We start from the raw sequence: 72,089 nt of genomic DNA, 5'->3' as shown, positions 1-72,089 counted from the left end.
AAAGTGTGCCTGGCCTCAAAAAGGTTGAAAACCCTGGTTTAACCTGTTACTCGCACCAGGACCACTCCGCCGCTGGGGGGCGCTCTCTCCCCCGGCCATCTGCTGCTCTGCGCTCTGCTGGAACTGCCTCCCGCCGCCGGCAGCGCGCGACGCTCGGTGTGAAGGTGTCGGAGGCTCACCTGGGAAGGAGCGCTGCGCGCGGGGACAGGAGGACGGCGGGATGATTCAGACACGGAGGCTGAAAATGTTCCTGGACCGCAAAGCCACGCCATGCGCGTGACCCCGCCCCGCTGAACAGCTGCAGGTGAGCCGAGATGATCTGATGCCGCTGATGACATCATCAGTCTCATTGGTTACATTAATAAATTGATTAATTATGTGCTGCAGCGACAGCTGATCATCTCATTTATTTAACCTTTTATTTAATTTACTTTTTTCTATTTTTTATTTAATTTTATTCAAATAATCCATTAAAATTCAGGTTTAATTTTAATTTTAGTTTAGTTTTACTTAAATTTATGTTATTAACAAAATTGTAGTTTAGATTGAATTTAATTTTCATTTATGCCTAATATTATTAATTTAATGACTTTTTGTTTTGTTTTTTTAATTTAATTTTGTGTATTTTATTTTATTTCAGTATAAAAACTTTTCTTCTAATCATTTTCATCAAAGATTTTATTTCATATCTTTATTTTTATTGTTTAATTTCAGTTTGTTAGAGCTTAATAAGCTGCTTTGAGAGTCAGAAAAAGTTATTGATCTCGAGCTTTTAGGCAAAATTGACAGAAAACTTGTGAAGTTGGTGCAACAGAGATAATATCCAGTAATTGTAGGATTTATTTCGTTGAAAGAAAATATAAGCGGTGGTTTGTAAACAGTGTCTTGTTCTGATGAAGATAAAATGTGACGATGATGATGAAGGAAAAAGAGATGAAGGTCTTTCTGGATTCCAGGAAGGTTCTGACACAGAAACGCTGAATATTCCAGCTGTTCTGTCAGGGGTGTGTTTGTTTTGTGTCACTGGGGCGGCTTTCCAGTCTGTTAGTTGTTCCAGCTGATTTTTATTCCGTCTGTTTAAGCGACATGAGTTGTGTCTCCTGTTCCTCTGTTCTTTATTTACACACATTTGTGTATTTTACGTCTTCTTCTTCACGTTTGCTCCTGAAACTACGTCCTAACTCCGCTTTGGTGGAGCCAGAGCTTCACCGCTGAAACGTGGACATCATTCGTCCTCCTAACTCTTAATCTGTGTAACTGGGCCGTCTGAACTGGTTGAGTCGGTTTGGAACTGGGCCGTCTGAACTGGTTGAGTCGGTTTGGAACTGGGATGTCTGAACTGGTTGAGTCGGTTTGGAACTGGGCCGTCTGAACTGGTTGAGTCGGTTTGGAACTGGGGCCGTCTGAACTGGTTGAGTCGGTTTGGAACTGGGCTGTCTGAACTGGTTGAGTCGGTTTGTAACTGGGGCCGTCTGAACTGGTTGAGTCGGTTTGTAACTGGGGCCGTCTGAACTGGTTGAGTCGGTTTGGAACTGGGCCGTCTGAACTGGTTGAGTCGGTTTGGAACTGGGCCGTCTGAACTGGTTGAGTCGGTTTGGAACTGGGCCGTCTGAACTGGTTGAGTCGGTTTGGAACTGGGCCGTCTGAACTGGTTGAGTCGGTTTGTAACTGGGATGTCTGAACTGGTTGAGTCGGTTTGTAACTGGGATGTCTGAACTGGTTGAGTCGGTTTGTAACTGGGATGTCTGAACTGGTTGAGTCGGTTTGTAACTGGGATGTCTGAACTGGTTGAGTCGGTTTGTAACTGGGATGTCTGAACTGGTTGAGTCGGTTTGTAACTGGAGTGTCTGAACTGGTTGAGTCGGTTTGTAACTGGAGTGTCTGAACTGGTTGAGTCGGTTTGTAACTGGGATGTCTGAACTGGTTGAGTCGGTTTGTAACTGGGATGTCTGAACTGGTTGAGTCGGTTTGGAACTGGGCCGTCTGAACTGGTTGAGTCGGTTTGGAACTGGGCCGTCTGAACTGGTTGAGTCGGTTTGGAACTGGGCCGTCTGAACTGGTTGAGTCGGTTTGGAACTGGGATGTCTGAACTGGTTGAGTCGGTTTGGAACTGGGCCGTCTGAACTGGTTGAGTCGGTTTGTAACTGGGATGTCTGAACTGGTTGAGTCGGTTTGGAACTGGGATGTCTGAACTGGTTGAGTCGGTTTGTAACTGGGCTGTCTGAACTGGTTGAGTCAGTTTGTAACTGGAGTGTAACATGCCTGTCACATGACGAACTGGTCCCATTTCCTCCCAGTTTAGCCTCATGTGCTCTGATCTGAATGCCGGCAGTGGAGAGACGGAGTTTCCCGGCCAGAACGACGCTTTAATGGAAGCTTGAATGGAAATGACCTCCGCAGAAACTATGACTCATCGTATTGGTTGCCGCCTCCGCTTTCCACTGCTCCATCCATCCATTCAGCTGTCCACCTGTTCGTCCATCCATCCATCCATCCATCCATCCATCCATCCGCCTGTCCGTACAGATTCAGGCAGAAGGCTGCATGCCGATTACAACATGACTCTAGCTCTGGAGGAGGTGGGGGTGGGGGAACTGTTGGTGGAAGTGGAGGAGGGGGTTGAGGGAGTGGGGTCTTGTCACGACAAGCCACGTCATCTTGGTGTGTGAAATCTATTTTTAGCAGCGTAAACAGAGGGATTCCAGCCCACTGATCATGCAGGGAGCGGGGGGGTTGGATGTGAATGATTAAAGCCCCTCTAACCCCCCCCCAGCAGAAACTGCTAACAGACCTACCAACGTAGGTCTCCCAGACTTGTCTTTTAACATCTTGAGGTCATTTTCCGTCTTCCAGCAGGTTTTACTGTGTTGTAACTTTGTCTTCTTACTGCTGCTTTGTTTGTCTTTGCGGTGAGGTAATGAGGCATTGTGGCTGTTTTGCTCCTTTTGTGTCACATTTAGTCCCTTCCAGCTGCTTTTCTGCCTCTTAGTGGATCACTTGGAGTTTTAAATGAGCCTTTATCAGTGTAATCTTCCACGTGGAGGTGATGGAGGGGACCCAAACCTGTGCAGCCCTCAGACTCCATCCCTCTCGAGTCGAGCACATTTTTCTCAGTATATATGTTTCTATTGGAGGTATTGGTGTGAAATTTCCACTAGGGAAAAGGGATTAAGGCAGGATTTACCAGTCCTGAGCTAACACATCAGTTGCCATGGCGATTTGTTATGTGCAGCTAGCTTCCGCGGACCAGCTAACAGCTGCAGTTTTACCAGTTAATCCATGTTTTCATCCAGGGTCACATTCTTTACTTTTTGTTTTTTAGCAATAGACGCCAAGACCCCGCAACACCACGTGATCAGCTTCTACCTAAACTCTGATAAAACTGAGACTATAACCAGCGCGCTGGACGTTAGACAGAAACCGGCTGATTTGGGAGTCTCAGATGATCAGAAACGATAATCACTCAGAATTAACGCTCAATATTTTTCCAACCGAGGAACATCAATGACAAAGGCTGATCTAGAGATGATGATGATGATGATGTTTTTACCCTTCATGATGAAACTTGCCTCAATGTGAAGCAGCGAGCTGGTCTTCAGGTCATCAATAACCGCGTTGCACAAATACCTGCTAAAGGAAATGTTGACGTGTTCAGCACTTCTTTTTTCTACTGTAAAAACAAGAGAGAGGAACAGCATGAAATAAAAACACTAAAGTCTTAACAAGCCAGAGGTTCTACTTGGTTAAAGTCATATTTACGTCTCTGTTTATAGACTCACATTGTCCAGTAGGCCGTACATGCCGCCCTGCCATGAACACTTTAATTATAGATTCACACCTACATGACCCCCCCCCCCCCCCCCCCCAGTTGCTCTGGGAGGGGTGATATGAGGTGGGGTTGTTGGCCACATCCATGGTGCTCTGGGCACTCAGTCTAATTAACAAGCCAACAGCTTTGTTCCGACTCAGCCGGGCGTCGTGTCTTCATTAAATATTCACCCACACACAGATTCAGGCGGATGAAGGAGAAGCCGGATTATCGGATACTTTGAGTGTCACTTTGTAAAAAGCAAAGTCTCTGCTTCCGTTTTCCCGCAGATTAAACTGATTGCCTACAAGATGAAAACTTTAAACCCTGATCAGCATCAGAATTGATAAAAATGTGCATTAAATGTGTTTCATATGAGCTTTATGGAGTTTTAGCTCAGAAAAATGGATTTAATCGGAACTGATGTGTCTGTAACACTAGCAAACGTTTGTGTTAAATAACCTGTCAACATAAGAGTGACTTTTATTGTCTGGAGAGATCTCAGAGAAGAAATAGGACGAAGATGCTGCTGGATTACGCGTCTTTAAAGATTTAGTAGGTAATGTTGCTGAGAGACATGTTCCTCTGGGTGAAGTGGTTCCTCGTCCTGATAGTAGTCTATCTGTAATCATGAACAATAAGAAATATAGTTAGACCCCTCAGTTTACTGTAAATCTGTAAAAACTCTGACCAATCCAAACATTCCGACCCAAATGGAGTTGTTCATTTCTTATATTTCGTAGCTTCTTCTCCCGGCTCCCCTCCTCCCCCTCCAGCAGCGCATACCTGATAGCCACACCCTGCATATAAACAGCGTGTTAGGATGAAAATACAAAGTAGTGAAGAAGAAACTCGGAAGGCAAATATGGCTGAGAAAATGCAGGAAGGATTTCCAGACCCGGCTCGGTTTATTTGCCTCCTCCTGCTAAACAGTCGAGAAAGAGAAAATCGTTGGTGGAAAAATCTGCGAATAAAAAAAGCCTCGGATCACGCAAGGAGCAGAACCAGAGGGGGAGGAGCCAAGACAGAGGGCGGAGTCATTACAAGGGGAGGGGCCAATGCAAGAGGAGGGGCCAAGACAGGAGGAGGGGCCCAGACAGGGTGCCACTTTCACATCTGGCTTGCTCCCTAACTTTACGTACCCCAGCTTTAATGGGAACATTTTGGAGTAAAAATGAGTCGAACATGATACTAAATTAGCTCTCGGGAAGGGAGATCTTAGAGATGGGACACAGACTGTGCAGGATTAGCCGTGAAGGGGCTAAGCCACCGCTTTAAGCCACTGGAATGTTACAATCCGGAAAGTTTTGCTGGGGGGGTGTACAGGAGAACGTTTGAACCTCCATCTGGCGACCCGACCTGCAGATCTTTTCTGTCCTCTAACGTCCCCGATAGAAAAGCTTCCTGCTTCACATGCACATGTGAGCTAGACTTTGTTTAAGCCACATGTGTGCACATGAACATGTGAACTACATGTGCAAACATGTTCATGTTATCCACATAGGAAGAACATGTGTTTTAATGTGTTCTTTGTTTGTTTCAACCACATGTGTTGTTGGAACATCTTCCCGTGATCCACATGTTAAAGAACTTTGATTCACATGTTCCCCACACGTTTCAGTGACATACGTGTGCTCCACATGCAGAAATATGTGAACATGTGTTAAATGTGTTTTTGGAACATTTTCATGTCAACCATGTGTTTTTTGGTTGTTTTAAAGACATGCAAATCACATGTTTGAGCGTGTTTTTGCAACCATTTAATCTGGTCCACATGTAAGTCACATGCAAAGAACATGTGTGTCAACCACATGTGATTCACATGTACACATGTAAACCACATGTTTTTGAAACATTTTCATTTGAAAAACGTGTTCTCCTCATGTGGCAGTGCAGAGATAAGACGGCAGGAAGCAGCTTCATTGTTGTCAGCTGCTGTCCACATGTTGAGAACATGTGAAAAACATGTTAAGAACATGAAATTGTTCCAACACCATGTTTGCCAATGTGGCTCACAGACATGTGAACTACATGTGGAACAGGACAAAATGATTATTTGTTGACAGAAGCATCTTTTACACGGTGACAATGAGGCCCATTGTTTCCATGGTAACAAAGTTTTTGGAGGACAAACGTGGAAAAAATTTTCTTCACATGTAAGACTAATCCGTGTGTGTGTGTATCATACTGCTTCATTTTAACCGTCCCGTGGTGGTACAGAGAGATAAGACGGCAGGAAGCGGCTTCATCCTCGTCGGCTGTTCTGCGTGTTTCACATCAGGAGACGTCCGTTTTCTGCAGTCTGATAATCTGTCCATCTATTTAATTTGGAGCCATCAGACAGCAGATTTTTCTTCACTGTTCCTGCAGCTGTTAAACCCAACTAACCCAGAGTACAATCATTTATATCATCATCATCGTCATCTCAGGACCAGCAGTGTGGAACTGTGATGGTCATGTGACCCTCCAGCTGGTCTACGGAGGTTTTCCAGCGTTTCTATCCGTCCAGGAGGTTTACAATCCAGACACAACATGTAGTGTTTATTCAGAGACTCTAGATGGTAAATCCACCATTATTTATCACATCTTCATCACCATCACCACCATGTTGCTAAGAGACCTCTATTTTCACCTGGACATGATGATGAAGACACTTCCTGTCAGACTTTCCACCAATCAGAGAGCTTAAACTGACGGTAACGTCCAATCAGGAGCAGCCAAAGATCAACAAGTGATGAGAAAAGCAGGAAAATAATGATCCTCTATGGCTGGAATAAAGCCAGGAAGACATTTGGGATGCAGCTGAGGTGGAGGTGCTGCAGTGAGGACAGCAGGTAGATAGTAGCTGGAAGACGTGTGGAAACATGAAAACAGTGTGTGTGTGTGTGTGTGTGTGTGTGTGTGTGTGTGTGTGTGTGTGTGTGTGTGTGTGTGTGTGTGTTTGTTTGTTTGTTTGTTTCAGACGTGAGAGAATGATGTGCAGATGAGAAAAGGCTTGGTCACTGCTGATCTATGTGTGTTATTTCTACAAACTTCTGGTTGCTCTTTATGCTGCTTTATCTGTTCATCCATTCATGTGACATCATTTTAGCCTCAGAATCTGACAGCTGAGGCTGGAAACGTCACATCTCCGTGGAAACGCCACGTCTGTGTGGAAACGTCACGTCTCCATGGAAACGCCACGTCTGCGTGGAATCGTCGCGTCTGCGTGGAAACCTCGCGTCTCCGTGGAAACGTCGCGTCTGCGTGGAAACATCGCGTCTGCGTGGAAACGTCGCGTCTGCGTGGAAACGTCGCGTCTGCGTGGAAACGTCACGTTTGCGTGGAAACGTTGCGTTTGCGTGGAATCGTCGCGTCTGCGTGGAAACGTCGCGTTTGCGTGGAAACGTCGCATCTGCGTGGAAACGTCGCGTTTGCGTGGAAACGTCGCGTTTGCGTGGAAACGTCGCGTCTGCGTGGAAATGTCGCGTTCGCGTGGAAACGTCGCGTCTGCGTGGAATCGTCGCGTCTGCGTGGAATCGTCGCGTCTGCGTGGAATCGTCGCGTCTGCGTGGATACGTCGCGTCTGCGTGGATACGTCGCGTCTGCGTGGATACGTCGCGTTCGCGTGGAAACGTCGCGTTCGCGTGGAAACGTCGCGTCTGCGTGGAAACGTCGCGTCTGCGTGGAAACGTCGCGTCTGCGTGGAATCGTCACGTCTGCGTGGAATCGTCACGTCTGCAGGCTGACTGGAGTTAAAAGCTTCAGCATTACACGGTTTTGTAAATGTTAAATAACCAAAATGAGGACCAGAAACAGGGGAAACTGTTTGGAGTTTTAAGGGTTAAAAGTGGAGGAAAAGCTTGTGCAGCTCCGGCGAGTAACCCGAGGCTCCGTTTGATCCCTGCCCTCCTCCTCCTCCTCCTCAGACAGTGATGCATCGCCGTCATTTAGCCGAACGCAGAGAAGCAGAGCAATCTGAGAAACGTCACCACTAACTCCAGCCTCGTCACTCCGCCCCACCCCCACCTCTCTGAGCTAAAAATAACCCGTCCTCTCTCTCTCATCATCCCGCCGTCACCTCAGGGCTGCATCTGCTGATTTGCTGCCCTCGACTCGCTTCATGTTGTCATGTTTTCACCGTGTCAGATGTGGATCTTTATATCTGAGAAGGAAAACCGACTTCCTGCTGATTCCAGACCCAGAAATCCCCCGTCACCTCCAGATACATCATGTTCCTTATATCTGATGTTCAGCAGGAAGGAAACGGTTCCAAAACGTGACTTTGTTGTAATCGAACACTTCCTCTTTCACCACAGCTGCATGTTTCTGTTCTTCTTCTGTGTTCAGCTTAATGCCTGCATGACGATCTCATGTCGGCTGTTTTCCCTCGCAGGACGAAGAGAGGAAACCTTCGCTCTGATGAGCTGCAGGTCAGAGGTTTTATACGAGCCACATGAATCCTTCCAGCTGGATGATTTCCATCCAAGCACATTTTCAGGCCTTTAAACTGCTTGAAAAACAACTTCAGATGAATAATAAAGCGACGCGTTCTGCTTTGGTTCCTGAATCAGAATCAGAGAAGGACAGAAAAGATGGAAAGAAGTGTGAAATGACTGACATGCAAACGCTTTTCTGCTGCGTTGAACTGAAAACATCAGGAAAGGAGTTCAGAAGTGACAGAAAATCCTGCTGCTTGGTTTTAATCTGCTAAAGTTGGAAAACTTCTGCTGTTTTATATTAAAATTGCTTCTTTCCTTCCAGCTGATTCAGATTATAGAAGCTTCTGAGCTGCAAAGCGTTGAGGTGAAATATCGGTTTCAGACGTCCGGATGGCGTCACATGTTGCTCCAAACTCCGTCAGCTGCAGCTGCCGTGTATTCTCAGACATTTCTGGGTCCGTTGTGATGGTTGCTGATATGAAGGAGGAGATGTTTCCTGCAGGGAAACCTCTGCAACCTGCAGGACAGCCTAACCCCCGTCACGGCAGGACTGAGGATCCCTGATTAAGGTGCTGCATTTGAAGTAAATGTTTTTCCCTGCGGCGATAACGCTGACCTCCGTAACCTATCATGTGATGTAATAATGAGCTGTTGTGAATAATAAACACAGCTCTCCTCCGGGAATTTAACCAAACGCGCTGCAGTGATGCAGCAACAAATACCATCAGTTACATCACAACCTGCAGCCCAGACCGAGTCTGCTGCGTGCAGAGCGAGCTGTCATGGTGGAGAGCAGGAGCTGATTGTGTTAGCGCCCATCTGCTGATTCTCAGATAAACAGCGAGCGTGTGCAGGGCGGAGCGGCTGTCAACAAGTCGCCTCATGCTGAGGATGGTCATCCCTGCAGCGATGAAGCTGCTGCACAAACCGTCAAACTCGTTGCTTCTGCTGCACGCTGACCTGACAGCAGATGTGATCCAGGTGTGCAGAAGGATGTCTTCAGATCTCTCCTCGTTTTGCTTGCAGCATTAAAAGCCCTGAAGATGAAGCAGAAGCTGCAGGTTGGCTTGATGGGATGAAACAGCTGTTTTGGAGTCAAACGTTGCATCCAGACAGCAGAGCGGCTGAATAAATACCAGAGTTTATAAAATACTCACATCTTAGATGACAACAGAGACAAAGCAGCAAACGTCTGCAGATAAAACACTGAGAGTTCCTTCCTCAGAGGGTTTAGATCCTCAGAGGTTCAGACGTCCCTGGACGTCCCAGACGTCTGGAAGAGGAAGATGATGATGATGAGGAGTTTCAGATTTGATAAATGTGAGAAAGAGCTTTTATTCTTCAGTTTAGGAGACTGAATCCCACAACCTCTCAGCAGGACGGACTAAGACGGCGTTCTGCAGTACGACCCCCGATCGGTGCGGCGTGAACACAAACCCAACGGATTCTACAACCGTTCCGAGTCCAGACCCTCCAGGTGGGAACTGTAGCCTCAGGTTCCTGTTCTTCCTGACAGGAGGAACCCGGCGTGGTCTTCTGCTGCTGGAGACCATCTGCTTCCAGGCTGGACGGGGTTCAGAGACGATGTTCTGGTTGGAACCAGTGCTGACTGGATTCCTGTTGTCTTTCCATCATCTCCAACCAGTCTGACCAGTCTCCTCTGACATCAACTCTTATTTCCCCTCAATCTGTCTGTCTGTCTGACTCTGTCACATGCACTGCCTTATTCTCTCAGTTGGAGCCTGTGACTCTCTCTATTTTGGAGAAGGTTGTTAGTGGAATGAAGCCTGCGGGCTCACCTGATGATTCCATTCCTCCGCGCCTCTTTAAAGAGGTGTTTCCAACCATAGCACCCTTTGTTGTACATCTTGTGAATGGAAGCTTGGTAAAAGGAGTGGTGCCAAAATGCTTTAAGCATGCTGTTGTTCAGCCATTAATAAAAAAGTCTGGCCTTGATAACAATGATCCTTCAAACTTTCGTCCAATTTCTAAGCTTCCATTCCTGTCCAAAATACTAGAGAAAATTGTATTTTGTCAATTGAAGGCATTTCTGGATGCACATGAGATCCCTGAAGTTTTTCAGTCTGGTTTTAAAAATTTGCACAGCACAGTCTGCTCTACTTAGAGTCTTTAATGACATTTTGATGTATACTGACTCTGGTCATACTGTTGCACTGGTTTTGTTAGATCTGACCGCTGCGTTCGACACAGTGGATCATGAAATCCTCCTGTGCCGACTTGAGAACACAGTGGGCATTCACGGGGCTGCCTTGGAGTGGTTCCGTTCCTACTTAGCAGATAGGAGTTTTTGTGTGAGATTGGGTGACTTTGCTTCAACCTCGGCCCCCTTGAATTGTGGCGTGCCACAAGGATCAATCCTTGGTCCGCTCCTTTTTTCATTGTATCTGTTGCCGCTGGGGTCTATTCTCCGAAGGCTTGGTGTGTCTTTTCATCTATATGCTGATGATAGCCAAACGTCAAGAAAGCTTCAGTGCCACTGAACTCTTAAAGTGCATTGATGAAATTAAAATTTGGATGTCAATAAATTTTTTGCATTTTAATGATAAAAAAACAGAGGTTCTTCTTCTTGGACCTAGCAGTGTTGGTGATGCTGTCTCAGTTAACCTTGGATCCATGTCACAGTTTGTTAAGCCTACTGTCTGCAATCTTGGTGTGAAAATGGATCAGGAACTTAAATTGGACAAACAAATTAGTGCTGTGGTGAAAGCAAGTTTTTTCCACCTGAGACAGCTTGCAAAAATAAGGTCCTCACTCTCAAGACATGATTTTGAAATTTTGATCCATGCTTTTGTAACTACACGGCTTGATTATTGTAACGCCCTGTACTGTGGGATCAGTCAGTCCTCTCTCGCACGGCTGCAGCTGGTGCAGAGCGCTGCAGCGCGTCTTTTAACTGGATCTCGAAAGTCTGACCATGTTTTACCAATTTTGTCTTCCCTTCACTGGCTCCCTGTCCGTTACAGAATTGATTTTAAGATTCTTTTATTTGTTTTTAAATGCCTGAACGGTCTGGCCCCTCGCTACCTGTCAGTCCTGCTGGTGAGGTATTCCCCTACACGCTCTCTGAGGTCCACAGATCAACTTCTGCTTGTGGTTCCTAAGACGAAGCGTAAACTGAGAGGTGACCGAGCTTTTTCTGTTATTGGTCCCAAGTTGTGGAATAAGCTGCCCCTGTACATTAGACAGGCTGAATCGCTTCTTGTTTTTAAGTCTTGTCTGAAGACTCATTTTTTCTCTTTGGCGTTTGACTAATTTAAAGGGTTGTTTTACTATTAACAATGTGCTGATGCCCCATTATGATGTAAATATGTATGTTTTATTGTTTCTTCTGTACAGCACTTTGGTCAACTTTGTTGTTTTTAACGGTGCTTTATAAATAAACTGGATTGGATTGGATTGGATCAACAGGACATTTCTGTTAAATTAACCTGAAGCTAAAATATTCTGTTGTGGGTTTCCAGCCGTGTACTTCATGCTGGCGCTGATGCTCTGCTTGCAGCTCCGCCGTGTATGAGCACCTGTTGTCGTGTTTGATGCTCAGTTTTATTCGCTCGAAAAGGTTTTTTATCGCCGCTTGCTGATAAGAACTGCTGCTCCTGGAGCTTACGATACAATACTAGTCTCTGTTTCTCTGCTTCACGTCGGTTCTGTTTGCTTTCCACGTTTTAATCAGAAAACAGATAAGAAAATAATCCGATTGTATCTGCTTGAAGTCGGCCCTCGAGGACCGCTGTCGAACATATTTTCATTGTATCCCTGCTCCAACACACCTGGCTCACATCCAATGGGTCAAACAGCCAATGAAGTTCTGCATAATGACTGATTCATGTGAGTCAGGTGCGTTGGAGCAGGGATACATGGAAAATCTGGACACAACATATCAGTTGTAGCTTTAATAAGTCGCACAATGAGCAGTTTTTACCGTCTGACTCTTTCAGATCAAAAACTTCATTAAAAAAAAGCAAATTATTATTTAGATAACGGATCGTCTGTTTTATGAGGCAGAAATGTTCAATTTCCAGCTTTTTATCTTCTTTTTTAACCAGTCAAAGAGCATAAAACATTAATCCAGTTATAAATTATCTAATTAATGGATGATTTGGTGAAAATAGACTGGAAATAACTGCTTTCCAGTTTAATTCACCCATCAACGTGTCCAGTTCCACTTTCTCAGACATGATGATAATTACTCATCAAATTATTATTCATCTTTCAGGATAAATAATGGATTATTTTTTATCTTACCTGCATTTATTTTCAGACAAATGTTTAATTTTTTTATTTTTTTTTATTCAAGATCTTTTTTTTAATTAAAATTTTCTTTCTTAACAAACATACAAAAAGAAAAAAGAAAAGATAAAAACTTCAAAACATTTACACCGGCCCACAGGAGGTAGGCAGATGCAGGAACCATAGGTACAGTACAATGAAGGGGTAAGGATTGAGTGAGACCTAACAAAACAACAGCACACAAAAATAAATAAATAAAATAAAATAAATTTTTAAAAAAAGGAATAAAAAAAAAAAAAAAGATAATAATAGTGATAAAATAGAAAAAAAAAAGAGGAAAATGAACACCCGGAACCCTGTTTCCCTACTCGGTCAGAGTCAGTTTGGAGGCATGAGCCAGTAAATGAATGTAAGACTTGTGAAATAATACTTTGTGTTATAAGCCTAAAGCTGCAGTAGAAGTTCTGCTCCCATGTCTGATGGAAAGTATTTAAAAAGGGTCCCCACGTCTCCTGAAACTTCCTGCTCTTGTGCTGTAGTGAGCATCTAATCTTTTCAAGCTTCAAACAGGACATCAGATCCACCAGCCATTGCTTGTGTTGGTGGGACAGTGTCCCGCCATATGAGCAGAACACAGCGTCTAGCCACAAGAGAAGCGAAAGGATAAGGATATTGAGGATAAGGGCATCACCTCCCCGGTGATGCCGAACAGAGCCGTTAGGGGGTTCGGCGGTAGTCTAACTTTTATTAACAGAGATAAGGTAGAGAAAACCTCCGACCAGAACTTGTTGAGTCTGGGGCAGGACCAGAACATATGAATGAGTGTGGCCTCAGAAGTTTTGCACTTATCACAGAATGGACTGATGCTTGGGTAAATGCGTGAGAGCTTGGATTTAGTGAGGTGAGCCCTGTGGACTACTTTAAAGTGAATTAAGCAGTGGCGGGTGCAGAGAGAGGATGAATTGATCCGTTTAAATATTAAATTCCAAGTTTTATGTGACAGGGACATGCCTAGTTCCTCCTCCCATGCAGCTCTGATCTGGGTCTCTGGAGGTGGTTTTAGTTTTGAGAGGAGGTTGTAGAGGACTGATATTGGCCTTTTCTGGGACAGGTTTAGAGAGAGAACTGTTTCAATGATGGTTGGGTCCGGAAGAGTGACAAGGCTGGGCTTAAAAGAGTGCAAATAGTGCCTAACTTGTAGATATCTAAAAAAAAACAACAGATTTAAGAAGTCCAAAAACGTTACTTAACTGGTCAAATGAGGCCAGTGTCAGATCTTTGAAAGTAGTGATGCCCTTCTTGTGCCATTCCAAAAAACCCGAGTCAGTGAGGGAGGGCTTGAAGAGGTGGTTGGAAGCCACTGGGCTTAAAAGGGAGAAATCATGTAGACTAAAGTGTGCCCTGAACTGTGCCCATATTCTTAAAGAATGTTTAACCACTGGGTTGACGATAGACGTGGTGGGGAGAGGAAGTGGGGAGCATAGAATGGCAAGAGTGGAGGTTGATCTGTCCTGGTGTAGTTCCATCTCAGGGTGGTTTGAACGGTTGGCGTAAAAAGACCAGCATGCCAAGCAGCGTAAATTTGCGGCCCAGTAGTAGAGACAGAAATTTGGGGGGGCAAAACCACCACTAGCCTGAGTTTTTTGCAGGTGGGTTTTGCCGACAAATGAAAGATGAGAGAGTTGAGTCAAGCTGATTTAAAAAAAGAAATGGGAATAAACGTAGGCAAGACCTGGTAGAGATATAAAAATTTGGGCAAGATGTTCATCTTAATGGAGTTAATACGCCCAACAAGAGACAAAGATAAAGCTGACCACTGTGCCAGTGTTTGTTTACACTGATTTAATAAAGGAGAATAATTTTCTTTGAATAGGTCTCTGTGTTTTCTTGTGACTGATATCCCCAGGTACGTAAATTTATTCTCTACAACTCTGAAAGGTAGATTTGTGTAATCCTCTGAGCAAGCTTTGTTGTTGATGGGGAAAAGTTCACTTTTGTCCAGGTTTAGTTTATAACCTGACAGCTTTCCAAACTGACTGAGCAACGACAGTGCGGCAGGCAGTGAGGTGTGAGGGTTCGAAATGAAGAGGAGAAGGTCGTCCGCATAGAGGGAGACTTTGTGTTCTGTACCGTTTCTCCAGATACCCGGAATGTCTGTACAGCTTCTGAGGGCTGCAGCAAGTGGTTCAATGGTTAGGTCAAAGAGCGTAGGGCTTAAAGGGCATCCCTGACGGGTTCCTCTATGTAGACTGAAAGGTTTCGATTGCTGGCGATTGGTCCGAATTGATGCAATAGGGTGCGAGTACATTAGTTTAATCCATGAGGAGAAGTTGGGACTGAAGCCAAATTTGTCAAGAACAGCAAAGAGAAAGCTTAACTCAACACGGTCAAAGGCCTCTTCAGCGTCAAGTGAAACAACGCATTCAGGGACCGACTCAGGGGAGGTGTAAATGATGTCAAACAGCCGACGAGTGTTAAAGTACAAGTGCCTATTCTTTATGAAACCTGTTTGGTCCAGTGAGATTATTGTAGGGAGAGCCTTCTCCAACCTAAGAGCTAGGACCTTTGCTAGGATTTTAGCAACTGAGTTTAGGAGAGAAATAGGTCTGTATGAAGCACGGTCTAGAGGGTCTTTCCCTTTCTTAGCGATGTAATACATGTAATACATGCCTGGAAGAAAGATTTGGGAAGGGATCCTGATCTGAAAGAGTCAGAGAGGACCAGAGATAGCTGTGGAGAGAGCAGTGGGGAAAATTAAAAAAAAAAATTCTATTGGGAACCTGTCAGGGCCCGGGCATTTTCCTGACTGCATCGAGGATATGGCAAGAGTGATTTCTGTGGTAGAAATGGGATCATCAAGTGTTTTCCTAAGATCTGGGGCTAATGTAGGGACATCCAAATTGTTTAAAAACTCAATAATTGTATCTTGGCCAGTTTGGAACTCTGTGGTGTAAAGTTGGGAGTAATAGTCTCTGAACGCGTCATTAATTTGTGAGTGATCGAAGGTTGTGCAACCATCAGGTAACCGAATCTCAGGGATGCCAAGCTTCGCTCTAGAGCCTCGGAGCTGGTGAGCTAGTAGCTTATCAGGTTTGTCTCCATGAACATAGAATCGAGTTTTGTTTTTCAAGAGCATACGTTCAGCAGAGTGAGTTGAGAGTAGGTCAAGTAGGTCGAGTAGTATAAAGATCAGGATTCTGAGTTTGAGCGTATTGTTTGTCAATATTCCTAATTTGATTAGTTATGTCTAAGCATTCTTGAACAGACTTTCGTCTCAGCTGCGAAGTGTATGAAATGACCTGACCCTGCAAGTAGGCTTTAAGGGCATCCCAGACAACCAGATTGGACATTTCAGGGGAAGTGTTTGTGTTAAGGAAGAATGATATTTCTCTTTCCACAAATTCTATGAAATTTTCATCAGACAGTAGGGTTGAATTGAATCTCCACTGTCTGCTACTCTGTGGAATGCCAGGGAGGGACAAGCACAGCGTAATGGGGGCGTGATCGGAGATAGTGATACTCTGGTAGGCACAGGACTGGGCAAGGGGTACAAATTGATTATCTATTAAAAAATAGTCAATCCTGGAGTAAGTGTGATGTATGTGCGACAGGAATGTATAATCCCTGTCAATTGGATGTAAAGTGCGCCACACATCGCAGACACCATAATCTGATAGGAAGGCTTGAATAAGAGAAGCTGACCTGTTTAATGGGCTGGTGTTCTTAGAGGAACGGTCCAGGACCGGGTTAAGGCAACAGTTAAAATCCCCACCAAGTATGGGGCTAAAAACATTGAGGTCAGGCAATAAAGAAAACAACCGTTTGAAAAAGTCTGTCATCTGAATTGGGGGCGTATATGTTCACCAACACAACCAGCGTATTAAATAATCTCCCGGCAACAATAACATATCTGCCATATTTATCAGGGGTCACAAAATGAGGTTCAAAAGAGATATGGGGACTGATAAGAATCGAGACTCCCCTGGCCTTGGCCTGAAAAGAAGAGTGGTAGCGCTGTCCCCTCCAACCGGCTAGTAGACGCTCACTATCTGAACAGCGAAGATGAGTTTCTTGCAGGAAAGCTATCTCTGTTCGAAGTTGTTTAAGGTGTGAAAGGACCCTTTTCCTCTTAATTGGATGGTTAAGACCTTTAACATTCCAGCTCAGGAAGTTAGTAGAACTGTCCATGGAGGCTTAGGACTGAAGCTGTTGTGTATGTAGAGCAGGATGAGTGACAGCAGCAGGAAGTGCTTAAGGCAGCCTAGCACCAGGCTGAAGTGACTAATGGGAAAATACAAAAAGAATGCAGTATAACTGACCGAGAAAGGGACCCTAACTACCCCAAACCCCAATATAAAGATAGCTGCTAAAAAACAAAGCAGCAAGCTCTGCGAAACCAACATTCTACAATCACTATACTTCCTAACAGCTTATTCTAGCTCCAGAGTAGCTGTAAAAGTGGGTCTAAGCACCCCAAGTGTAATAGTAACAAAGTAAGACTGCTCAAGTGGTGTAAAGGCACAACTGCTCAGTTAACAATGCAGCAAGAACTCTTTAATGCCCGGTCAGTCACCGGAAATAAAACAATTTACTTACAGTCCAAACTCAATTCCCCATGGCAAGTAGGCTGTAAACAGTTTATGCATTAAATCTGCCTGCTGGGTAATACAAGCGGAGTCAATCATAACTGATCAGGTGATCGGTGGAAGACTGCTGATATATCGATTCGCTTCATCCACAGAGCCGATCCATTTTCTGGCGCCGCCGGGCAGGGTGAGACGGAGCCTGGCAGGGTAAAGCAGGGCAGGCTTCAGACCTTTTATAAAGTTCGGTCATGACGTTCCGGTACTCCGCCCGCTGGTTGACAACTTCAGGGCTGTAATCTTCCAGGATACGGATGGGCTTCCCACGAAATTCGAGTTTCCCTCGGCGGCGAGCCTCTCTGATGAGAAGCTCTTTGGTCTGGTAACGGTGTAGGCGAAGAATGACTGGCCGCGGGCGCTGTCCGGGAGCAGGTTTGGGTGCCAAGGAGCGGTGAGCCCGGTCTATCTCTGGCGGGGAAGGCAGTGTCTCTTTTCCGAACACCTCACACAGCAGATCCGAGAAGAATTTGGTGGGAGCTCCGCTTTCCGTCAATTCCGGTAGGCCCAGTATTCGGATGTTCTGGCGTCTGCTCCGACTCTCCAGGTCGGTGACTTTAGAGGTTAGCTTAGCATTAGCTTCACGAAGGCTGGAGCAAGAGTCTTCAAGATCCTTTAACCACTGACCAAGGTCCTCTGAAGCCAGCTCCAGGGATGAAACGCGCTGACCGTGGTCCTCCACCATGAGGCGTGTTTGGTCCAGTTTCGAATCCAGCAGGTTAAAGGAAGTTCTGAATTCTGTGGCCAGCGCCTCACGGTGTTGCTCGAGCAGTGCGGTGATAGCCTCCAGCGTCAAGCTAAAGCTTCTTTCTTGGCAGATTTGGTGTGTTTAGAAGACATTATGTGCGTTGGAACTAGAGTTGGTCGGCTTGACGATAAAAAGTGAAGTATACTTTCCATCCTGAGCAGCGTTAGAGGGGACTGGATGTTAAAAATAAAAAAAGATTACTGGAGCCGTAAAAGCGTGCGACTACGCCATAAACGCCTCAACTGGAAGTCACAAATGTTTAATTTTAAGTAAAATTTCTCATCTGGTTCATTGTAACTGTAAAAAAATCAGTTTTTAGGGGAAATAAAGACTAAATTTAGGTTTTATGCTAATTTAACACATTTTCACACTTTATAAATATTAAGAAAAGCTTAAAAACTTTCCGAACATCCTGATTAGTTCATGAATCATGGATGTTTTTTTGTTTTAAGGCGGAACATGTGCGTCGCTGCTTCGCAGCTGAAGACATTCCTGCATCTCTGCTGACTCTGGCTCAGCATTACACAACCACGCTCGCTGAGCAGGCAATCAATCTGGTGGGCCGCGCCGCCCGGCGTCACAGCACACCCCTCCAACCGCGCTGCAGCCTCGTGCGTCTCCATGGTAACAGAGCCTCCTCGGTGCCGAGGAGGTGGAGGCAGCGGAAGGAGGAGAGCAGAGGAGGCAGATGGGGGAGAAGAGAGGAAGAGGAGACTGAATCCACACCTTGTTTAGTTGTTTAGAAGCCTGGTCAGAGTGGGGGGGTCAGGCGGTGTGGACCGGCCCACCGCAGAGGAAGGAGGGCGGGGATGTGGCGGGAGGCTGCCTCAGCTGGGAGACTCACTGGGACCAGGACCAGGATCTGGCCTGAAGCCTGGGCTGCCAGGTAAACATTTCTTTCACATGTTTGCCTGAACGGCTGCAGACCAGAACACACATCGCGCTTCGTCCTCTGCATGAAAACGCTGCCTGTCGGACCCCCACCGGGCCGGCTGGGGGGGGGGGGGGGGGGCGTCTGCAGCTTTGCCCCTTTTTCTCCTGGTTTGATAAGTTGTTGCATCATTTTCCCCTCAGCAGCAGCTGGAGGAAAAAGGTGCAGCTTCTGCATGTTTTCAGGGGAAAACGACTTGAATCTCTAAACTCAGCAGCCGCAGGCTTCGGCTCTTCTGTCGCGTCTTTAATGTGGTGATTTACAAACACCAGCAGCCGGGGATCCATTTTTACATCCATGTGTCACGCAGGGTGCAGATGATGATGAGGTTCTGGTCCATGCAGATGGCAGATTATTTCATGTTGAATGCAGCATTTTGTTGCATTACTTCTGGCTGCTGAACTCTGCAGCTTGTTGTGTACTTGTTGCAGAGCCCACCTGAGTCTCAGCAGCTCCTCTCCTCCAAGTCGCCGACAACTCCATCAGTTGCATCCAGTGCTGACGAAACATGGTTCATGTTGTCATGTGTCTTGCTTTCTGTCAAGACACATGACACGAGATTTCTCAGTTATAACGAGACCAGCTGTTTCTGGGACCAAAAGCATCTTTAATCTGTGGCGTGTTAAAAGCTTTTCTCAGCTTTACCGAGTTTACAGGGTGAGAAAAGAAACGAGGAGCGCTCTGAGACGAGAAATTTACATTTATTTCTGTGTATTTGGTGAAAAAGGAAACATTCATCTGGTTCTAACTGGTTCCTCCTGGTTTTACCAGTAAATAAGACCATTAAGAACAGAATTTAGTGCTGATTTCACACTGGCCGCAATGAATGATTCCCTTTTTTACATTCATTTATAGGGCTTTTGTCCCGATTCGATTCCGATTTTTTGGGTCCCGATTCGATTTAAATTGTGATTCTCACAATTCTTTGATATTGCTGATTTTTGTAGATTTAAAAACAAAAAAAAAAAGTTCAGAACTTTTATTCGTCATTTTTCTTGATTTCAAGGGAAAAACAACACAGTAGACAGATCATCATTCTGCTGCTTTAATGCCCAAGAAGATCAATAAAGTTAAAAGATCAATAAAAATGACAAAAATTTTATAATGTATTATTTTTATTCATTTGAAAAAAACAAAAATCTATTTTAAAACTGTGAAGCAAAAAAATCCCGATTTTCAATTTTTCGATTCGATGTTCCTATCCCTATTGATTTATTTACTCCGACCTGGGAGCCTCGGGGCCCCCTGTGCTCTCTGGGGACCCCAGGTTGGGAACCGCTGCTCCACACAGCACGGTGTGTTCAGTCAGAGGCTTCTTCAGGTCTGCTTTAGAGCTTAGAGGCGGTTATTCCAGCCAGGAGGTGTCACCCTCCCGTTTTTAATGTTTCAGAAAGTGTGTAAACATGCTCGGTAACGTGGAGGACGTGATGAGAGGAAGAAGGAGTGTTTATCAGGAGGTTGGTCAAGCAGAATGGACCAGATCTGCTTCAGTCCCACGTCACGGCAACAAGCTGCCGCTTTGTTTCAGATGCTGTGCAAACGCCCAGAAATACTCAGTGTTGCTCATTTATCTAAAAACTTTACCGCTGCTGTAATTATTATCCTCCTGCCACAAATGGAGTCCAGTCCCGTTGCAGGATGTTTTTATCTGCAGAGTGGCGGTCAGAGCTGCAGACCTCATCAGCCTAATGGGTTGGTGTGGATGCGGGGGAAAACCAACACTTTCTGGTTGGGATGAATTAGCAGGATTAGAATCCAGATCAGATGCAGAAACTTGCATGTGGGAATAAAACGTGTTTTACTGTTTGTTTGGGGAAAGACTTTCACCATTTTCCAGCAGGAAAGACTCGCCATCACTTCCTGTTCTGATGTGCAACAAGACAACTGCATTCAATTAAATTAAATTCAACTTCATTTATACAGCGTCAAATCACGACAATGCCATCTCAAGATGCTTTACAGACAGGGAAAAAGAAAACATAATAATTCATAGTAGCCTATATAAGGAAAGCAACAGATTGAGTTGGAGGAGGACTGGATAAATGTGAATCATGTTGGTCTGTGGAAACATCCTGTTTCTGGTGGAGTTACATCGCTTCCGCTGCTCAATTGCAGGTGACTTTCAGAGCACGAAGAGCTTAAAGGAGCAGCATGTAAATAACAACAATCATTGGTCAGCGGCAGATAACATTGATCTGTCATTAAAAACTGTGTTTCTACAAACTATTTTGCCTCGACTTGTACATTGATGGTTGTATATTGCAAAAACAAAGCTAGCTAGTTGCTAGCAACTCGGCTGCTACAGCTAGCTTCTCCTATCAGACAACATAATGGTACGTTTGTGTCTTTGGACATTCCAGTTGGCTTCCCGATGCTGGATTTCATGTTCCGGACTGCCTGCCGACCCTGAACGATGCGATAAATGTGTTCTCTTTTTTTAAATTAATTCATTTCATTCAATAGATCAAAACAAATGTTTAAATCTGAACATTTTTTCCAGTTTAAAGTTGAATGAAAATAAGGAGCAGCAGAAGTAAAGTCTTACATTATCTGGCCCTTTCACCCCAACATCAGTGCAGTAAATTAACAGACAAAAAACAAAACGTTTAAACAAAAATGAAAATAAATCTACAGAACTTAATCAGGTACAAGACATCCCACCAACTAAATTGTTTTTTGTTTTCTTCCCGCTATTTTCTTGTGACTTCCAGTTATATAACTCATTTTTAATCTTATCTCACCACATTGGACGTAATTTAGTTTTCATATTATTCATATTATCTGTTTAACAAAACCTTTTTAATTATCCTTTTAAACACAATTTTTAACGTAAATTCTTTCACTTCTTGGTCCAAATAATTCAACAAACTGACTCCTTTGACTGAAATACATCGCTATTTTAATGTAGCCCTAAACTATGGTTTCCTGAAAATACCCAAGTTTTTAAATTAATAATAGTTTTCTCTGTTTATACATTTTTTCTGAATATTTTCTGACAACAGATATTGATTTGCTTTAAATAATATAAATAAAATGTTACAGACAACTATTTTGTTAAATTTCAACCGTTTATGTTGCACAAACAATAGATTTGATGAATCTCTGTAATTGGTTCCAGTAATGATTCTAATGGCTCTTTTTGCAGAACATACACTGGCTGCGCAATAATGTTTGTTTATGTGGAAATGCAACTGAAGATGGTTGCATATGTGACAGATTCAATCCTCACCACGTAAATGTCAGAATGAAGACGAGAGTTTCAGTATTAATGAAAAGTTACAGACTTTTATTTTCCATCGTGGTGTCAGCAAACGGCTAACACAACAAAACAGCTATTTTATGACTTTCATCCTCATCCACATCTGCTGTTTCTTTACTTTGTTTGGGGAACTTTCCACAGCTAGAAGTCAGATTTTCATCTTGCTGCTATATATTTATAAACCTATAACAACTTGTAAGGGGTGGTCCAGGACCACTTGTTCTATGTGAAGGTAATGGTTAATGCCAACATACCGAAGGCAGTTCTGGTTGGCATAAACTCTTCGTTCCCATCATAAACCCTTTTAGAGGCGACTGAAATCCCACCTTGACGATTCTGTGACATGAAACAAGACAAAAAGTTGCAACATCGCGTACAGTTTGGAGCAATATGAAGGGATTTAATGATTCCTCTAACGCCTTTTATTTAGGGGTGAGCCAGTCCTCCCTCGCACGTCTCCAGTTGGTGCAAAACGCAGCGGCACGCCTCCTAACTGGAGTACGTAAGACAGAGCACATAACACCGATTCTGGCCTCCCTCCACTGGCTGCCAGTGACCTGCAGGATTCATTTTAAGATTCTTTTATTTGTTTTTAAATCTTTAAATGGTCTGGCCCCTCCTCACCTCTCTGAGCTCCTCCACCAGAGTCAGCTGACTGCTCCTGGATGTACCGAGGCCCAAACGGAAGCTCAGAGGGGACAGAGCTTCTTCTGTTTCTGGTCCAAAACTGTGGAATGAGCTTCCCTTCCATATTAGACAAGCCTCCTCCCTGTCCATGTTTAAAACTCATCTTAAAACCCATCTTTATTCCCTGGCCTTTAACCCAACGTAAGACAGCTTCCGGTCAGTGTGCTATAGTTTTTTTTTGTTATTGGTTTTTACTGACGATTTATTCAGTTTGTTTTATTGTTTTTATTCCATATTCCTCGACCTGTTATTTTATTGTTATTTATTTGCCTTTTAACTGTTTTATTCTGTTCTTATTTTGGCCGATTGTGTACAGTACTTCGTACAAAGGGCTTTTTAAATAAAGTTGAGTTGAGTCGATTAAAGGCCATGTAACCATGGCAACCTGAGAATTGTGACCGCTCTCCATACCAACACGACTTCCGGGCTGCGTCCTCGTCTCTGGACTACGTCTAAATAGTCATTAGGATTCAGATGATATGTTTAATGGGCCCTGGTGGACTGGCGAGCTGTCCAGGGTGTACCCTGCCTTTCCCTCAAAGACTGCTGGGATAGGCTCCAGCTTCCCTGCGACCCTAAATTGGAGTAAGCGGTTTGGAAAATGAAATGAAATGAATGTTTAATGTGTTCTCTTACTACTGATCTGTTAAACGTAAGTCTCACACAGTATGTGACCAACTTCTGGTGGCCTTATTTAAAAACGGGTGAATATGTGACGTCCAGTGTCTTTTGTTGTATTTCTCTCAAAATAACTGGCTAATTTGGTGCTTTTATCACAAAGAAAACTATTTTTACTTCAGTAAAATCCCTCATTTGATTGAAACATCTGATGTTTAATATGTTCTGTTGTGAATAAAGCAAATTAGTTTCGTTCCATTTAATTTAGATTGAACATATTTAGCACGTAGCAGCTGGAATAGAAACGTTTTGTGGCCGCTCTGGAGCAGAAATGCAGTTTAAACAGCTGAATCACGAGTTTAAACTTGCTGTAAAGCCTCAAGGAGCCGAAGCGAGCTGCAGCATCAGATAATCCTCTGCAGGTTTATCTCTCCAACCCTCCTCAGATTTTTATCAGAAAATATTGTTTGTAGTCTCGTTAAATAACATTAACGTTAGATAAAAGGTAATCAGGCTTTAATGTAGGTGTTGCATTATTTCCCTACTTCCTGACCTTTTATCACAAAACATGCACACACACCCAACACACACTTCTCTTTGTGCATCAGCTCCTCTCAGGTTGCCTCCTGCCAATCGGCCTCAAATGGAGTTGAGGTTCGCGGTTACGTGACTATCCTAGACTTGTGATTGGTGGTTTACAGAGTGGAAGGTGAAGGAACTCGTCATCTGCTTCATTCTGATAAACTGATGTCAGGAAGAGCCGGAAAAACCAGATGTCTTCGGATATTAGATGACGAGTTACACTTGATCCTGTTTGGTTTGGTAGATCTGCTTTAGTAGATCTGGGATCCTGTTTGGTTCTGTAGATCTTGGATCCTGTTTGGTTTAGTAGATCTAGTCTGGTAGATCTGGGACCCTGTTTGGTTTGGTAGATCTAGTTTGGTAGATCTGGGATCCTGTTTGGTTTGGTAGATCTGCTTTAGTAGATCTGGGATCCTGTTTGGTTTGGTAGATCTGGGACCCTGTTTGGTTTGGTAGATCTAGTTTGGTAGATCTGGGATCCTGTTTGGTTTGGGAGATCTGGTTTGGTAGATCTGGGATCCTGTTTGGTTTGGGAGATCTGGTTTGGTAGATCTGGGATCCTGTTTTGTTTGGGAGATCTGGTTTGGTAGATCTGGGATCCTGTTTGGTTTGGTAGATCTGCTTTAGTAGATCTGGGATCCTGTTTGGTTCTGTAGATCTGGGACCCTGTTTGGTTTAGTAGATCTAGTCTGGTAGATCTGGGACCCTGTTTGGTTTGGTAGATCTAGTTTGGTAGATCTGGGATCCTGTTTGGTTTGGGAGATCTGGTTTGGTAGATCTGGGATCCTGTTTGGTTTGGTAGATCTGGTTTGGTAGATCTGGGATCCTGTTTGGTTTGGGAGATCTGGTTTGGTAGATCTTGGATCCTGTTTGGTTTGGTAGATCTAGTCTGGTAGATCTGGGACCCTGTTTGGTTTGGTAGATCTTGGATCCTGTTTGGTTTAGTAGATCTAGTCTGGTAGATCTGGGACCCTGTTTGGTTTGGTAGATCTAGTTTGGTAGATCTGGGATCCTGTTTGGTTTGGGAGATCTGGTTTGGTAGATCTGGGATCCTGTTTGGTTTGGGAGATCTGGTTTGGTAGATCTGGGATCCTGTTTGGTTTGGTAGATCTGCTTTAGTAGATCTGGGATCCTGTTTGGTTCTGTAGATCTGGGACCCTGTTTGGTTTAGTAGATCTAGTCTGGTAGATCTGGGACCCTGTTTGGTTTGGTAGATCTAGTTTGGTAGATCTGGGATCCTGTTTGGTTTGGGAGATCTGGTTTGGTAGATCTGGGATCCTGTTTGGTTTGGGAGATCTGGTTTGGTAGATCTGGGATCCTGTTTGGTTTGGGAGATCTGGTTTGGTAGATCTGGGATCCTGTTTGGTTTGGGAGATCTGGTTTGGTAGATCTTGGATCCTGTTTGGTTTGGTAGATCTAGTTTGATAGATCTGGGACCCTGTTTGGTTCTGTAGATCTTGGATCCTGTTTGGTTTAGTAGATCTAGTCTGGTAGATCTGGGACCCTGTTTGGTTTGGTAGATCTAGTTTGGTAGATCTGGGATCCTGTTTGGTTTGGGAGATCTGGTTTGGTAGATCTGGGATCCTGTTTGGTTTGGTAGATCTGCTTTAGTAGATCTGGGATCCTGTTTGGTTCTGTAGATCTGGGACCCTGTTTGGTTTAGTAGATCTAGTCTGGTAGATCTGGGACCCTGTTTGGTTTGGTAGATCTAGTTTGGTAGATCTGGGATCCTGTTTGGTTTGGGAGATCTGGTTTGGTAGATCTTGGATCCTGTTTGGTTTGGTAGATCTGGTTTGGTAGATCTGGGATCCTGTTTGGTTTGGTAGATCTAGTTTGATAGATCTGGGACCCTGTTTGGTTTAGTATCTGGGATCCTGGCCATAAAACTTTTTTTTTCCTGAATAAGTGCAGTTGTACATGTTGATCTGTCTTTCCTGTCCTCTCCACCCCAACCAGTCGAGGCAGATGGCTGCCCTCCCTGAGCCGGGTTCTGCTGGAGCTTTTCTTCCTGTTAAAGGGGAATTTTTTCCTTCCCACTGTCGCCTCGTGCAGCTCAGGATGGAGGATTGGATCCAAGTCATGACTCGATGCAATCAGTTGGTTTCTAGTATAGGATATGTATGAATTGGCTTGAAATGATGTGTATGTAAATGTGACAACATGGTTGTGAAGTGGCGCTGTACAAATAAAGTTGAATTGAATTGAAAACCATCAGTTTTTGCAGATTTTATGATTTAACAAAGCTTTTTATTCATTAAACGTCTGTTGTGTTTTTAAACTGTATCAAAATTCAGAACTTGGAGTCCCTGTATGCTGGGAAATGGGGCAGCCTGACGGTTAGCTTGTTTTGCTGCTAATTCCCTAAGCTGCTAGTTCCTGCTTTGAATCCTGACCACCAGCTGCATGTCAACACTCCCTTTTCTCCCCCGTCTCTCTCCAGTCAGTCTATCAAAGCTAAAATCAGAAGTTTGATCCCTGCAATGAACTATGGCCGAGCAGAATTCGACTGCAGAGCATCAGTGATTTGAGATTGATCACAACGTGGTTGCTTCATCTGTGACAGAATTAGATGTAGGTTGCAGGGGGATTTCAGGCCGTTGCTGGGTCAGTGGATTACCTTGTAATAGATCTGCTCCAGCACACACACACACAGGAAGCGTTTGCTTGAATGGGGGGGTTAATCCTTCAGACAAGTGTGCTAACTCCTGTTATTTGTAAGGAAGCTGGAAGCTGAAAGGACATGTCTTCTGTTACTTGTTCCCGCTGAAAGCCGTTTTGTTTTTCTGCCTCAGGTGTGAATAATGGCGAACCTCGTCCTCCTTGCTGCCTGAACATGCTGCTTTGATAGCGAAGCCGGCCGTGAGGAGCGTCACGCCTCTTGCACTGCTTCCCGTCTGGGCTCACGCACACGCACAGACACGCAGAGTCGGCTCAGTTCAAACGCGACCATGCTGATCAAGGAGTACCGCATCCCCATGCCGATGAGCGTGGAGGAGTACCGCATCGCTCAGCTCTACATGATCCAGGTGAGCAGCTTTCCTCCGACAGCATCTTTATTAAACCAATAAACTCTGCATGTTTTTTATACATGTAAAAATACAGAGTTCAGTCAGCTCACAACACACACTGTTCCCATGTTTCCACACGTCTTCCTGCTACTATCTACCTGCTGTCCTCACTGCAGCACCTCCACCTCAGCTGCATCCCAAACGTCTTCTTGGCTTTATTCCAGCCATAGAGGATCATTATTTTCCTGCTTTTCTCATCACTTGTTGATCTTTGGCTGCTCCTGATTGGACGTTACCGTCAGTTTAAGCTCTCTGATTGGTGGAAAGTAAGGCGGCAACTAACGATTATTTTAATAGTCGACTAATCTGTAAATAATTTCTTTGATTAATCACGATTATTTCTGTCCTGCCCACCATCTTAGCTTCCAGTTGATGCAGCTCTTTTTACTGGCTCCATTATGTTTTACCCCACTCTCTTCATTAAAAGAACGACTCCTGAACCAGTTGATTATGACATTTAAGCTTAAGAGTTTACTACTAATTTATTTAGAAACATTTTAACATCTTAATTTTTGTAGAATTGCATTGAAATGATTATTTACATCTTAAAAAAGCCTGTTTTGTAGGTAAACAAGGGCCAGAATTCTTTAAAACGTTCCTGAATCCAAACGGTGATCTGGATCACCAACAGAATTAAATCACTTCTTCCTTTTCACATTTCCAACAACTCCTGAACATTTAATGAAAATCTCTCCATAACTTTCTGAGTTATCTGGAACACAAACAGATAAACGGCGATAAAAACAGAAAGTCTTTGGCAGAGGTAACAACAGCACATCGTTACTCGCTAATGCTAACTTTGCTATCAGGAACCCTGGAAACCATGACTCCGGGGTGCTTTCCTTCCAGATGCTCATGCATGACCGTCGTTCTGCCGTGGTACGCCGACTCTGCGTGGCAGACGACACATTTCACCTGTCTGACTCTTTGTTTAGCGGGAAATATCCCCAAACTGTGGAAACAGGTTGCGCCACCGTCAGTTTCTTCTTCATTGTTTAAACAAAATGACAATCCTGCCCCCAGCACTTCCTGTGGCGCTTTGCGTCGTTTGCTTGGTGTTTAGAGTTCTTCTACTGTCTGAAAAGCTGCGGTTGGTAAAGGGTGTTTTATTAGCAAAGCCGTTACGGCCGTTTATAACGCGATGCGTTGACCATGAAATTTCACGTCGATGAATTTCATTGTCGACTTTGTTGACAAATTGTTGCAGCTTTAGTGGAAAGTCTGACAGGAAGTGTCTTCATCATCATGTCCAGGTGAAAACAGAGGTCTCTTAGCAACATGGTAGTGATGGTGATTTTTTTCTGATGCATGTTTTTTGTCTTAACTTATGTCTGACATACCGATATCAACCAAATGAAATTTTATTTGTATGCAGTAACCGAGAAGTCCTAAAAGTGCTGCAGATTACTAAGAACTTTCAGGAAGTGCATAAAAAGGACAAAATAAAAATATCCCTCAGAACAAAAACTGTTCTGCAGAATTTAAATACCAACCAAAAACGGTCTTCAGGTTTTATTTTAAAAGCTTTGAGGTCAGCAGTGGTGTGAATGTCCGGGGACAGTTTGTTCCACACCCCACTGTTCATATCTAGACCCTGGGACTGACCAGAAGAACGCAGGGTCCTAATGTGATTACGAATAATAAAACCTCCAAGAGGTAGGATGGCGCCAGGCCATTAATGGCATTAAAAGCAAATTAAAGTTTAACATCTATTCTAAAACTAGCTGGAACGACGACATGACGGAGTTGTGTGTTAACATCTGGATGAGTCTGTGAAAAGCTGAGCGGTTCTACAAGCTGAAGACGTGAGGTGAAACGCTGGCCGAGGCCGATGTAATGGGATTACAGTTGTCAGATCTTTAACTGCAGTAGAAACACTGGCTGCATTTGCATGGGAGTTTTAATTCCTCTTTAGTTCCGAATAAAAGTTAATTCTGCTTCAAACTGGTGAAAAATTACCATTTGAACACCTAATTCATAACGCAAAAGTCAATTCGGAATTAAACCTAATTCCGAAGTAATTAGCTGGTTTATTCACGTTTTAATTTCAATCTATTTAATTCCTCTGTCATGTAAACCTTAATTCTGCTCTAAGTTAATTCCGATCGTTCTGCACATGCTCCGTACCTTGTCCCGTCCCGATGACGCACTTTATTCCACACTTTGTTTCATCTTCGGTCGTCTATCTTCCTTCTCAGCTGCTGAAAAAAGTGAAGTTGTACGCTCGCGTCGAGCTGCTGCCTCCAAATTATAATCCAAATAACACTGAAACTGGTTCTTTTTATTTAGCTTTCCATGTTACGACTGAAAAGATGACTAGCAGGAAGCGAACTTTAATTATTTCCGGTATTTCACGTCCACCCTCTGTCCAATCAGAACCCTTCCCATCTAAAGAGTAAGGACGTCTTTCCGTACTCCCATAACCTCCATTTTACCATCACTGCAAACAGCAAATTTAATGTCTGGAGACACTTTAAAACGATTCCAAATCAAAGACTTTTGGACGAGTCCATTTGTAAGCTGCTTATGTTGCACGTGATGACGCAGTTTGAAAATGTCATCAAGTTGCTACCGACGAACCTTAACGTTAACCGCTGGTACAGACGTGCGGAAGCTGCGGGACCTGTTGCGAGGTTTTTTTTAACTACATGTCATGTTGTGACATTTTGAGTGGAAAGAGACAGAGCTGAAGAGTTTGATATCTTCATGTTGAGGAAAAGTTGTCAAATAAAAAGTAAAAATTGATCATTTCCAATATTACATTTTAATGCCAGTATTTGCTGAATAAACCAGAAATCATCAGATTGAAATGAGATTATTAGATGCATTTCTATTGTAGTTTCCAGAAGATAAAATAAATATAAATATTTTGCTGTTTGCTGTGAAGGATGGGGGCTATATTTTTCTCTTTATCTGAAAAAGATTTCCGTCTCCTCGTCTCTCCGACTTTACCTGAAATGAACCGGTGATCATGACAAGTCATATCCACTGACGTGTTAATCTGAAAAGGATGTTTCCATTGTAGGGCTGCACGATTATGACCAAAATAATAATCACAATTACTTTGATCAATATTGTAATAGGGATTATTAATCATGATCATTTATTGTGTCTGGAAAAACATGTATTTTTATTGCACCATTTGTAAACCACCTGTGTGTGTGTCTTAGTAAACATATTATATATCTATTTATATATACATACATACATATATATATATATATATATATATATATATATATATATATATATATATATATATATATATATATATATATATATATATATATATATCTATATATATATATATATATATATATATATATATATATATATATATATATATATATATATAAATATATATATATATATATATATATATATATATATATATATATATATATATATATATATATAAATAGATAGATAGATATATGTTTGTGTGTGTGTTTGTATATGTTTATATATAACACTCCCTCTCTATTCCCTTGGCATTTTTCACACAGTGCAGGCAATGCCCCTTTGGAATAATAATTACAGGAATGGATCCCATATTTCTTATCCAGTGTTTTGATGCAGCTGTATTTTCCATTCTCGACATGACTGATGAGACTTTCTCTCATCAGTCTAAAGCTCGTTACATCCTCCACCGGAAGCTTCGTCTGAAACCAGGAGGGATCAATGCGTGCGGCGATGTCTACTTTTTGTGCAATAAAGCTGCTCATTTTATATTTAACAAGCAACGGTGGGTGGTGTGCGAGGCAGGGTTTGTGTATTTCAATGCCACATGTTCGTATTTTTTACCACCTCCATCAGCTGTTTCATCAAAACAATACGTTTTAGAATTTACATAACAATTGGGAGCGGCATCTTACCACTTCATGCTTTTCTGTGTTAACCACGCCCACCTTAAATGTCCAACCAGTCCAACAATACTTAACCAACTTGCTGTGTAAAAGGTGCGCGCTTGGTATTTAGGCAGCTTAATGAAGCCTTAACCACGCGTTCGCTCTTTGGTGGTTTGGCAGACTGCTGGTTGAGAACCTGAGTGATCAGAAACACATTCAGAAGAGCTCGTGTTTTGAACGTAAATATTGTAAACGATCAGGTTTATTTAACTGTGGCCACCAAAATCGCGATCACAATCAAAATCCGATTAATTGTGCAGTCCTATTCCATTGCTAGTGTTTTTATTAAGATATTTCTGTTTTGCGTAATGCTGGATGTAACGGAAACACAGCAATGAAACACTCATTGTGGATTCACCATCTAGAGTCTCTGAATAAACACTACATGTTGTGTCTGGATTGTAAACCTCCTGGACGGATAGAAATGCTGGAAAACCTCCGTAGACCAGCTGGAGGGTCACATATCTGTCACAGAGTTCCACACCACCGTTCCTTATAAACCAATGACCAGATAAGAAATGGTGATTTGTCTCCTCGCGGAGTTTTAAGGGTTAACATCAGCAGTCAGTCTCGTGTTAAGGACCTGCTGTGTTTATCTGCTCTGATGGGAACACAACACCTGGGTGCACATGCTTATTTTCACTGTGATCACAGCCACACTTAGCTGCAACGTCGCAGATGAAGCTCTGAAACACTCAGAACCGACTTGTGTTGTCCTGTTGGTGTTGATAAACAAGCCTGATGATGTCAGATGGGACTTAGCAGTGACTGATCCGATGCAGCGTAATACCTTCCTTCATGTTGCTCTGCCTCCGCAGCTCGTCCTCTGAGAGGTTTAGTCGTAACTCGGCTTCAGTGTAGGAGCATTGAGGGTAAACACACGGTAAACACACCGCCGCTGACAACAGGAGATGATTTAGTTGGCTTGTTTTAAAGCATGTCTAAATAAACAAAGCACACACATCTTTTAATCCACACTAACCTGATGTGGCAACGTCATCCACAACACTTGGAATCAAAAGCAACAATACAGAATAAAGTAAAATAATGAAGAAACCAACGTTTTTTCAGTTTTCTGAGTGCAAAATTGATGATTTAAAACAGTTTATAGCAGTTTAATCCATAAATGCACCAGTTGTATCATAATTATTACTGTCTTGCTCCCATTCACTCCACTGTAACCAGAACCAAACTGGAAGGTTTTACTCTTCAGAAGTTCGCAGGTTGGTCCAGAAAGTTGATACGTTTTCCCAAAAAAAACCAACAAAAAATGCTTTTGTCACTAAACACATGACCTGCACATCAGCAACGTTCATGGGGGTGAAAAGCTAAAGCAGGCGTACCGCTAGTGGCTTGGCTGCTACAGCTAGCTGCTCCTGCATCTTTGGACGTTCCCAACGATGGATTTCATGTTCCAGACCGCCTGCAGACCCTGAACGACGGGATAAACGTGTTGCTGCCATCAGAGCAGATATCTGGAAGCCTCTCAGATGTGTTAGCTCCACTTTGCTGCTAAATGTGGCGACTGCCATGAAGTTGGTTTGATACTTGACAAATTCAACCTTCACCGGTCAAGTGTTAAAGACACGCTACAGATCTTTTGCCATTTCCCCTATCGATGCTAATCCAGCCTCCATCTTACATCCTACCTGACCTGTTAGCTCTCTCCAGCCAGCAGAAGAAGATCTTACCATGCCTCTTGTTTTGTCTCTGTCTCTCTTTTAAATTTCCATTTCTTTGCAGCAACGTTGCGTGTTCAGCCAGTTCGTTTTTATCCCGTCAAGCAAAATGTCACGTCATGTCCCGGATGTAAACGTTGTAAAGTGTCGGTTTCTCGGCCTTGGGTAGCAGCAGCTCTAGAAATACATATGATAGATGTCATAGTGTCACAAGTCCGGGATGGTGAGTTTTGCTGTCAGAAAGTTACGTAATGTGTCTTTAATAAAAAAAAAAAACAAAAAAAAAAACAAAACAAAAAGCAGGCTTTTTTCCCTTTATGGTATCAATGAAAAGCTGTACAATAGAAATATTTCTCACACTAACTGTGACGTTTACTCCTAAATATTAAGGGTGGGGAACCAAATCGGATATCTGTATTTTTTGCATCACAACTTTAAAATAAATTTCTTTAAAAATTTTTTTGTTTTTTTTCAAAATGCATAAAAATAATTCATTATCAATTTTTTGTCGTTTTTATTGTTTTCTTTTTTTTTTTTACTTGTCTTCTTGGGCATTATGGCAGCAGAATGATGGTCTGGCTTCGGTGTTGTTTTTAATAATTAAAATGAATAAAAATAACTTTTTTTGTTTTTATTTTAAACGGCGCTGCAGTAAACCTACCGTCTCCTTGGGTGGGAGGAGCTACCCAGTCAGCTTCTTCTTCTGTGGTGTTTACTACGATGAAATCTGTGTGACCTAATTTGTTGGTATTCGAGCCGTCACGTTGTCCAGCAACTCCAAAGATGAACGTGTAACACCACGTCCAGCATCTCTTCTACCGTTTTCACTTTCTAAAACTTTGATTATGTGGCGTTCTTTTTTGTTTTAAACTTTATCGAAACAAAGCTTGTAAAGCAGCACCCGTGTGAACACTGACAACCTGCACTATGGCGAGTCCAACGTTTACCAAACGGTGACGACATGTTTCATGTACGAGAACCGACTTTTTTCCATCGTGACGTCACGTGATCTGTTGGAGAATCCGTCCCGTTTAGTTTCGGACGTGAACAAAAGTCTCATCATTCTTAATTTACCAGATTACTAAAGTGATCATGTAAACAGCGTAATCTGATTATCCTTTATCGGATAAAGGCACCTACCTGATTATGACTAATCAGATTGACACGATGATTAAAATCTGATGTCTGTAAGTAATCAGATTACTGAATTAATCTGATTTTAAATGTTTACATCTGCTGATGAAATGTTATTTGTGAAAACACCCTGGTCTGTTTATGAGTTTGTACATGTTGACAAAACTCCCTGTTGTTGTCAAAACGTCCGTGGTCTTCGCATTAAATGCTAATGTGGAGCATGAAGGAGGTCAGGGGTTTAAGGTGTCACCGTGTTGCATCAGGAAACGTGGCGCCCGGGTCGCAGGGAGCAGATGGTGCTCCATATGCCTGCGTTCATGTTTCCCTTCATAACTTTGTGTCAATACAGAGACAATTAAAATTTCATTAAATATCGTCAGACTGTTGACTGCAGCCTCCATGTTTCAAGCAAATTTGCACATGAGCCATAAATCAGGGTAAATGAAACATAAAAGCTGCGACAGAGAACACAAACATCACACGAGGAAGAAGGAGAAAGACGACGCATAAGGTGCAGTAATACGTTCTTATTCAGTTTCTCAGCTTGTAGCGAAGTCTGAGACTTTAATACGATGCATTTTAGATTTAATCAGTTTCAGAGGAAAGAGAAAAAATGTTTTGCAGCGTTTGGTTTCAGTTTTTACGGCTGCAGAACTTCAGACTCATCAGTTTTTACCTGAAGTTTCCAAATGTTGCAGAGAAATGTATAAATGCATTGTCTAAAACACACACACACACACACACACACACACACACCAACCACCTCCTGATCAGCGTCACAGCTGGGCGCTGGTTACCACAGTAACCAGTGACATCAGCTGCAGCGTGGCAGCTGCTGCTATCCTCTTCTCTTTTTTCCATGGGGCTGTGCAGTTGCCATAGCAACATTGTGTCCACCCCCCAAAATGAGCTGTCATGTGACGGGAAACATGCATCGCTCATGTTTCATGTATGAAGATGGACTCAACAACACCAACAGCTCATGTCATGATTAGGAAAACGTCTTTCTTTAAGTTTATTCTGAATTTAATTGTTTTTATTTATTTCTTCGTCAAACTAAATCCAAGTTCAGCAGTTCCAAGTTTTACTCCGATGAGTCTGATGTAAATAAGTCATGAACGATCATCATGTCACACACCATGACTGTGTGTATTAATCCACCACAGAAAGTAGTCCCTGTCTAATGCTCAACTTCCTGCATGTTTTATTCTTCATGCAGAAAGTCAGAAGATGTTCATGTGCAGATCATGTGGTACGATCCACATCGATCCAGCTTATCATGACCGTGTTCACATGAAATAATCATCTAGTTCAGGAAACCTCCGTCAGGACCAGAACCGTGGAGGAAAACCTCCATCAGGACCAGAACCAGAAGGAAAACCTCCATCAGGACCAGAACCAGGAAGGAAAACCTCCATCAGGACCAGAACCGTGGAGGAAAACCTCCATCAGGACCAGAACCAGGAAGGAAAACCCAGAACCAGGTCCATCCTTCAGGAGGACAGGTCAGAGGGTCAACGAGCAGCAGACGTCTCCCAGCAGCTTACAGCAGCAGAACTAAAGAGATTATTCAGGGTCACCAAGACAGACCTGATTAGAGGATTCATCAGGGAGCAAAGTTTTAGGATGATTTTAAAGACCTGGTTCCTGAAGCCAGACCAGGATCTGGTTCCTGAAGCCAGACCAGGACCTGGTTCCAGAAGCCAGACCAGGACCTGGTTCCAGAAGCCAGACCAGGACCTGGTTCCTGAAGCCAGACCAGGATCTGGTTCCTGAAGCCAGACCAGGATCTGGTTCCTGAAGCCAGACCAGGATCTGGTTCCTGAAGCCAGACCAGGATCTGGTTCCTGAAGCCAGACCAGGACCTGGTTCCAGAAGCCAGACCAGGATCTGGTTCCTGAAGCCAGACCAGGATCTGGTTCTTGAAGCCAGACCAGGATCTGGTTCTTGAAGCCAGACCAGGATCTGGTTCTTGAAGCCAGACCAGGATCTGGTTCTTGAAGCCAGACCAGGATCTGGTTCCTGAAGCCAGACCAGGATCTGGTTCCTGAAGCCAGACCAGGATCTGGTTCCTGAAGCCAGACCAGGATCTGGTTCCTGAAGCCAGACCAGGATCTGGTTCTTGAAGCCAGACCAGGATCTGGTTCCAGAAGCCAGACCAGGATCTGGTTCCTGAAGCCAGACCAGGATCTGGTTCCTGAAGCCAGACCAGGATCTGGTTCCTGAAGCCAGACCAGGACCTGGTTCCAGAAGCCAGACCAGGATCTGGTTCCTGAAGCCAGACCAGGATCTGGTTCCTGAAGCCAGACCAGGATCTGGTTCCTGAAGCCAGACCAGGACCTGGTTCCTGAAGCCAGACCAGGACCTGGTTCCAGAAGCCAGACCAGGATCTGGTTCCTGAAGCCAGACCAGGATCTGGTTCCTGAAGCCAGACCAGGATCTGGTTCCTGAAGCCAGACCAGGACCTGGTTCCAGAAGCCAGACCAGGATCTGGTTCCTGAAGCCAGACCAGGACCTGGTTCCAGAAGCCAGACCAGGATCTGGTTCTTGAAGCCAGACCAGGATCTGGTTCCTGAAGCCAGACCGGGATCTGGTTCTTGAAGCCAGACCGGGATCTGGTTCCTGAAGCCAGACCAGGATCTGGTTCCTGAAGCCAGACCAGGATCTGGTTCCTGAAGCCAGACCAGGACCTGGTTCCAGAAGCCAGACCAGGATCTGGTTCTTGAAGCCAGACCAGGATCTGGTTCCTGAAGCCAGACCAGGATCTGGTTCCTGAAGCCAGACCAGGACCTGGTTCCAGAAGCCAGACCAGGATCTGGTTCTTGAAGCCAGACCAGGATCTGGTTCCTGAAGCCAGACCGGGATCTGGTTCTTGAAGCCAGACCAGGATCTGGTTCCTGAAGCCAGACCAGGATCTGGTTCCTGAAGCCAGACCAGGATCTGGTTCCTGAAGCCAGACCAGGATCTGGTTCTTGAAGCCAGACCAGGATCTGGTTCCTGAAGCCAGACCAGGATCTGGTTCCTGAAGCCAGACCGGGACCTGGGTCCAGAGAGAGGTCTGATGTCTGAAGAAGCTACACACATTTAGTTCCACCGTCTGACTGTCCTCCTGGAATTTCCAGGCCTATTACTTCCTGACTGATGAAGAGTTGTTTTAGCTCTCAGAACACGCCAGTCGCTGTCCGCCGCTTCATCGATCGATTTAATTGTTTCACCGAGACTTTATGACGCTGTCACATTAACTCGACTCCAGCTTGAACCACGGAGGCTCTGACGATGAAGCAGTCAGACTGTAGAAGCAGTTATCAGGTTGGATCCCTCTGTCACAAAGGCGGTTCGAAGCATGCTGAAGGTCAAACCAAACGATATTTTAATGATAAAAGAACAAGCAGACTGCTGCATATTGCTCTCTGATGCTCCTTCAGCATCTTTCTGGTTTATTTTCAGCTTCAGTGTGAAAATCTTGATGAACTGAGTTGATGTTTCGTCTGTAAAAGCACTAAGACCTAAATATGACACGGTTTACCCACATTAGCTTAAAACTAACCGGATGCTAGCATAGAATTTGACTTGCACCGCAACGTAGCTTGATGCTAAAATCAGGTTAGTAGCCTTTCATAAGAGTAGTAGTTGTAGCTGCGCAGGCACAAAATGTCTTCTAGGAGTGTGCACACACACACGTGTCAATAGTTTGAAAGGATTAGTAATTAGGAAACTACTTTAAACTGGTGGTTCATGCTGGTCTAGAAAGACTTCTGTCCTCTATTGACCAGTCCCTAACATGAGGTGGAACCATAGACTGTATATAAAAGATGGGCGGAGCCTCCATGACGTCACCCGTAGGTTTCTGAAGAGCTGAATTGAAGCTCGGTGGGCGGTTCCTACCATCACCATCTTGGCAGGGGCATGCGTGTCGTCTCGCCCGGAAAATACAAATATGGTCAAAGAGGTGGAGTTGAGAGGGGGGCTGTGAGCATCATGGCTGATGATTGACATCGAGTGAACTCCGAGCTTTCTGTAGCTAAGAGCTAACCGGGCTAACCCGGAGATAACAGGAGCTAACCAGCTAATGGAGGTAAGCGGGCTAAAGCTAAGTCACGTTGTTAACTGGCTAAAACTAACTGGTTGTTCTACGTTCTGACTTGAAGTGGGAGATCGGGTACCTGTCAATCAAAAGGACACGCCCCTAAATATACCAAATTTCAAGATGAAATTACTTTTAAACGGGCGAGTTACAAAAAAATTCACTCCCCCCACAGTTGTCATGAAGGTAAACCTGACCTATTAAACCTAAAATGGATTTTTGAACTAGGCTGTAAACATGTTTATTTCTGCTGTAAACATGTTTATTCCTGCTGTAAACATGTTTATTTCTGCTGTAAAACATGTTTATTCCTGCTGTAAACATGTTTATTTCTGCTGTAAAACATGTTTATTCCTGCTGTAAACATGTTTATTCCTGCTGTAAACATGTTTATTCCTGCTGTAAACATGTTTATTTCTGCTGTAAACATGTTTATTCCTGCTGTAAACATGTTTATTTCTGTTGTAAACATGTTTATTTCTGCTGTAAAACATGTTTATTCCTGCTGTAAACATGTTTATTCCTGCTGTAAACATGTTTATTTCTGCTGTAAAACATGTTTATTCCTGCTGTAAACATGTTTATTCCTGCTGTAAACATGTTTATTCCTGCTGTAAACATGTTTATTTCTGCTGTAAACATGTTTATTCCTGCTGTAAACATGTTTATTTCTGTTGTGAAGTTAATCTTTTTAACATTGGAGTCTATGGGGATTTGCTCTGTTTTGCAGCCCCTAGTGGATGAAGAGGGAACTGCAGTTTTGTGCACTTCCGCGTTGACTTCACTTTTAACTGCCGGAGGCTCCGTCCATCTGTCATATACAGTCTTTGGGTTGAACTGAAAGGAGTCCAGCCAGATTTCAGAGGTGGCCAGTACCCCCCACCTCCCTCTAGCTCCGCCCCATCCTTGTTATTCCCGCCCATGAGTTGTGGCTACAGGTCCGACTCCACGTTCACTTAGAAGGTGGCGTACAGCTGATAAACTTTCTTAAGAGACCAGAATAACTTGAAAAAGAGCTGATTTGGTGCAGGAAAAATCTGCAGAAGCTTCATACATTTCCAGTCGACCCTGAAGGCCCGAGGAGAGAAGCTCCCCTGGTTCACGCTAACCTTGTAGCATCGCATTAATAATTCAGGGTCAGCTTGGCAGAGAAACAAGACCCTCAGCGAATCCCGGCCTGTTATAACTCATCGGACATGGTCCAATCAGGACAGTCCTCTTAAACTGGCCTCTATTCCTCCTCTATCTCTCTGTGTCCTGGCTGCAGCTTTTAAACCATTAAAATTCACTTTTTTGTTTTTGTCCTGTTCATAATTTGCATAATCTCCTGTTCTGAGCGAGAAGTAAATCGTTAAGTCTTCCTGGAATAACGAGCTGCTGTTTTAATGGGTAGAATGGGCTCCATGTCCTGCACTGACCCTTATATAACATACTTAACTGAATTCTGCTTTATCCCCATAATCAGCTTCAAATTACGCTTCATTTTCAGAAACTCTTCCCAGAAAAGTCTGAAACAAATGAAAGTGTTTCGTCTTTAGATTAAAACTGCGGCTTGAGTGTGTCATCGTTGCTTTTTAATGTCGGTTGCTGATGTCCAGACAGAAGTATCGGGTGGAGGTAAACAACATTATTAATGTGGTTAGGTTGTTGAGTTTGCAGACTGTCATGGAAACGAAGGCGACGGATGGAGCGAGGATGGAGACGTTTGTCTCGTACATTAATTCAGACCTGGAGGAAGCGTGTTGACGCCTACAAGGCTGACGGTGATAGACACAGTTATTTATACTTCCCTGAGACAGCCCAGTGTCACGCCGTGGTTTCCATGGTTGCAGGCGGTGCATAAGGAAATCAAGATAAAACAAAGCAGCTGGAGCCAGATGGAGACATATTGACCTGCCAGGACAATGACAAACACATGAATTTCAGTAATAAAATGGAACAGAAGAAGTGTTTACTGCCAGTTGGCCCAGTCTGCAGATGTGTAAATGAGTTAATAGAGTCAATTAGGTAAAAAAATAACATGAAATATGTCTGAAAATATTTTTAAAAGTTGATGATATGCATTTTTAAAAAAATTACAGAATTACAAAAATGTGTATATAAATAACTACATCCATAATATATGAACAACGCCAATTTTGGCTCCGTTACGTATGTAAATCGGGACGTCTGTAACAAACATCTCATGTTGTTGCCCTCAAACTTTTGTGAGTCTTTTAGGGCTGGTATATATTTGCTGTTCGCAACGCGCCCATGCACGTATCATGGCTGCCACGTATTTCTAGTGTTTGTTTGGCAAATAGGCTGTTCGCGTTGACGTGAGATAACAGGTTGCAGTTTTGACCAAGCGGCAACCTCCGGCAGTTAAAAGTGAAGCCTATGCGGAAGTGCATAAAACTGCAGTTCCCCCTTCATCCACTAGGGGTTGCAAAACAGAGCAAATCCCCATAGACTCCCATGTTAAAAAGACCAACTTCACAGCAGGAATAAACATGTTTACAGCAGGAATAAACACGTTTACAGCAGGAATAAACATGTTTACAGCAGAAATAAACACGTTTACAGCAGGAATAAACATGTTTACAGCAGGAACAAACATGTTTACAGCAGGAATAAACACGTTTACAGCAGGAATAAACACGTTTACAGCAGGAATAAACACGTTTACAGCAGGAATAAACACGTTTACAGCAGGAATAAACATGTTTACAGCAGGAATAAACACATTTACAGCAGGAATAAACATGTTTACAGCAGGAATAAACATGTTTACAGCAGAAATAAACATGTTTACAGCCTGATACAAAAATCCATTTTGTAAAATCCACAACTGTGTGGGGAGTGAATTTTTTTTCTAACTCACCCATAATTTAATTTCTAAATTCGGCATATTTAGGGGCGTGTCATTTTGATTGACAGGTACCCGATCTCCCGCTTCAAGTCAGAAGAACGTAGAACAACCGCAGCTTTTAGCCGGTTAACAACGTGACTTAGCTTTAGCCCGCTTACCTCCATTAGCTGGTTAGCTGCTGTTATCTCCGGGTTAGCTTGGTTAGCACTTAGCTACAGAAAGCTCGGAGATCGCTCAATATCAATCATCCACCATGACGCTCACAGCCCCCCTCTCAGCTCCACCTCTTTGCCCATATTGGTATTTTCCAGGCGAGACGACACACATGCCTCTGCCAAGATGGTGATGGTAGGAACCGCCCACCGAGCTTTAATTAACCTTTTCAGAAACCTACGGGTGATGTCTATGGTTTTGAATTGAGGCACGTCATACGCACATGAGCATGAACAGGAGATCAGAGGTAAATGCGATGGCGGAGCGTTTTTAAGAGTGTCTCTCGGATCTTGAACTATTAGCGTCTTTACGACCTTTTCTCCCCGTTGCTCAGCGACAAACACTCCTTTGTTTACAGTTAGCAGCAGACTGGTAAACTGTTGATTACATAAATCCATCGGAAATGAAACATGATCGACAGATTGGCCTTTTTACTACTTCAGAGTCTAAGTTCTGTGTACTGCCCCCTAGTGGCTCCAGTACTGAATGTTTGGCTGCATCATACTTCTGTTGTTTGCATCGAGTATAAACCCTGATGTAGCAGAACGCTAATGTGTACGCTTGTGCCTTGGACCCAAACCAGGGTCCTCCAGACTCAGTTCCACCTCTGCAACCACTGGGCCGACACGCCACATCTCAAGTTAAATGTCTTTGATTGATTAGGCTTACGAACAAGATCCGAGAGAATCTCTTCAAAACTATCTGTCATTGCGTTTACCTCCAATAATCTTCTTCGTATGAGCGCCTCCAGTGTTCCAGTGAAAACTGCAACATGTTATTTCCCTTCAACGGCTGCTGGAAGCTGTTGGGTTAACCGGTTACTACTTCATGTGAGCATAACCGATTGTCTCTCTGTGAAGGACTGGCGACCTGTCCAGGTGTTCCTGCTTCTTGTCCAACGATTGCTGGGATAGACTCCAGCTCCCCCGCGACCCCTAACTGGAACAAGCAGTCAAGAAAATGGATGGATGGTCACAGAAACACCTGCGCATTTGTAGAAATGATAGAAATATAGCATTATAATGTGAAAGCTGTTATGGAAATGCAGCTGTTTGCTGTAAAAATCAGAAGTAAATTGGAGTTTTTATTATTTCCAGGTTGTTATTTTTCTGGTCCGTCCCACTGGAGATGAGATTGTGCTGAATATGGACGCTGAACATGAGTGACAGCTCCCCTCCGTGGGGTTAATTTCATGCTTTTTATGTGACAGGTTGGACGCTGCATGACGGTTGAGAAAGCAGCAGGTTTACTGATGATGCTGCAGGTTAGTTGCTCCTGACAGCTGTTAGAAGCTGTTGGAAACGTGTGAATGCTGCAGTCTGCACGGCAGCGTCTGCAGCTCTACATCCACCTGACAGCTCGGGTTTTTTCTGAGATGTGTGTTATTAACACAGATCATCAGCGCTCGCTGCCAGAAGTGGCTCAGACAGGAGGAGGATCATTTGAAGCCCTCAGCTCCTCACCTAAATTACATTACCTGCTAGATTACAGCAATTTTCCAGCTGTTCGCCTCCTCTGACCTTCATTTCTGATACGACTTCGCTGAAGACTTCAGGAGAGGCTCAGCGTTCAATCCGAGCTCTCCTTCTTGACCCTGGACGCCCCGCTCTTGCTGTTAATAATGATCTGGATGATTTGTATTCACATAGTGCTCTTCCTCATCCTGACGCGTTGCACATTACAACATGAGGATTAAAATAACTTTTCAGTCTTCTGTGGATCTAAATTTCAAGCCCAAAGTACTCAAACTTTATTCCTTTTGGTAATAAATACTCTGATCTGAGACTGTGTGATGAGTCCAACATCCAGGTGATGATTGGTGCCCGAACTGCCTGCCTCGGTCAATGAAGGACCCCGATTCACCCTCTGGAGTTAAAACGGGATTAGCAAAAGGAGTGAAGCTGACCTCAGATCAGCGAGGAGTGACATCATGTGGACAGGAGTGTAAAGTTAGGAGAACCCATAGAGACATTTTAATGAACTACATTTATTCGTTAAATGACACTGCCTGTCCAGAAACATAGTCCCCACTAAGATTTTGTCAACTGAGGACGAAGCACAGCGTTGAGATGACAATTACAATAAAGTTATTAATAAAAGACGATGAATCTCAGAAACTAACTACTAAATGTTGACAGATAAGATGCACACCGAAGAGAAAATGTAGGTAATAAATCTGATCTGACCTCGGTTTTCTGCACTGGAAGAGCTGGACAGAAAGGCAGTGTTATGGAAGTCACAGGAGTTTCTATGGTTTAAAATGGTGATGTGCATCAGAATTGTTCTGTCGCTATCTCTGATAACATGCTAAGAGACCTCTATTTCCACCTGGACATGATGATGAAGACACTTCCTGTCAGACTTTCCACCAATCAGAGAGCTTAAACTGACGGTAACGTTTCCATGGAAACGTCACGTCTGCATGGAATCGTCACGTCTGCATGGAAACGTCACGTCTGCATGGAAACGTCACGTCTGCATGGAAACGTCACGTCTGCATGGAAACGTCACGTCTGCATGGAATCGTCACGTCTGCATGGAAACGTCACGTCTGCATGGAAACGTCACGTCTGCATGGATAACATCACGTCTGCATGGATAACGTCACGTCTGCATGGAAACGTCACGTCTGCATGGATAACATCACGTGTGCATGGAAACGTCACGTCTGCATGGATAACATCACGTCTGCATGGATAACATCACGTCTGCATGGAAACGTCACCTCTGCATGGAAACGTCACGTCTGCATGGATAACATCACGTCTGCATGGATAACGTCACGTCTGCATGGATAACATCACGTCTGCATGGAAACGTCACGTCTGCATGGATAACGTCACGTCTGCATGGAATCGTCACGTCTGCATGGAATCGTCACGTCTGCATGGAAACGTCACGTCTGCATGGAAACGTCACGTCTGCATGGATAACGTCACGTCTGCATGGAAACGTCACGTCTGCATGGATAACATCACGTCTGCATGGATAACGTCACGTCTGCATGGAAACGTCCCGTCTGCATGGAAACGTCCCGTCTGCATGGAAACGTCACGTCTGCATGGAAACGTCACGTCTGCATGGATAACGTCCCGTCTGCATGGAAACGTCCCGTCTGCATGGAAACGTCCCGTCTCCATGGAAACGACACGTCTGCATGGAAACGTCACGTCTGCAGGCTGACTGGGGTTAAAATGCTTCATATTCCACATACAGTTTTACATGAAAAAGGTGGACTAAATTTTAAAAAATGACTGAGTTCTTTAAGTGTTAAACGTCTCCATCCGGGTTGGAAGACATTTCAGAAGTCTCATTTCAGATCCTGGATAAGTTTAATGGCAGAAATAAAACATGTCTGTGCATGTGTTGCAGTCCAGATGGTTCCAGTGTGGAAGAGAGCCTCTTAAAGGGGATGTAGGCCGTTTATAAACTGCTGCTGTAATCCCAGACTGCTGCACTCGGTCTTATAGGATCTGCGGCTCCAACCATCTGCTGCTGCTTGCTGGAGGAAGTCAACATGCTGGGCAGAAAGGGAAACCAGAGACTTGACTTCCTACATCTAAACTCATCAGCTGTAATTAAAACCCCGCCAGAGGTTGAATCGTTTCAGGTCAGAGGAGGAAAGTAAGAGTGACGAGGAAGATTTACAGCTCAAGTCAACGCACTAAAACAACTCAGTCAACATGTAAAAGCAGCCGCCACCTGAAAGCTTCACGTTAATCTCCTTTTCAAGATAAAGTTAATGTTTTAGATCTTATAGAAAGGAAACAAAATGAACAGCATGGAAGATGAGCGGTTTGTTGCTGTGTTGTGTTACATGTGTAGCTCTGCTGCCTTCAGGCTGTTCCATTGTTAAATGAACTTTACCGGAGCTGATTAACAGGATATATCAACCTGCCATCTCCAGATAACGAGGTCATTAACTCCTGATCCGGACACGATGAAGTAGTTTTCTACAAGCATGTCTTCTCAGCGTTCATGCTCCTGTTTCATCATATTTCACTCCTTATACCTGTAAAAACGGCTCCACTTTGTCACGTTTTCTCCTCCTCTAAATGGTTTACACACAAGAAATGTCTAACGGAAAGAATCAAAAGGAGGAGCCAGGATGCATCTGGAGAAGTATGAGAGATAAAACGCTGGAAGCATCAGATCCGACTCACACATTACCGGATACGAAGATTAACTTAGACTGTAATTACTATGCAAACGTTGTCAGATTGAATCTGCTGCAGGTCCTGGTTCTGCCGCTCTACAGCGGTTCTGCTGCTGCACAGCGGTTCTGCTGCTCTACAGCGGTTCTGCCGCTGCACAGCGGTTCTGCTGCTCTACAGCGGTTCTGCTGCTCTACAGCGGTTCTGCTGCTGCACAGCGGTTCTGCTGCTCTACAGCGGTTCTGCTGCTCTACAGCGGTTCTGCTGCTGCACAGCGGTTCTGCTGCTGCACAGCGGTTCTGCTGCTCTACAGCGGTTCTGCTGCTCTACAGCGGTTCTGCCGCTCTACAGCGGTTCTGCTGCTGCACAGCGGTTCTGCCGCTCTACAGCGGTTCTGCTGCTGCACAGCGGTTCTGCTGCTGCACAGCGGTTCTGCTGCTGCACAGCGGTTCTGCTGCTCTACAGCGGTTCTGCTGCTCTACAGCGGTTCTGCTGCTCTACAGCGGTTCTGCCGCTCTACAGCGGTTCTGCTGCTGCACAGCGGTTCTGCCGCTCTACAGCGGTTCTGCTGCTGCACAGCGGTTCTGCTGCTGCACAGCGGTTCTGCCGCTCTACAGCGGTTCTGCTGCTGCACAGCGGTTCTGCCGCTCTACAGCGGTTCTGCTGCTGCACAGCGGTTCTGCCGCTCTACAGCGGTTCTGCTGCTCTACAGCGGTTCTGCCGCTGCACAGCGGTTCTGCTGCTCTACAGCGGTTCTGCTGCTGCACAGAGGTTCTGCTGCTGCACAGCGGTTCTGCTGCTCTACAGCGGTTCTGCTGCTGCACAGCGGTTCTGCTGCTCTACAGCGGTTCTGCTGCTGCACAGCGGTTCTGCTGCTCTACAGCGGTTCTGCTACTCTACAGCGGTTCTGCTGCTGCACAGCGGTTCTGCTGCTCTACAGCGGTTCTGCTGCTCTACAGCGGTTCTGCTGCTGCACAGCGGTTCTGCTGCTGCACAGCGGTTCTGCTGCTCTACAGCGGTTCTGCTGCTGCACAGCGGTTCTGCTGCTGCACAGCGGTTCTGCTGCTCTACAGCGGTTCTGCTGCTCTACAGCGGTTCTGCTGCTGCACAGCGGTTCTGCTGCTCTACAGCGGTTCTGCTGCTGCACAGCGGTTCGGCTGCTGCACAGCGGTTCTGCTGCTCTACAGCGGTTCTGCTGCTGCACAGCGGTTCTGCTGCTCTACAGCGGTTCTGCTGCTCTACAGCGGTTCTGCTGCTGCACAGCGGTTCTGCTGCTGCACAGCGGTTCTGCTGCTCTACAGCGGTTCTGCTGCTCTACAGCGGTTCTGCTGCTCTACAGCGGTTCTGCTGCTGCACAGCGGTTCTGCTGCTCTACAGCGGTTCTGCTGCTCTACAGCGGTTCTGCTGCTGCACAGCGGTTCTGCTGCTCTACAGCGGTTCTGCTGCTGCACAGCGGTTCGGCTGCTGCACAGCGGTTCTGCTGCTCTACAGCGGTTCTGCTGCTGCACAGCGGTTCTGCTGCTCTACAGCGGTTCTGCTGCTGCACAGCGGTTCTGCTGCTCTACAGCGGTTCTGCTACTCTACAGCGGTTCTGCTGCTGCACAGCGGTTCTGCTGCTCTACAGCGGTTCTGCTGCTCTACAGCGGTTCTGCTGCTGCACAGCGGTTCTGCTGTTGCCCAGCTCCGACGTGACTCGGTGCTTCTGGTCTTCTCGCCATGCTTCCAGCTTACAAATCCGGCCTGCAGGACATCCGCATGTCACATGATGTTAAAACCTTGCTGGAAAGAGGCAGTTACATTGAGGAGATTTCTAAACTGCCTACTCTGGACCTCTTGGGCCATAATCCTGCAGGTTTTAGAGGTTTCCCTGCTACAACACACCTAACAACAATCAGTGAGATATGAAGATGCTGCTGCAGACTTGACAGCAAGTAGTTGGAGAATCAGGCGTTTTATATCTAAAACATCCAGTGTCCTGCATATTTTGGTAGTTTTAGATGTTGGAGAACTATTTGATTTGAGTCAGGTATGTTGCAGCAGGAAAACATCCAGTATCCAGCAAGCTTAAGGTGTTTCCCTTCAAGTTTTTCATGTTATAAAAGATGTAAAACCATCTAAGTCAGGTATGTGCTTCTGGTTGGAAGCACGTTTGCATCTTCAGTCGCATCTGAAGAGTCTGAAACTCAATTTCACTTTTTTAAATGTGAACATGTTCTGGTGTGCAAACTGGGTGAGGATGAAAAGGAAAATGCAGATAAAAAGCTGAGTGTCTGTAAGAACCTGCGCTTACTGATCATCTCAGGGTTTGCAGCTGTTATCAGGGACCTCATTAGGATGGAAGAAAATGCACCGATAAGCTCAGAAGGCCAAAAACAACCTGCACATCTGGGAATAACCCTAAAAACACCCAGATGTTTGTACTGCAGACAGAAACTCTAGAAGACTTCTGCAAACGTCCGACCAGGCATCCGACAGGTCTTTCTGAGGCTGCGTGACTTATTGAACGAAGCACCAAACATGCTGCATTTCTCCTCCCTGATGATGAAGCTGCTGCAGAAACATCTGGATGGGCCATGACTTTACAGAAGGAACCCAAACGTGTTGCGCGAACGGCTGACGGAGCAATCAGGAGGATTTTACAGAGTAGCTTTCAGGTTTCTTTTCCATGCGGAGGCTTTTTTCTTTCGGCCTCATCACTTGGTATCTGCTGCATCATCCCTCCAGCTGTGATGAGCTGGTCGAGTCGAGTGAGAGACAGGAGTGCTTCGTAAGGACAGCAGGGCTGAACTGGACGTTAGAGGAGGGTAGGAGGAAGCCAGTCTGCCTGTTTTCACCTCCGTTTTCGCTCACCTTCATCACAGATCTTGTAAAATAGGAAACAAGTTGTTGATTCCTGAGACAGACAGCTGGCAGCATAAATACATAAAACCGGCAAACATTTCCTTTAGTTTTACAACAGCACAGCGTGTGTGCATCAGTCAGAGGCTTTTAGATGTTTCCCTACAGGTTTTAGAAGCTGGAGATCCATTTAGTTAGATTCAGGTGTGTTGCAGCGGGAAATCATCTATAACCTCCAATTTCATGCAGGTTTCAGATATTTCCCTGCAGGTTTTAGAAGTTGGAGAACCATTTACTCAGGTTTGTTGTAGCAAGGAAACATCTAAACTACCAGGTTTTAGAAGTTGGAGAACTATTTTATTTGTCAGATAACACACCTGAAAGCAGGAAAACATCTAAAACCCCAAGTATCCCACAGGTTTTAGAAGCTGGATCACCATTTAGTTAGACTCAGGTGTGTTGCAGCAGGAAAACATCTAAAACATCCAGTAACTTTTTTACATGTTTCCTAGCAGGATTTTTTGTTTTGGATGTTGGAGAATCATTTAATATGTTCTGCAGCAGGGAAACATGTAAAACTGATTAATTTCGTTCGATAATTAACCTGCTAAAAGAGCAGAAACTGTTTGTTTTGTGAAGAATAATTCATGTTTTAACTTCATCCGCTGGTCAAAGTCTCTTTCTGATGATTCTGATCCTCCCTTTTCCTCCTCCTCCTCCTCCGCCCTGTCACCTTTCTGCTGCCTTTGCAGAAAAAGAGCAGAGAGGAGAGCTGCGGCGAGGGCAGCGGCGTGGAGATCCTGGAGAACAAGCCTTACGAGGACGGCCCCGGAGGCTCGGGTCAGTACACTCACAAGGTCTATCACATCGGTAAACACATCCCGTCCTGGTTCTGTGCCATCCTGCCTCAAGCTGCCCTGCGAGTGGAGGAGGAGTCCTGGAACGCTTACCCCTACACACGAACCCGGTGAGGCCACCGCATTCACACACACACACACACACACCACACACACACTCCTGCCTGCAGCTGGCGTCATCTGAAGGATTAGCTGACCCTCCACCAATAAAATGTGGCATACAGAGATTCCTTCTGAATCTTTTGACAGTGTAATTTTTAGTAGATTATAGAATTATAATTATAGACAATTATTCTTCCAATTTATAATTTCTTTATTTTTTCTGCCTGTATTTACTTCTGTATTAATTCCCTTTTACATTTTATTAAAAAAAAAAATCTGAAAAATCTGTATTTATTTTCAAAATAAAAATAGTCATTTTTAAAAGGCACCAAATAAATAAACAGAAATGTGTAATAGACAAAAATGCATAAAGACAGTAGAAAATGACAAAAGAAATATTAAAAATGTTGCATTTTATTATTTTTTTTTAATGGAAAGATATTTTGTTTACTGAACCATTTTAATTCTTCTTTATTTTGGCAGTTTAAGCACTCCATAAACTCCATCAGACTTCCTCTGAAAAATAAATATGTTTTATCAGTTTATACACTATAAGTTATTCTTTATATAGGCATTGTAATTACTCAGATATAATTGTATAAAACATATTTGTATAATTTTATATTTTATATTTTATAAATAAACCTTTTTGTTCTTCATATTTGTTAAGAAAACATGAAAATAAATAGGAATTAAAATATTAATTGATGAATCATCACTGTACGTGTCTGCAATATGCAAATGAAAAATGTTTTTAAGGTTAATTAAATGAAAGTATTAAGTCTAATCCGTTGTCTCTCGTCTCAGGTACACTTGTCCCTTCGTGGAGAAATTCTCGATAGACATAGAAACTTACTACAAACCGGACACTGGAAACCAGGTGGACGTCTTCAGTCTGTCCTCTGCTGAGAAGAGACAGAGGACTGTGGGTGAGTTGAGCTGGTATTTATTTATCAGTTCCTGTGGGATCCTGTTGTTTGATGAGCAGAAATCAGGTTCTAGTGATTTAGTGGGAAAACGCCGGCAGTGGGATGCAGAGGGGAGCAGCATCCTGCATACTAAAATTCACTGGGGAGCAGAAACAATGTGGAGTCTGCTGCCGACACCTTCCTGCAGGACTACTTACATAACAGACACACCTGCCTCATTCCAACTTTCCTCTGCTTCTCCTTTCTAGACCCCATAGACATCGTCAGGGACTACATCTCTCCTAATGAGTACCTGGTGGAGGAAGACCCTAAACTCTACCAGTCAGTCAAAACCAAACGAGGTCCGTTGTCCGAAGACTGGATCGAGGAGATCAACCAGAATCCGGCTCAGAGCGCCGTCATGTGTGCATACAAACTCTGCAAAGTGGAGTTCAGATACTGGGGCATGCAGTCCAAGATCGAGCGCTTCATACACGATGTGGGTAGGTGGGACGGTTGGGTGGGATGGTTGGGTGGGACGGTTAGGTGGGACGCTTGGGTGGGACGGTTACGTGGGACGGTTGGGTGGGACGGTTTGGTGGGACGGTTAGGTGGGACGGTTGGGTGGGTCGGTTGGGTGGGACGGTTAGGTGGGACGGTTAGGTGGGACGGTTGGGTGGGACGCGTAGGTGGGACGCTTGGGTGGGACAGTTAGGTGGGACGCTTGGGTGGGTCGGTTAGGTGGGACGCTTGGGTGGGACGGTTACGTGGGACGGTTACGTGGGACGGTTGGGTGGGACTCTTGGGTGGGATGGTTGGGTGGCACGGTTAGGTGGGACGGTTGGGTGGGACGCTTGGGTGGGTCGGTTACGTGGGACGGTTACGTGGGACGGTTGGGTGGGACTCTTGGGTGGGACGGTTAGGTGGGACGGTTGGGTGGGACGCTTGGGTGGGACGGTTACGTGGGACGGTTACGTGGGACGGTTGGGTGGGACTCTTGGGTGGGACGGTTAGGTGGGACGGTTGGGTGGGACGCTTGGGTGGGACGGTTAGGTGGGACGGTTGGGTGGGACGCGTAGGTGGGACGGTTACGTGGGACGCTTGGGTGGGACGGTTAGGTGGGACGCTTGGGTGGGTCGGTTAGGTGGGACGCTTGGGTGGGACGGTTGGGTGGGACGCTTGGGTGGGACGGTTACGTGGGACGGTTGGGTGGGACTCTTGGGTGGGACGGTTTGGTGGGACGGTTACGTGGGACGCTTGGGTGGGACGGTTAGGTGGGACGCTTGGGTGGGTCGGTTGGGTGGGACGGTTAGGTGGGACGGTTGGGTGGGACGCTTGGGTGGGACGGTTAGGTGGGACGGTTGGGTGGGACGCGTAGGTGGGACGGTTACGTGGGACGCTTGGGTGGGACGGTTAGGTGGGACGCTTGGGTGGGTCGGTTAGGTGGGACGCTTGGGTGGGACAGTTAGGTGGGACGCTTGGGTGGGTCGGTTAGGTGGGACGCTTGGGTGGGACGGTTACGTGGGACGGTTACGTGGGACGGTTCTGTGGGACTCTTGGGTGGGATGGTTGGGTGGCACGGTTAGGTTGGACGGTTAGGTGGGACGCTTGGGTGGGACGCTTGGGTGGGTCGGTTAGGTGGGACGCTTGGGTGGGACGGTTACGTGGGACGGTTACGTGGGACGGTTGGGTGGGACTCTTGGGTGGGACGGTTAGGTGGGACGGTTAGGTGGGACGGTTGGGTGGGACGCTTGGGTGGGACGGTTAGGTGGGACGGTTGGGTGGGACGGTTGGGTGGGACGCGTAGGTGGGACGGTTACGTGGGACGCTTGGGTGGGACGGTTAGGTGGGACGCTTGGGTGGGTCGGTTAGGTGGGACGCTTGGGTGGGACGGTTGGGTGGGACGCTTGGGTGGGACGGTTACGTGGGACGGTTGGGTGGGACTCTTGGGTGGGACGGTTTGGTGGGACGGTTACGTGGGACGCTTGGGTGGGACGGTTAGGTGGGACGCTTGGGTGGGCCGGTTGGGTGGGACGGTTAGGTGGGACGGTTGGGTGGGACGCTTGGGTGGGACGGTTAGGTGGGACGGTTGGGTGGGACGCGTAGGTGGGACGGTTACGTGGGACGCTTGGGTGGGACGGTTAGGTGGGACGCTTGGGTGGGTCGGTTAGGTGGGACGCTTGGGTGGGACGGTTAGGTGGGACGGTTGGGTGGGACGGTTGGGTGGGACTCTTGGGTGGGACGGTTACGTGGGACGGTTGGGTGGGACGGTTAGGTGGGACGCTTGGGTGGGACGGTTACGTGGGACGCTTGGGTGGGACGGTTAGGTGGGACGGTTGGGTGGGACGGTTAGGTGGGACGGTTGGGTGGGACTCTTGGGTGGGACGGTTACGTGGGACGCTTGGGTGGGACGGTTAGGTGGGACGGTTGGGTGGGACGGTTGGGTGGGACTCTTGGGTGGGACGGTTGGGTGGGACGCTTGGGTGGGACGGTTAGGTGGGACGGTTGGGTGGGACGGGTTCTCCTCAGGGGAGAATGACATGTCAAGCCTAGAAATATCCGTCCATCCATCCATCTAACAATCCATCCATCCATCCGTCCATCCAACAATCCATCCACACATCCGTCTATCCATCCATCCACACATTCGTCCATCCATCCATCCAACAATCCATCCACACATCCGTCCATCCACACATCCGTCCATTCATCCATCCACACATCCAACAATCCATTCATCCATCTGGTTTTCTGTCTGGCCAGGATGGAAAGAAGGATGGATGAAGGAGGGAGGTCCTTCATCTATCCATGAATGAATGTGGAGGAGGAAACAGGAGGAGAATAGATGGATGAAGGAGGTCAGGAAGGCAGGATGGGTTCAGAAGAGAAAAGCTGAGATGGTGAAGCAGGCAGAGGACTGACCAGGTGATCAGAGGTGGAGGTGTGGTCTAACCCTGGACCTTTATCTGATCCTGGACCTGATCCTGGATCTGATTCTAGACCTGATCCTGGACCTGAAATGATATGAACGTGACGTTGAGCTGCAGCTTTAGTCCTTCAGACACTAAAAACGTGTCAAACAGAATAAACTGGTTTTAAACCAGTCCAGGCTGTTTCTGTTGGAACAGCTTCAGTCTTTGGGACTAGACCTGGACCTGATCAGGTACAGGATGAAGCCTCGATGAGCTGAACGACCACGTTTCCTGTGAATGAGTTGAAAAGCTGACGGCTGAGTCAGACGGTTCCCGCGTGCTCATTTTTATTTTTATTCTGCTTGTTTCTTCCTCTGAAACGCTGTGAACTTGCGTTGCAGGGCTGCGTAAAGTGATGGTCCGAGCCCACCGACAGGCGTGGTGCTGGCAGGACGAGTGGTACGGTCTGAGCATCGAGGACATCAGGCAGCTGGAGCTGGAAACTCAGCTGGCGTTGGCCAAGAAGATGGCTCAGTACAGCCTGAACGAGGACGGGGGAGGCGAGGCCATCGGCCAGGACCAGGATCAGGGAACGGAGACGGTGGGGTCGCCGGCAGAGGTGGAGGGGCCGAGAGGGAAGCTGGGAGACTCTCTGGAGACACGAGGAGAGCTCACCAAGCAGTGGTCCACGTCCTCCAGGTCGTCCAACAGGTCCTCAAAGAGAGGAGGTAGGACGAGACTCTGCTTTGGTTTGTCTGCTCCGACACCATCTGAAACTTTTCATTTAATATCATAATCAATCCAAGTTAAGCTTTAATGGATTTATTATTTTAATTTAATTTATTTATTCTTATTTTTCACTTTATTTTATTTTAAACCAAAAATAAATTAACACTTAAACTTTAATTTTGTCCAGAATAACTTCTCCAAAGCTTCATATCAGGAATGTCACAAGCCGTAATTCACGTTAAACATCTTCTGTTAACCTCATTGATCATTTCACATCTTTGATTGTGTTATTTTAAAACTTTTCTCCTGATCGACGTGTTTTCATGTCGTCTCTGCAAGTGGTTTATAGCTGAACCCTTCTGCATGCCGGGACATTCCAGCTACGTTTCTTTCTATTAGACTTAAATGAAATTTCATGGATTCTGTTTTATAATTTATCATTTTGCACAATTTTAAAATGATTCATGTCATCAAATGTGTGAATTTCAGTTTTTTTAAAATGCTTTCTTTAAAAAAAATATATAATTGTCAACAAATTTAGACACTATGGGGTAAATTTTTACATGTGGAACTAAATTCTCAGATTTTATGCATCAGAATAAAAAGCATTCTAAAGCAACAAACAACCTGGTTTTACTCCAACATGCTGCTCCGCATCTTTACCTGACGTGTCCAGATGATACAGCTTTGTAACTTTGATCTTTCTCCAGCAAGCCAACTGGCTGAGTTGGTTTCTAACTGGACCGAACTTTAACATGTAGCCTGCTGACTGAAGCCTGGAGAGTGAGATGTAGCTGCTGGGACGTCCTCAGCTGTGAAGACCTGATGAGTTCCCAGACACCCACACCCAGACCCTAAAGACTGACTTAACGTTTAGTTACCAGTGGTGACGTCTCGTGATGTTCTTCTTTCATGATTTTATTAACAGTCGTTAAAGACTAATCAAATCAAACTTTTCAGCAACCAGCTGAAAACATGAACATGATTAAAAGAAAAGAGGAGAGCGTGAAGGTGAAAGCCACGGCAGAAATCCACATTTTAACAGGAGGTTCCTGCTGACCTGCAGGTCGCTGGAGTTTCTTCCAAACTTCAGCCTGAACTCTGGAAAACGATCCAACCCTCAGGGGCCGCCGTCTTGCAGGCTTTCCACATGTCCCCGCTCCAACAGCCTATAAAGTTCATCACAATGACTGATCAGTGTGAGTCAGGTGTGTTGGAGCAGGGATGCATGGAAGACCTGCAGGATTGTGGCGCTGGGGGCCCGGAGCCAGACACTGTTCTAACCCAGCGTGACGTACACAATGCTTCCAGTTTCTGAGACATTTGGCATCACTTCATGGTAAAAACTTAAAATCCTGTTGAGCAGAAGCAGATTCTCGTCTTCAGGAAGCAGAAGATTAAAATCTGTCGACATGGTGGTAAATGGTGAATATCTCTTAAATGTTTCATTTATCAAAACATTTAAAGCGACAAACACAGATCTTCTTTTTTTAAAAATAGACTTTTATTGCCATTTTTTTGTGGTTTGGGCCTGAAAGCACCGAGCTGCCTGGAAGGTTCGTCGTCTACCAGTAAGCCTGAAATGAACTTCAGAGCTTCGTAAACCAGCAGCAGGATTTACATCTTCGTTGACATTTAGCATTAATTAGTCATTAACTAATGAATCCTGAATGTTTGGAGATGAACGTCTCACCTGACGTGCAGAAACTGTTGTTGTTTTCTCACTTTTTTCTGTTTTTTCCGGATCAAACGTGCAACTGGCAGCTTGACCTGCAGCTCTGCGTTAGTTCAGTGGTTTGATTCCGTTGCCTCAGCATTGCAGCTGCTGACTTTGTGTGTTTTTAACGTGTTTTTGCAGCGAGTCCGTCTCATCAGAGCATTTCAGAGTGGAGGATGCAGAGCATTGCCCGGGACTCGGACGACAGTACAGACGACGAGTTCTTCGATGCTCATGGTAAAGACGCAGCGTCGCTTTGACGTCATGTTTAAAATGATTAAACTGTCAGCAGGTAAAGAGATGAAGGGTTTAAGTGAGATGCAGAGGACGACATAAACCTTCACTGAAAGGGGAAAATCAGCTTGTTTCTGTGGTTTGTTGCTGGATTTAAACTGGCAAGACGATCTGAAAGGAACAGGAAGCACAACTGTTAAAACAACATCTTTTTGTTGTGCTGCATTTATTTTTTAGATTTTTACTGATGTGAAAGCAAATCAAAAGCTTTTCTTTGTGTTTTGCAGAGGATTTTTCAGACAATGAGGAGATGTTTTCCAAGCAGATCACCAAATGGAGCTCCAACGATCTGATGGACAAAATCGAGACAATAGAAGTGGATGAAGCACCAGGTGAGTGACTAAAAGCAAAACTTTTCTACCTAAATCAGCCTTTTGGATTATTTAAAACCCACAAACAGCTTTAAAATCATCTGAAAACATTATAAATAAATATTGCCCAATAATGCCCATAATCCGGCCTTGGCCAGAGGAGCGCAGGGATCCTGAGAGCTCACGGGGTAAAAGCAGTTCTGACAAATAAGAGTGCCCAAGGCCATTAAGACATTTAAAAACCATTAAAGGAATATTAAAATCAATCCTGAAGCACACAGGGAGCCAATGCAGTGAAGATTGGTGCAATACGAGTCCACTTCCTGGTCTTTGTAGGGACACGAGTTGCTGAGTTTTGCAAGAGTTTTAAACCTGAGATACTCTTTTTGGGAAGACCAGAAAGCAGGACGTTACAATAATCAATACAGCTCGCAATAAAAGCATGTTTTAGCATCTCTGTGTTGGCCTGAGAGAGAATGGGCCGGATTCTTTTAAACCCTATTTTTGTGATGTTCTAAATGTGTGGAATAAAAGTTAGCTCAGAATAAAAAATCACACCCAGGTTTTATACTTGTAGGGATTAAGAGACAAAGACAGTAGCTTAGGTAAAAGTTTCTCTCTCCGAGTTTCAGGACTGATAACTAAAACCTCAGGTTTGGCCTGTTCTGAAAGTTCTTTTATCCAGGATCTGATGTCTGAAGTACAGTTAAAAAATGCTTCCAGATGCAGTTTGAGGTTTTCAGAGGCGTCCCACATGGATCTGTACTCGTCACGCTTATTTTTTTCTAATATAAAAGAATTCCTGGTCTGTTTTGCAGCTGTGTGTATTAACATATCTGCAAGCTAAAGTCTCACACTTAGCAAAAGCTGTCAGAAAATTTAGCAAACATACAATATAAACATGGAAACTGTGTGTTGTGTGTGTGTGTTTCAGACATGAGAGAATGATGTGCAGATGAGAAAAGATGTGGTCACTGCTGATCTATGTGTGTTATTTCTACAAACCTCTGGTTGCTCTTCTTGCTGCTTTATCTATTCATATTTTACATCATTTCAGCCTCATGGCCAGTGTTATATTTATATTCATTCATATTTTTGTCAACAAAAGGTTTTATCTTAAACATATTAATCCAAATTGTTCTTGATATTTCATGGTAGAATCATTCTCCAGCTTGAGTAATTAACAGCTAAACTGTGACGTTTGGATAAGAAGACTTATAGCAACATGTTTATAAATGTCCATTAAATCTATTGAAATCACGAGGATATCTTATTCCCACAGAAACGTTGTATCAGGAGTCGAGTGAGGAGTACACTGTGATGAGCAATGAGGAGACGCAGATGGAGGTACAGCTTCCTAATTCATTCCTGTCTCTCTTCAGATGACAGCGTTGATTAAAAAAACTTTAGTCTAAATGAGCTTTCACTCACCGTGACAGTGCAAGTGGATCCATTTACTGCCTGCAGCAGCGATTTACTGCTATCAGGAGATCAACGCTGCTGCTCCGTTTCAGGTTTTTTAGGTTTCAGTGTCGTTTTTACTTTATTAAAGCCCAAAACCTTTACATTAGTAAAGTTAGAAGACACAAAAACCGTCTAGCCTGGTTAATTCTTTCAAACAAAAACAACAAATATTTGTTCGTTTTCATGATCTTGATGTCAAAGTTAAATTTTCTGTAGCCTTCACATAAGAAAAACTTTATTATTTTAACACCTGAGACTCATTCAGATCAAACAGCTTGTTGTAAGAACTGAGAGTCAAGTCAGTTTTTTGCTTTTTTTCTACTTTCAACTAAAATATGTAATTTTCAGATGATCATAAAAAGTTCCCACTCTTGAATTAAATAAGTTGGATATTACTCTGCGAGCTGTCTTACATACTGAGTACTTTTAGTGTTATGAACTAACATAGCTGCTCATCTCGATGCCATTATTCTCTGATATTCTGGTGTGGTACATGTAGTGGTGTATTTTTACACTGCAGTTCTGCTTAAGGTTGCCACCTTTCACCACAGCTCCAGTGGAGGGGGGGATATATTCTTTGTTGCGCAAGATTGTTGGATATAAAGTTTTGCTTCTTCTAACATGAGGAAAATACTTTATATAATAAAGTGCCATATGCAAAATACTTAAGTATTGTGCAATTGATTAACCTTAAAGAAGATTTCTGTGTAGACTGTGCAACATTGAAATTTACAATTAATAACACCTGTGTCACTTCACCTGCATGGAGTAAGAGGGGAGGAGTGGGATGAATTCATATAATTTATACCGTGGTCACTAACAGATGGGAAAGTTAAATTTCTGTCTTATCATTACGTTATGGACGTCACCATAGCAACACGTTAATCATCTGGTTCAGATCAGCTGACTTTTGATAGGTGAATTAGAGAAACGTGCTCATTGACAAAGTTTGGCATAAGAACTACAGAGGCCAATTTAAAATAGTTCCTATAGCCTATTTTAGCATATTTAGTTTTTGGGGGTTTTTTGGTAAAAAACAAAAAGAAACAGAAAGTAACTTGTTATAAAATGTTTACTGTCTGGAACCATGGTGATGACGACGCTGCGTTGTGGTGTCTAGACTCTGCTGTGGTGGAAACGACACACATAGCATAGTTTTGATGTGTTGCTCCTTTATTAAAGTTCTTTTATGTAGTATAAAATGTATATTCTGCCTAGTTTAGAGCAGTTCAGATAGCTTGCTTTAGTAGGTTCATTCATAAAACGGAATGTTCTGTTCAAGCTGGCAGTTGTTTTGACTAGTGCTGCCAGGCAAAGGTTGTTTGTGTATGCGTAAAGAACACTGTAACACCCTGAGCAGGGCCAGAGCTCTCGAGACCTCTTGCTGGCAACAACTGTGCATTGTTTCTAAATTGGATGGAGAACGGTTGATTTCTAGATTTATTTTTCATCAGATAATTCCACGACGGTTTGGTGTTAGAAGTGGGAGCCTGTGTGTTTCCGCCGGGACCAGACTAAGAGGCAGGCCACCTGCGTCATTCCGAAAAATGCGGCTCCTTGTTGTTTGATCCTACATATTGGACTGTATTTGTTTGCTACCTGCTTCATGACTTGAAGTGAAGTCATGTCATAACAGTTTAACAACATTAATAAAAAAAAAAAGAAAAAAAGGCTAATTTATCAAATGATCACTTACTACATATTCCTTAAAAATTTACTTAAAAACATAAAGATCTATACATTTTAATATATATAATGCATATAAAAATAAACATTTCCCTATAGCTAGGGTATATATTTTTTGCGTGTATTTATTAACTTTTCATCCATTGAAAATAAGTTTTTAATGGCTATACATGGCATTTATATTGGCTAATATAATTATAATGATATGCCTACAGTATATGAATAATCCTGCTCTCCTGTTAGATGTCGGACAGTCCACCTTGCGCAACTGAACAGTCACTGACACGTTGTACAGTTTGACTTAAACATCTTCACTGATGATGCAGCTGCCTCTGTTTTACATGTGCTTTTTATTTTCAGGAGGTAGAGTACCAGGGCCTACAGTAGACATTTTTAAAATGCACAGGTCTTCTGAGGAGTGTGCATGAGTCATGTCTGTCCAACACGCACGCGCAGTGGGGAGGAGGCTGCACCTGAACAGATTCAACACAAAAAGAATATTTTTGCTGGCTGTTGTATTTTCTGTGTTTTTATTTAGTTCATTGTTTTTAGACTGAGTGTTGATGTGTGTGACTGACATGTGTAGGCTGTTGGTAAGTTAAGAAAATACGGAACCCGGATTGAACCAATACGGGACGCAACATTTGCCTGTCAATTAAAGGACGATTCCGTATTTTACGGGACGGGTGGCAACCCTAGTACTGCTGCTTCTTTAAGTATTTCTATATAAGTATTTTATACTATCTGTGTCCTGCAACATATCTTGCTAATGTGGAGGGACAAGAGGTATCATTTGGGGATTAGAAAAATGTGTTTTTTCCTTTTACACCTTTTTCCGTTTGTGTTGTACGTCATGTTTGGTCTTTTTGCACTAACCTCTGCATTTTGGACTTATTACTTTACTGTATTTCAATACATGAAAAAGAACAGTTAAAAATAAAATACAAAGACACAGATGACAACTCAGTCTTGCTAAAATGCCAAAGAATAAAAATGTGTTTTTAAATGGCTTTTAAAAACATCGAGGGAGTTAGCCTGTCTAACCTGCAGAGGGTTTCTGTCTGTCTTCTCAGCTTCACCAGTATGAATTTGTAATTCAAATAAAAAGAAAAACTTTACCTAAAAGTAGTTTGACACAAGTCCAGACTAAGACGGCAGTCACCGACGTCGAGTCTGATGTTTACCTGTTTTTAAATGCTCCCTTCTTTCTAATAACCTCCTGTTTATTCCATGTTCTGTCCTCTGTTGTCTTGTCTGCAGGACTGCTCGTCCCAGCAGTGTCCCCAGCCGTCCAAAATCCACGTCCTCATCCTGGTCCTGCATGGAGGCAACATACTGGACACAGGCTCTGGTATTTCCACACATGTTCCTCATTGACCTGATTTTGATAGCACACTGTCAGATGATGCTGAGGAGGAAAAACACATTAGCCCCGAGCTAGTTATTCAGGGTTCCTGCAGGTTCCAGGATGTTCCATTTTAGACTATACTTTAGACCAACATGATGCATGAGCAGAATCATTCAAATGATCACAGAAATGCAGAAACCTTTTATTCATTTAGTCACTTCACGATTACATCCCATTTTTTCTATGACAGGCAGCCGACGTGACTCTGAACAAGTTGCACACATGGCCGCAAACTGGGCCATTTCTTACCTACAGACAACACGGAATTTGTAGTTTAATCCTGAACACCAGCAGCTATCCGATCGCACGTTACGCACATTCTTAGAATTTCAAGAAATGACTAAGGGATTTTAGAATTGCGAGTTGGGAATGCGTTTATCATGCAGGACCGTGAGATTCCAGATTTAAAGACGGCTGCTTCCAGTACTGCCTGTCGTCTTTATCAAACTTTGTGTTTGTTAGGTTTCTGGTGTAAACAGCAGATTTTATCAATAATTACGTTGTTGTCACGGCTTGTCATAATCATAATCACCTAAACTGGCTGTTGTTGTCATGACAACATTGTTATGATAATATCGTTTTTTGATCAACTTTGGGGAAATTTCTCTGTTTCAACAGGTTTTTGATTCTGTTTTATAAAACATTTATAAATGCTGAAAAATGGACTTTTTCCGGAGGCGTCCAGTTTTTCAGAGGCAACTTGAACGGTGAAGACCTGGTCGTGATGTTTGGAGTTACAAGCCAACTTGAAGAAAGACAGAAAACATTAAATCAGTTTGTGATTACAGTGTTTTTCTATTTTTTAATGAGGCGGAAACGTCTCTGGAATGTAAAAAGAGAACATGTTTTTACTAAAACTACTGGAGAGTTTTACACTTTTTTTCACACTTATCAGATTCAAGCTTCAACACAGCCGAAGAAGGACTTAACTAAATTAAATTTAAGCCTTTAGATTAAAATCTGGGTCTTTTTGAGACTTTTTAAGGCCTTAAATAAGTTGTGAATATTAACATCTTGAGCCTTTTTAAAACCCTGCATGAATCCTGGTTATTTTTACTCTTCACAAAAAATACGCTTTTTGGAAGCTGAAAGCATGAATTTCAGGGTTTTAAACTTTTCTTTGTGGTTGCTGCCATCCAGCCTTGTAAAGCAGCTCAGGTACGTTTGATCCCTCACCTGCTGGACTGTGTTTGTCTCCAGGTGAGCAGAACAGTAAGCAGGGGGACGTAAACACCTTGACTGGGGCTTTTGAGACTGTGATGAGGGTCCATTATCCTTCAGCGCGGAGCCGCATCGCCATCCGGATGGTGCCGTGTCCCGCTGTGTGTGTGGATGCATTCTCGCTGGTGTCCAAGTGAGCAAACAGCATTTTAATTACCTGACGTTGTACGTGCTGCTGCGCTGACATTAAACACACCGCTCGCTCTGATCTGCAGCCTCAGCCCCTACAGCTACGACGAGGGCTGTCTGTCCAGCAGCCAGGACCACATCCCGCTGGCCGCTCTGCCTCTTCTGGCTACCTCTGCGCCGCAGTACCAGGACGCCGTGGCAACCGTCATCTTACGAGCCAATCAGGTGTACGGTGACTTCATCAAGTCTGCAGAGGGAGCATCTTTTAATGGGCAGGTCAGAGTGTGTGTGTGTGTGTGCAGCATAGACTGTATATAAAAAGATGGGCGGAGCCTCCGTGACGTCACCCGTAGGTTTCTAAAGAGCTGAATTGAAGCTCAGTGGGCGGTTCCTACCATCGCCATCTTGGCAGGGGCATGCGTGTCGTCTTGCCCGGAAAATACAAATATGGGCAAAGAGGTGGAGCTGAGAGGGGGGCTGTGAGCGTCATGGTGGATGGTTGACATAGAGCAAACTCCGAGATGCCTGTCGCTAAGAGCTAACCGAGCTAAACCGGAGATAACAGGAGCTAACCAGCTAACGGAGGTAAGTGGGCTAAAGCTAAGTCACTGTTAACTGACTTGAAGTGGGAGATCGGGCACCTGTCAATCAAAAGGACACGCCCCTAAATATGCCGAACTTTGAGATTAAATTACTTTTAAACGGGCGAGTTAGAAAAATATTCACTCCCCCCACAGTTGTCATGAAGGTAAACCTGAACTATTAAACCTAAAATGGATTTTTGAACCAGGCTGTAAACATGTCTATTTCTGCTGTAAACATGTTTATTTCTGCTGTAAACATGTTTATTTCTGCTGTGAAGTTGGTGTTTTTAACATGGGATTCTATGGGGATTTGCTCTGTTTTGCAGCCCCTAGTGGATGAAGGGGGTACTGCAGTTTTATGCACTTCTGCAGAGGCTTCACTTTTAACTGCTGGAGGCTCCGTCCATCTTTCATATACGGTCTATGGTGTTGCAGAGACGTGAGCAGATGCATGAAGCAGACGTGTCTATAGCCATGTTTGTGTTTCGCCTACACAGGTGTGTGTTATTGGAGATTGTGTTGGAGGCATTCTGGGATTTGACGCTTTGTGCAGCAGCTCTGTGACAGTGTCGGAAAGCCAAAACAGCAGCCGGCGGGGCAGCACCATCAGTGTCCAGGTACAACTCCAGCTGTGCAGATACACTCACCGTCCTCTTTACCTGTCAGTACCAGCTCCAAGAATCTGAAAGCTTGTCCCAAAGACTTTTCCATGCCAGCAAACATTCCCACGGCAATTTCAGATCAGTGTGTGTGACAGGAAGATCTTCTCATCCCTGCAGCAGACCAACAGTCTCGTCTCTCTGTCCTCCACCTCTCAGGACTCGGAGCTTCTTTCTCCAGGTATCGTCATAAACAGCATCTCTCCGCCGTCACTGTCTCTGGAGGGAAGCCGCCACCTGAGCCGCAGCAACATCGACATCCCCCGCTGCTCGGGTCCCGACGACCCCAGGAAACAGCTTCCACGCAAGCGCAGTGACTCCTCCACGTACGAGCTGGACACCATCAAACACCACCAGGCCTTTCTCTCCAGGTAAGACCCGGAACGAAGACGGGGGGTCCAAACCAGGACGAACCTCGGCTGACGTGTGGTTTCCATCCTAGTCTTCACTCCAGCGTTCTCCACGGGGACCCCGGGTCACGGCGTTCCAGCAACAGCACCATGCTGGACGGAGGCTCCTTGGGAAAGTTTGACTTTGAGGTGACCGACTTCTTCCTGTTCGGCTCTCCTCTGGGGCTGGTGCTCGCTCTGAGGAAGACCGTGGTCCCCTCGCTAGACGGTGAGGAAGGTTATTGACTTTGCTTTTGATGTTGTGGAAGTTGAAGCAGGAAGCACGTAGCGTTTTTCCCAGTGTGACACACACGCCCTGACTCCAGCAGCTGGGAAGTACGTGTCAGAAGTCAGAGGTCACGTTTCTGATCTCAGACGCTGAAAAGACACAAATCTGACCCTGCTAGATTCTTCTGGGATTTTTAACGGGATGAGGTCAGCGACCTGCAGCTGTTCCAACGCATTTACAGCCTTTTTCCCTCCGTCACAAGTATGAAGCTCAGCCGCCTTTGTTTTTATTGAACACAACGCTAATTATTTATCCTGTTATATGAATAAAACAAATTTGTTTTGAATTTTCAGTTCAAACAACTTTATTTATCCCTGAAGGGCGATTCAGTGTACAGCCTACCAGACGGTGTCAGTAAGGACAAAGCAGTGAACATGGAGACTGAATGATCAATAAAACAATAAATATAATGCCAAACACTAAGCATGGCTGTTTCCAGACAGCATCACATGCATGATGACAGTAAACAAAGAGGATTTACTGCAGCTCGTCTGCACTTTAGACCAAAAGATAAACTCAGGAGAAAGTAGCGAGAAAAGACGTTATTTGTCCCTTTAACAAAAAGTATAAAAAGGAAACAAAGGATTGTATTTATATCAACCATTAATTATCATGTGAAATGTCCAAATTCCTACACCAAAATCTTTTGCTTTCTGGTGTCCATTAAGGGGCAGAAGACGAACTTAAGATGTCTTCAACAGGATTTAGAGGAAAGTTTTGCCATAAAGTGGCACCAAAAATCTCAGAATTTGTCATGAGCGAGCGTCCCGGCACAACGAAATGATTCCAGAACAACCCGTCCAAGGTTTAGACAACAACAGACATGGGAGATAAACAGGATCGGGCAGACTGAGGCAGCAGCCATGAAAGTGGCGCACCTTTTTATGCAGAATGAGAAAAAGATTGCATGAGGTATCTCTAAACTTCAACTAAAATAAAAAAAAATCAAATCAAAGATACTTTATTCATCCCAGAGAGGAGTAAAAGGAGGGAAGGATGATGATGCGACAAAAAAACACACTTCTTAACAAAAAAATCACATAATCAGACAGTCACAACTAGAGCTGTTATGCTTTTGTCCCGACTCGATTCGATTCCCATTTTTTGGGTGCCGATTTGCATTGCAGTGCAATTCTCACAATTCTTCAATATTGCTGGTTGTTTTAGACTTAAAAAGAAAAAAAACCCACCAAACTTTTTTTGCTCATTATTTTTCTTGATTTCAGTGAGGAAAAAACAACACAGTAGCCAGGCCATCATTCTGCTGCTTTAATCCCCAAGAAGACAAGTAAAAAAATCAAATAGAACAATAAAAATGACAAAAAAGGTTATAGGGGATTATTTTCATTTATTTGTTGTTTTTTTTTAACAAAAAAAAAAAAACTATTCTAAAATTGTAAAGCAAGAAAACCCCAATATTCTACTTTTTAATTTGAATTTCCCATTCCTAGTCACGACATAAGAGAGAAATGGGAGGGGGTGGATTTCCCAGCACAGCCAGTGAATCGAGGGAGGGGCAAGGTCTGTACGTATCATACACGTCACGCTGGGCTCGTATGGATCTACCATCAATTCACGAATTTCCATGAATTAAATAAAAAAAACAAACAAACTGGCATTGTTTCAGAGATACTTTTTCCAGCTTCATTTATCAAAAGAAGGAGGGTGTCTGTGTGTCGCGTGCACTGACCGTCCACCCGTTCAACTTCTTGTTAGCCCAAACAGCCAATTACACGGCAGCAACTCAACACATTTAGTCACACAGACTGAAACTGTGTGATGCTTCATGTTGACATGAACACCTTGGATCAGGACTGAAGGCGGTTCTGGAGGAAAAAGGGTCCGACTTTGTATCTGTGACAGTTTATAAGGTGCTTCTTAAATCATTAAAACCTGATGATATCAGTCAGATAAACATCAAGAGTATGTGATAGGTTTCTGTCTCTGCTGCAGTGTCGGTGCTGCGTCCAGCCTGTCAGCAGGTTTACAACCTGTTCCATCCAGCCGACCCCTCGGCCTCCCGCCTCGAGCCTCTCCTCGACAAGCGCTTTCACCTGCTGCCTCCTTTCAGCATCCCCCGCTACCAGCGCTTCCCCCTGGGTGACGGACACTCGGCTCTTCTAGGTGAGGCTGCACGCGTCCTGAAACGTTCAGCGGCAGGAAATACAGCTCTTCCTAAACTTTGTGTCTCGTCTGTTAGTTGAGACCGTGCAGAGCAACCCTCAGCTTCTGATGGAGTCTGGCGGCGTGGTGTCCCACCGCTGGCAGGACAGCACCATCAGCGAGACCTCCATCCCAGTTCCTGTCCTCAACTGGCAAACGTCTCAGCTCAACACAGACAGTGTGTATCAGTCTTGTTTTTATGTTTTCATTCCTTTAGAGATATTCCTTTATATCTATTCATACATTCATTTAACATAGTTTTAGCCTAATAATCTGACAGCTGAGGCTGAAACATCACGTTTCCATGGAAACGTCACATCTGATCCTGACTGGGGTTAAAGCTTCAGCTTCTACGTGCTTTTTTACATAATAAAATTAAAACTGACTTGGAGTTTTCAGGGTTTAAACAAGAAGGCATTTGATTTATTTCAGAATATTAATAATATTAATAATATTTGAATATTTCAGAGCACATCTGGTGAAAAAGTGTTTCTCTTTTGTCTTCTCTGCAGTGAGGAATGTGATTCTCTTTCTTCTATCTTCCTAGCTGATACTCTCCAGTCACATATTTATGTTGACGGCCCATCTTCCACGTCCCCTGGGGTTCCCCACCTGCGCTGCCACCGCAGGGCCAGTGAGGTCAGCATAGCCAGCCAGGCGTCAGGCCTAGCCGAGTCCTACACCGCCTCCAACATCGCCACAAGTAAGCTGACCTGCGACGTCGTCGCTCTGAGCCCTGTTTTAGCCCTGAAGGTGGCAGTTCACATGTTGACCCTCTCATTTCCTCCCTCCAAACACCCAACCAGCCAACAAATGTGAAGTCAACCACAGCAAAAAGCCCAGCCTGCTGTCTCAGCTGCCTCTGCCCTACAATAGATTTGTCTCTCGCAGCTCCACCACTCGCTCCCGCAACAAAACCCGTCGGGTGTCCCCGAGACCCAACGGTGTGGAGTCTGAGCAGAGCTCGGACATTAGCTCTGAAATGACCTCTGACATGACCTCTGATCTCACCGATGTCACATCTGACATCACAGACTTCAGTTCGGCGCCGCCGTCGCCCGGTGTGCTGAAGCACATAGAACAAGGTACTCAAGAGATGTAGTGAGAGGACGAGAGGGAAGGATGCTAGGATCTGTCCTCGTCCCTGTGCTGTGTCCTCCTTCCTCTGGCCTCTTCCTCTCTTAGTCCTCCTCAGTAGTCCCGTTTGCCAGGAAATGACAAAGAAGATCCTAAATCCTTCCTGTGCGACTTCTTCTGAATTCAGTCTTATGAAAAACACTTCTTTTTTTTTTTTTTTTATCCCTCAGTGTTTCAGACCAGCCTTTTCTAGAGCGTCGCCTCTCCATGAGTTTGTTTCATCACTGTGCAGATTCATAGCTGAACCCTTCCTGTTGTTCTCACCATCCAGACGTCATCTGTGTGAGCAGCATGAACACCCTGAGATCAACACACTGTAAATAAAAACTGACCTTTTCCCTCCCTGCTGCTGTAGTTGCATCTCGCTGGTGGGGCAGCAAGAGGATGGACTACGCTCTGTACTGTCCTGACGCTCTGACAGCATTCCCAACCATTGCCTTGCCTCATCTCTTCCACGCTTCCTACTGGGAGTCCACGGATGTCGTCTCGTTCCTGCTCAGACAGGTTTGTAGCAGAAACTGTATATTAAAGTTGCTGTGTACAGCATGTGGTGCACATCACACATCAGAAACATTGTGCTACATCACCTCCACAAACACAATCGTGGAGCTAAACACTGGCTGAGTGAGCCAGTCCACATAGTTTCTCCTCCAGAGAACCACGTGTGACGTCCCAGCGGGAAATGGTTCCCATGGACACCTTTTGGTTTCTCACTAGTAAACTACAGTGGCCCTGAAGTGCCACAGCAATATAAAAACAATAACGCTACACAGGTAGCTGCAACACTGAACAGTTAGCTGCAATGCTTCACAGTTAGCCGAATCGCTACACAGTTAGCTGCAGTGCTACACAGTTAGCTGCAACACAACACAGTAAGCCAAAACGCTACACAGTTAGCTGCAATGCTACACAGTTAGCTGCAATGCTACACAGTTAGCTGCAACGCTGAACAGTTAGCTGCAATGCTAAACAGTTAGCTGCAATGCTACACAGTTATTGTAGTTACAGCTACAACGGAAGTTAAGCTGCATGTATCGGATTTTTGGAAAAAGCTTGATAAGTCATTTAACCAAATGGTAAACAATGTTTAAATTAATTTCAGTTTACTCTATGATAAATGTTGTTAACTGTGATGTGTAAATAAAGAGTTATGTACCTGTTAGCGGTAGAAGGTCCGTTTCCATTTCCCAACCGGGTGACCCAGAGACGAGCAGCATTCAGCACCGCCAGCAGACTTGTGGAAACAAAATTACATTAAATTAAAGATAAACTATTTATTTTGTATTTTATTGGTTATTGGAAGTTGAGCTCTGAAGATAAAACGTAGAAAAATCGTGTTGAGTACTGTCAGCCTTTCCAGATCCAGTTGTGATGTAACATTTTGTTGACTTCTGCAGGTGATGAGACATGAGAACTCCGGTATTTTGGAGTTGGATGGTAAAGAAGTGTCCGAGTTCACTCCGTCTAAACCCCGGGAGAAGTGGCTCCGCAAGCGGACTCATGTTAAAATTCGGGTGAGAAGTCTTTAAACTGGTTTCCAGCAGACGATGCTGCAGACTGAGAGGAAATTGAGCTTGATTTGTATGCAGCAACCTGATTATGCTGTTAGAAGCCTTGAGCTGCTTCTCATTTCTTTATATTTCTACTCATAGCAGCCAGACCTTGTTGTGACCTTTTTCATTGGTTTTAAGCTGCTGTTGCCATCTTAAGTTGATGTCACACTCTGAAAAACATCCTCTCTGCTGGATTTGGTCGCTAACTGGATGGAAATTCCTCCCAACCTTTGGAGTTTCTCCTCAGAGACTGATTTCCTGTTGCGCTTCCTTCCTCCCAGAACGTGACGGCGAACCACCGTGTGAACGACGCCGTGTTCACAGAGGACGGAGCGCAGATGGTGACGGGGCGTTTCATGTACGGACCTCTGGACATGGTGACTCTCACTGGAGAGAAGGTAAATAAATCATGAACCAGCTGTGAGGAACCAAAGCGGTTATGTAATGTCATAAACCCCCCCGGCCTTCGTCCTGCAGATTGACATCCACATCATGACTCAGCCTCCGTCTGGAGAGTGGGTGTACTTCACCACCGAGCTCACCAACAGCAGCGGACGTGTCTCCTATGTCATCCCTGCGAGCAGGAGGCTGGGTATCGGGGTATATCCTGTCAAAATGGTGGTCAGGTATGCTGAGCAACCTACAGGAAGAAGCTTCCTTTTGTCTTTACTTGTCTTGTAAGGTCTTCCTCCTTCCTTCTGAAACAGGGGAGACCATACGTTTGCAGACAGCTATCTCACCATCGTACCAAAAGGAACGGAGTTTGTTGTTTTCAGCATCGACGGGTCGTTTGCCGCCAGCGTCTCTATAATGGGGAGCGATCCCAAAGTTCGAGCTGGGGCGGTGGATGTGGTGAGGTAAGGATAAAACCAGAACAGGCTTGTTCCAGTGCAGCAGCACACGGATCATCCTTAAATCTCTGCTTCAAACCAGGTACTGGCAGGACCTTGGTTACCTGATAGTGTACGTGACGGGGCGTCCTGACATGCAGAAGCACCGCGTGGTGGCCTGGCTCTCCCAGCATAACTTCCCCCACGGTGTCGTCTCCTTCTGCGATGGGCTGGTGCACGACCCACTCAGACACAAGGCCAACTTCCTCAAATCCCTCATCAATGAAGTAAGAGCGTGAAGCAACGCGACAACGACATGCTCCGGTCTGTAAATGCTGACTTTGTTTCTTTTGATCAGGCCCACATGAAGATCTTTGCAGCTTACGGCTCCAACAAGGACATCTCGGTGTACTCTTCCATCGGACTGCCTCCTTCTCAGATCTACATTGTGGGACGGCCCACAAAGAAGATGCAGCACCAGTGTCAGGTAAAGCAAAGGCGCCTCAGAAACACTTGATTCTTTCTAACCTAATCAAAGTTAGCCTGCATTTACTTTGAGATAGTCCACTAGGGGAGGGGCGACATTATTCCGACTAGAACATGTTCATGCTGCACTTCTTATATGAGTTGGGACATTTTTAAAAAACACGTTTCAGTCTTCCCCAGGGGCGAAAAAACATGGATCTGCATCAGGTCTTAGTGGTCTGGGTGGATCAGGTTTCTATCAGAACTTCAGAGCCGCGAGCTACAGCTAAACAATTGTTTTTTTAAATTTAAAACATTGCAATTCGTAAATTACAAATAAGTGTGTTTCTTTTACGTTCCATGGCGTCTGATTTAGGTTTCAAACCTGCAGCGTCCACTCCTTCAGTCCTGCTAATTGACTATCTCATCTAATTGCGCTTGAGTCATTTAAATGTGTAGTGGACCTTAAAATGTGTTTTTTTTTTTAAGCTGTAAACATCATAGAATTATTTAAGTGTGATGAAAATCACCTGTACTGTAGTTTTAAGGTGTTTTTTTTCTTTTATTTCTTTAAAAATGTGCATTTTGTGGGTCAAAAATAGCTCAAAACTCCCCCTACAGCACAGGTGTCAAACTCCAGTCCTCGAGGGCCGGTATCCTGAAGATTTTTGTTGTCTCCATGCTCCAACACACCTGACCAAAACTTGAAAACAGGTTGACAAGAAGCTGCTGGATACATTTGATTCAAATCAGCTGCGTAGGTAGAGGGAAACAACAAAAACCTGCCGGATACCGGCCCTCGAGGACTGGAGTTTGACACCCCTGCCCTACAGGATAAAAGCAGGTTTTGGTTTTCATGACGAAGAGGTTCTATGTCGTCAGAATGCTTGAAACACTCCTAGCTTCTCCCTCTGGACGCAGAGAGGTGGGTCCTCGCCTTGCAGGTAAAGAAGCCATGCCCACCAATGTGAGTTAACCTGCAACAAGAAGAACATTTTTCACCTTTTTGGTGTCACGTTACACGTCCTTATGTGCACATCTACGTGAAAAAGCATAAAATTTCATGAATATGTCGTCTAGCTGGAAGAGGTCAAGCACAAGTTCACCATATTACACCAACAACGTCGCCTCCTGTGCGTCGGATCCCGTCAATGCTAGTTAAAAAAAAACATGCAACCCTTTTGTTCCCTAAGCAGTAAAAACTCCGCTAACAGACACAGCTGAGTTGGTTAACTTCTTCCTTTCCGATCTGTTGTAGTTCATCGCCGATGGATACGCCTCCCACCTTTCCCAGCTGGAGTACAACCAGAGGTCTCGCCCCGCCAAGTCCGCCAGCACCCGCATGGTCCTCCGGAAGGGCAGCTTCGCTCTAGGAGCAGCCGGAGGAGACTTCCTGCGCAAACGCAACCATATCTTTCGCACCATCTCGTCTCAGCAGCCCGGAGGGTCCGGCTGTCCCGTCCAGCCGGGCCGGACTGAGCGCACGCTGAGCCAGTGTGAAGGGGAGCGGGAGCGAGGGATCGCCGCGGCAACCCAAAGGAGTATGAGCATAGCGGCGGGATGCTGGGGTCGCAGCGGGAGCACCAAGGAGGGTAGCGGGGGGTTACTGGGCTCCAAGTAAAGCCACCAAAATGACCACAGAGGTGGGAGAGATGGAGGGTTTGTAGCTCATAGATAAATCCAGACGGGCTGGAAAGGAATAAGATGGGATGCAGGAGGATGTTTCTGAGAAGAGAGGACTAATCAGGTGAAGTCGGACCCAGAGAACAAAACAGTAGCATGACTCTTTTCCAGAAATACTTTTATATCATTTAACAAAAAATCACAAAGAAGGATGAAATGAAATATTGTAAACCTTAAATGAATCTCATGTAACTTCCCTCTCTTTCAAGCACGCCGTCTAAACATCGTTACTGATGAGCTCAGGAGAAACTGCAGAGCCGTATCCATCTTTCCCGACCGCAGGTCTGAGGCCGACTGTGTCTGGCTTACACCACAACACCCCGAAACAGAAACCCTCAAGAATCAAAAACAACAAAGATACTTTCTGGTTTAGTTTGAGATAAAACTCAGACATAGAAACCAAACTTACTGAAAAAGAAAAAGAAAAAAAAATGTTCCTTTAACCCTTAAAACTCCAAGTTCTTTTCTTAACATAAGACCGCCCAAAAAAACCGAAACTTTTAACCCCAACAGCCATAGAGGATCATTATTTTCCTGCTTTTCTCATCACTTGTTGATCTTTGGCTGCTCCTGATTGGACGTTACCGTCAGTTTAAGCTCTCTGATTGGTGGAAAGTCTGACAGGAAGTGTCTTCATCATCATGTCCAGGTGGAAATAGAGGTCTCTTAGCAACATGGTAGTGATCAAATGAAAGATACTTTATTCATCCCTGAGGGGAAATTCA

General features: G+C 44.6%; 1 protein-coding gene across 2 annotated transcripts; it reads left to right on the top strand.

Moving 5' to 3' along the window:
* Nucleotides 1-26,884: 26,884 nt before the first annotated feature.
* LOC306768199 (membrane-associated phosphatidylinositol transfer protein 2-like) lies at nt 26,885-71,302 on the top strand (the record flags this gene model as incomplete). 2 transcript variants are annotated; one of them, XM_079256434.1, is made up of 26 exons in its annotated part: nt 26,885-26,971; nt 48,627-48,841; nt 49,641-49,762; nt 50,011-50,244; nt 53,055-53,381; nt 55,241-55,336; nt 55,621-55,725; nt 56,987-57,051; nt 60,115-60,205; nt 61,463-61,616; nt 61,699-61,888; nt 62,694-62,813; nt 63,015-63,226; nt 63,298-63,473; nt 65,487-65,657; nt 65,734-65,874; nt 66,244-66,399; nt 66,503-66,781; nt 67,189-67,337; nt 68,231-68,347; nt 68,668-68,784; nt 68,864-69,012; nt 69,094-69,243; nt 69,320-69,503; nt 69,575-69,703; nt 70,940-71,302. In XM_079256434.1, exons 1-26 carry the CDS (start codon nt 26,894-26,896, stop codon nt 71,300-71,302), a joined length of 4,290 nt encoding a protein of 1,429 aa, XP_079112560.1. In that variant the 5' UTR covers nt 26,885-26,893. The 2 variants fall into 2 exon arrangements, with proteins under 2 accessions (XP_079112560.1, XP_079112561.1); XM_079256435.1 differs by lacking the exon at nt 66,503-66,781.
* Between the last annotated feature and the right edge of the window lie 787 nt (nt 71,303-72,089).

The sequence above is a fragment of the Telmatherina bonti genome, assembly GCF_933228915.1.
Source record: "Telmatherina bonti genome assembly, chromosome: 17".
Taxonomy (NCBI): domain Eukaryota; kingdom Metazoa; phylum Chordata; class Actinopteri; order Atheriniformes; family Telmatherinidae; genus Telmatherina; species Telmatherina bonti.
Note: the sequence above shows the minus strand (reverse complement) of the source record. Positions and strands in the feature narration are given on the sequence as shown.